Source organism: Saccostrea cucullata, unplaced genomic scaffold (assembly GCF_032062105.1).
Source record: "Saccostrea cucullata isolate Sc308-1 unplaced genomic scaffold, CSIRO_AGI_Scuc_v1 ctg8734, whole genome shotgun sequence".
Taxonomy (NCBI): Eukaryota; Metazoa; Mollusca; class Bivalvia; order Ostreida; family Ostreidae; genus Saccostrea; species Saccostrea cuccullata.
This window is the reverse complement of record NW_026932856.1, coordinates 1-55,585: the sequence shown is the minus strand read 5'-3', so window position 1 is coordinate 55,585 and position 55,585 is coordinate 1. Positions and strand designations below refer to the sequence as shown.

Here is a 55,585-nt window from a genome sequence, read left to right as displayed (position 1 = left end):
ATATTTCTGTCTTTTTTGGTGGTTTGTACTTAGGGGCCTTCTTTTTCTCGGATTTTCGCCTTTTATGTTTCGTTTTACTGAGACTCATGATTTCGTCATCAGGATTTGACGTCAGCTTTTCTATCGTACTATGAAAATCCGAAGCGGCGGTCGAATGATCGAAACTAAGTCCCGCTAGTCTCGTGTGATCCGTAGAAAGGGACATTGTGTGAAAATTCGGGTGTTCGGCTTTATACGTCGACAAATGATCGATGGTGTTTTTCCAGGGAAGAAAGCCCGTGCCTTTTTCTGCCAAAACAATTTGTAACTTTCGGTTTCTGTGATGATCCCCCGTGTCTAGAATCAGCACAGGAATCCCTGTCATGGCGAACTTCCATTGGTCTTGATTCCCTTCAACTTTCCCGAAGTAAAGATTGGCAAGACATTGACACACAAAAACTTCAGTCTTATGACTTCGGTAAAACATATCCACTTGCAATAAATCTTCTTCTGTCACACCCTTATGCGGCAAAGTTACACACATTAAGTCCAGGTCTATTTGATCCACTTGGAATTGGGTCCGAAATATCTGATATTGTTAGTCGTTCTTTACACCCAGATAAGTTACTTTTGCCTAGGTACATGTAGTCCTCTCCCGTACATAAAATATCAAAAGCCATAAAAAATCATCAGGTTTTGTTTTAAAATATAAATTTTTCACTTGACTCTTGAAAAAAATATTATTTCAATTCCATGATACTAGCTTCAAACGCAGGTCAATGTTATTTCTTAGATCGGTGCGATTTTCATACAAGGTACACAAGATATACACAATGACAGCAAACTAAATGTCAATCAAATCAAAGTATCCAATCCCAGGCTTAATTTCAGCTGATTGACAAGGACTCTTAGACCAGGTAGATTTGAAGGAGGTGCTTATTTCTCCCCCCTTTAATAACATTTTATTGCTTATTGTGAAATTTTATTGCATAACTTTTTCAAGAAAAAACACTACCAATGAATAGAATGGATCTTTTAAGTTTTGTTATTTTATTCAGATTTCCAATACCTGGGCAATTTCTTTTACCGGAACTTTGAACAAATAAACTTTGTGAATTCATTTTTGTGTAAAAGGAATTTTGCTGTTGAGAATGAGGCCTAAACTTTGCCCTACACGTGGGAAGGGGAAAATCCCTGTTTGAAGTTATTTATGGGAAATTATCATTCAATACTGTTTGGTTTGTTCTGTGTTGTCGTCACATATTAGCCAATAAGAAAATGAAATATATGGAGATACACAAAATCCAAGCTCAAAAGTCTAATCAGGAGAATCTGAGTAAACACGGACCACTAAAACATCAGTGGTGGGATCAGGTGCCATGATAGAGTGAGCATCACCTTCCATGTGCTCCTTGTCATGATCAGATATTATTACTCAGCAGAGTTGTCTTTCTTGATTGTATTGTCATTGTTTTATGTTTATTGTGGGAGGTAACCTGGTATACTCAGCCCCCCAACTGTTATTCTGCAGAGTTGTCTATCTTTGTTATTTTGTGTATTTCTAGGGACAGGAAACCTTGTATACTTGACCCCCTCTATTATTCTGAAGAGTTATTTATCTTTATTTTTTCTGTGTCATTCTAGGGGGAGGTAACCTGGTATACTCGGCCCCCACTAGTGCTGGTAAAACAATGGTGGCAGAACTCCTGGTTCTGAAGCGAGTCCTGGAGACAAAGAAGAAAGCCATCTTACCTTTTGTGTCTGATCTGTGTGATGAGAGTCTTGTCTGTAACAATGAGATTGAAAAAGAAAAGGTTCAAGGCAGTAATTAGGATTTGGAAAGTGTGCTGACTGTGAATGACTATACTCTTGGAGGAAAATTACATTTTTAAAAAAAGCTAAATTAATCTTTGTTTGTATGAAGTCTTGACTATTTACCCCGAAACTTCAAACATGTCAGCAGATCACTATTGAAATAGTTTACCCTACTCATTCTCTTAAGGTTTGTTTGGCATGTAATAATGTAAAGGAAAAAAATAATAATTATTATCTTAATGGGAGGGGGTATGCACATTGTCACCTGGTATATCTCGAATAATATTGAAGGGCTTTTCCAAAGTGTAAGTCTTTAGGGAAACTGATTTATGAAAAGCTTTGGGGATTTCTTGATGTAGACTTTGCATCGGAGGTGCATTACTGAAAAGTGCTACAGAATTTTTCCTGACAATCCAGATATTGATAAATGTAGGAAATTTTGTGGTCCTCGATACAATGCAGAAATAAACAGAGTAAAACAAGCTTGTTCTACTTTTTTCTATGCAAATGAGAAAGACAGCTCAAAAACTTATTTCAATCTCCAGGTAAATATAATTGATGAATACCGCTTGGGTTTGTATTCTTATTCCAAAACAAAGCTTTGGCCTTTTTCTTTGCCGTAAACTAACTATCATCTTCTTTGCGATTTGACCGGTCACGGTAGCCTAATGGCAGAGCGTTCGCTTCGTGATCGGGAGGCCCGGGCTCGATTCACGATCGCGGCGCCGCGTCATACCTAAGGTAGTGACTGTTCCTTCGCCAAGCGCTCGGCACTAAAAGTAAAGTCACGGGTCTTTCGGATATGACCTAAAAAACGTAGGTCCCGTGTCACGTTAGGCGTTGGCACGATAAAGAACCCTTACTGCTCAATGAGTGCCGAGTATAGGTCTAAATTTGAAGCCCTTCACCGGCATCGGTGACGTCTCCATATGAGTGAAAAATTCTCAAGAGGGACGTTAAATAATATACAATCAATCAATCTTTGCGATTTGTTAGGGAAAATGTCATACTCGCAGGAATATGGCAATGCAGCAATACTTAGGGTCATTGTGTTGTATTTTAACCGTAGACCGGTTGTAATCGGTGGTAATCCGTGGTAAACGATGCCCCAATATCGGTCCACATCGGCCAAGTAGTCCTTAAAGTATCAGTCACATTATCCAGCGATGGGTATACGATAGGCAACCTATGCGTTTTACTAAAAAAATGGCGTGGTTACCGGTCGGACTTACAAAGGCCCAGCGATGCATTGCTAATCATAAAACGATGTTCCAGGATAATAGGGCGATGTATATTACATTGCACATACATTGGTGAACATTGTTCGTACATCGGTCGACTACGGGCCAATGTTTGGTCGAACATCGACCGATGATCGGTCGTTATCTGTTGAACACTACTCAACCCCGACGATGACCACAGATTCAACGATTATTGGACGATGCGCCGCCATACGTCGGTCGATCCTTCAAAGATGTTTTAATGATTGGTTGCCGATGAGGAGCGATGTGAGGCATCGTTGGTTGGAGACATCGCTGAATTTAAACTACGAATTATTTCCTACCGATGACCCTACCGATTCGCCAAAATAAAACTCAGTCACCGTCCGATCACTAGTGGTGCCCGGCCGACAAACATGCCATTTTCATCAAAAACACATCGGTTTCTCATCGTAAACCCCATCGTTAAATAATATGACTTATACTTAAAGGAGGGGAACGACAGAGGGAAAGAGAAGCAATGCAGGCGTTGGAAAAGAGGAATCGAGAACTCGAGATGGAAGTGAAAAGACTTAGGGTGAAATGAATCTATGGTTTTATTTAGTTGAACACATATGTAAATTATGAAATATTACATAATGTGTGTATGCAAATTGAAAATTAAGGAATAAAAAGATAGGGACACCCTCTTCTTGGAAGAATAAACTTTGATATAGAGACACAGACAGTAAATGACCAATATGTTATGTGATTTTGAGTGAAGTGAACACTTAGAATACATATAGTAATAGCTATTTCTCTTTCTGTTCATTTATGCTATATTGATATGAATTTGTTTGTACATTTATATCAGAATGTGTTGGCATATTGTTTGCATATTTTACGAGGGCTGTTCAATAAATAATGTCCTCGGTGCTAAGAAAGAAGCAAAAGACTCTTTTCAATGATTTAGTCTTCATTATTTTACTAATTAATTTCTTTTAAGTAAAATATATGTCCGTAACATTTTCTATCCAATTTCTGATTGTTTTTAGAACACATTTTTGGGTATGACCCTTAGTATACTGGAAAATGGCAGATCCAATGATTTTCGGGACTTGTTTCTTCCCTCTGAAAGGTGTTTTATTCAAGTTTGGAAATAGAAACATGTCAAAAGGTCAAAGATCTGGCGAATATTGTTAATGTGAAAAAACATTAACTTTCTGTTTATCCCGAAAACCCCTTTACTCTTCAGTGCATGCGGGTTTGGACGCTGTCTTTAAGAAATTCAGTGTAGTGGATTCCTGATTCTGGGTCCTTCCTCTAATAAACCTTTTGATTTTTTTGCCAAAAAATTGCTTTCTAGACTCCTCCAGATATTGAACTGTCTCTCCGAATACGAATTTATACAACAATATATCACTAATTTTTAAGAAAATTAAACATAAATCTGTCTTTGTGCTCTTGAATACCTGTGCTCTTGTCAGACATTCGCCGTTTTTATCATGTACATCTTATGGTAAATTTTGTTTTGAGGGTTTTTATCAATAGATTCATGTTCCAATATCTGTTTGAAAATAAAACAAACGTGGATAACTAAAATTACTGATATTTTAAAATAATTGTTAAGAATTTCGTATACGCTGTCGTTTTCACTCATTTTTCAAAATATAGGGTGACCTTTGAGTACTAAGCTTTTTTACCGTCAAACGTTTCTTAAAAACAGTATAAACTACTCTTGATATGATGTCTATCAAATTTTGTATGTGTCTTAAAGTCAATCATACATCATCAAATATTATTTGTTGAAATTTGGCAACCAGTACATAAGTTGTAATAATTTTTGTTGGCAAGGAGGGTACCCATTTTTGATGCCCATTATATAATTTTTTATCATTAAAATCCACCTGCTCTTTTGTCTATAAAACAGGCATTGGTTGCTGTAAATGTCATATATTTCAGTGAATATTTCTTTGGGATTTTTAACAAGTTTTACGGCAGCTTTAATGAAGCTTTTATTTTCATTCTAGTTTACTGATTCTTTACCATTCATTTATAATGCAGTGTCTCGAAAAGCCCTTGTTTCCCAGCTTCTAACGATGGAACTATGTGATGAAAAGTGGTCACATAAACTATTAAAAATTCACGAAAGATTCAATAATGAGAGAAAGTCAGGTTTAATGTCATATGATATCTGTAATGTATGTTATATAGTTCAGGACATTATTTATTGAACAGCCCTCGTACTTGTAAAATATTAATTCCTTTGTAATTTTAGGAAAATGTTACTAAGCATTGTAATTTATTATTTTTTGACTAATGTGAATGCACATTAGGTCTTAAAGGAGGGGGAGTGTGATGGTTTTGTCTTGTATTTATTTTAGAGTTTGCCTTTTGTCCGTCCGGGATGCGTATATGCGTGTCGCGACTATAGAGCCCGCCCGGTGAGGGTATTTTGGAGGATTCGTTGTACTAGAACTGATTAGACGCACTTTTGGGGATCTGGGTCAAATTATTTTAAATTATCGGTAAATACCAATTATCACACTCTCCAGGACTTTATATTATGATAATGTTTCATATGTAATTGGTTATATTTCATATTTTGTGTTGAATCTGTTAATATTACAGAATACAATATGTTTTAAAACTCTGTAAATCTCGTTATCCTTTAAACTCGGATATCATTTTTATAAAATACGGGACTGACCCTAGGCGATCCCGTTACAATAATATACATGTATATCTTTTTTCCAGTTTATCCAACTTGGGCAAAATTGCCATTACTTTGTAAAATTAGTGAATATCATGAATGAATTATCTTTGTTTCACTTCATGTATAATGTTTGAATGACAGAGTTGTATCTTTGGAATGCTAATACTTGTAGGCTAAGGATGGGAGAACCTCAAAATTTATAACTAAATGCTGTTGAAAAATTTAAAAAGATGTAAAACCCAATCGCAGATATGCCTTAAAATTCTACAGATTGTGTTAAAAGGAGTATAAGAAAGTGCATACATCTGTATCATTTTTCATTTTTTTTGTCATGAACAATTAACATGGTATCAACATGATCAGGGTCTCATATTACAATTAAATGTTAAGTTGTTTTCTTTATATGAATACATGCATGTCTATTAAATGTTTTATAATAAACAATATACTGTCTTATTTTTAAAAGCAACTTCATTCATATAGATTCATTATTTGTTCATGAACTTCATTTTATGAAAACATTCATAAATAAAATTCATTAACTGTCTTTATGAACCAGTCATGAATATTTCATGAAGTTTTGTGAACGCTTCATAAAAGTTTTTGAATCATGAATTTCACCTCAAAAGGGATGTATCAGTGAATGAAAACTATCAAACCAGCTTCAGATGCACGATTTTAGTTACATTTTCATGACAAAGAACTAAGTTGAAGTTTTTATATAGATCTATTTCAAAGTATCAGATCAAAATATTGCATTAATTTTGCATTTTTGGATGTACATTTTTTGTTGGTTGATTGTGTGACTTTGCCTTACTTAAAGGCAACATTCGTTGTTGTGTGCTCTGTAATCTCTGATTACCCATGTTTATGTTTCAAACTGCATATTCACTTGAAAAACAAAAGATTATTTATTTTAACTTCTTCCGACCAACCTTAAGTACTGGGGAGAAAATTTGGAAATCAAGAAATTAAGAAAAATGTAGCCTACGCAATTATATACAACAACTAAACGTTATTGTAAGAAAGATTGTAAAGAATCAGCACAATTTATTCCATAACAAATTTATATCCATTGAAAATGTTTGTATACATGTACAATATTTTACAAACAAAAATTAATTATGTCATTATCATTTCACTTTGTGATGGTTAAAACAAACATAGTCACTAATTCATTGAATGGTTATGTTAGATCTTTTACATATATTTGATTTTTTTCACTTTTGCAAAGAACATCTCACCCACAAAGAGGTTGTCTTTGCTGTCTACGCATAAACTCCATGGATCCAGTAGATCACAGTTATCAATGTAACGGAGGAACTGTCCATCCTTATCTACGATGTGGATACAGCAGTTTTTATAGTCTGCTGTCAGGATCTGACTCTGGCTGTCAGTTGTGATGCCAAATGGATCAAACGGTCCCTTGGTAGTAGAGGGATGACCAGTGTATCTAAATCGGAGTTTTCCTGCCTGATTAACCACAACTACTGCACGGGCACTATTGTCAGCAACACAGATATCCAGGTTCCTGTTCTCATTGATAAAGTAACAAGATGAAAACAGGGGGTTTCCTTCACTGTCAAACTGAATGGTTTTTTTCGCTGTGGACCCAGAGTAAAGGACAACTTTTAATTGTTTATAATCATTACTGACCATGGTTACCAGGAGGTCACCAGAGGAGGTACAACAAACATAGTGAGGAGTCCACCTCCGTAGGCTGATCACTTCCTGTATCTTTTTATTCTTCACTATATTTACAGTTCTTGCATCAGGGTCAGTATAAACAAGATCTCCACTCCTTGTCACTGCCATGTCACGTGGTATGCTCCCTGACTTGGTTTGGATTGACTTCAGTAGTTTACCCTGGAGGTTGTAGAGTTCCATGATATTTCTTAATCCACATGTCCAGATTTCTTCATCACTGAGACAGGTAAGACTGTGTAGTCTGGAATACCTAGCTATGGTGGTGAAGAGCTCAGGTTCATCAAGCAGTGGTTTGACTGGAGGACAGGATACAGCTTCTGGTGTCTTCATTTTGCAGCCATGTTCCTCTGTTGTAATGGATAACGCTGACAGAGAACCAAACATTTGATGGAGCTGTTCTGTGTTGATCTGATGAGGAGAGAAACTTGGTAGTGAAATATTGACTTTAGAAGGTATACTTCTGAATTCAGCATTTCTGGATTTGTACGCAGAGGTAAGGGAGATATCATTGGAGTTCAGTATTTTCTTCAGATCAACTATGCTCTGTTTTAATTCAGAAATAATCTGTTTGATTTCTTTTTCCTGTTTATTTAGAGCAGCGAGGTGTTTAATTTTCATCTCATCAATTTCAAATTGTTGGTTTTTGACAATAATGTTAATTTCTCTGTGCCAGTCTTCTCCTTGTTTGGTGACAGCTGTCGTCAGTTTCTCATAATGTTTATCCAAGTTCACTATTTCAGAGTCTAAATCTGATGCAATTTCTTCGTATGTAGGATAAATTCTTTCTTCGATTTCTTGCAAGTTATTTTCTAAATCTTTTGTTTTAGAACTTTGTTTTAGCAGAGCAATTCTTAATTTATGCCCATGATGTTTATCAGAGGAGATGCAGGTAGAACAGACAGGAATGTCACATTTCTCACAGTAAAGTCTGCACAGTTTCTGAGTGTGGTTTGGACATATAGGGTAGTTAGGGGAAGACGTTCTGTGTTTTATGTATGGTACAATATTGTGTCTTGTAGATGCATCAGATAGATGTTTTCCAACACAGACTATACAGAGGTTTACACGACAAAGTTTACAATGACTCTGTAATGCAGCTGTTTGACACAGGTCACAGAGGAGGATGTTTTGGGCACTGTAATGGGGGTCCATTATTGGTGTTTCTGTCACATGATGAACATGATTCTGTAATATTGTGTGTTTATTATTATACTTCATGTAGGGAGAATGAAGGGCAGAAATTTTAAAAACTATTAAAGTAGTCTTATATAAGATATTATATATAATACAATATAATATATTATATATTACAGAAATTGAAAATCCGCAGAATTTTTACCCCTCGAAAACAGTACTTTTACAGGAAGCTCAAAATTGACATTGAAAGAATAAATAGATCGAAAGGAAGGAATACATGATAACAGATTTAATCAGACATTTATATACATGTACGAGGGTTGTCCCGTAAAATCGTGGACAAGTTGTCTAGTTTGAAAAATAATCTTCACTGCGTTCTTAAATTTTCACCACTTTTTAGTAGATAAATTATGAATACACATAGCAAATTTCAAATAAATATATGCATAGGTAAACAAATTGTGATATTTTATGCTATGTACTGTATCGCCCTACGGCGCACGGATGATTACGTCAAAGTGTCTAAAACAGCGTCACGTTTCATCTTTGCTAAACTTAAAGTTGGATAAGCCCCACTTAAATTTATAATTTTTTATTGATTTACATATGTGAGTATCTATAACCAGTTAAGAAACCAATGTTGCACACTCATGCGATCTTCTGAATATTTATTAGCAAGTTACAGACAGTATTCTCACCATCATTCAACTAAAAGAGAATCTCACATTGACGGTCGACAGTGACAGCGTCCTTTGCTATTACAAATGGCAGTCTGTCCATATGTTTTTTATTATCTGGGGACTCGACCACGAAGACTTCACTAAGAAAACTTTCATTTCATTTATATACTAAAGATCTGGTGATATTTTTTTTTTTTACATTTTTCTTTATTCTGTATTCATTTAAAGTCTCTTAAGGCGTCATTACAAGATCCTAATCTATCTGAACTGCTCTCCGGTGCGCCGTAACGTCATAAAAACTCGCCTTTTTTCGTGTATTGTGTTATTACTTTCCCATTTCAAATGCTCGGGAAACTGTCAAAAATTAACCAAATGCCTTGAAATTTTTAAAAAGACGACAGAATTGATTAAGGAATGGAATAAGGATAATTTTCATCCTAATCTTACGTATTGAAAACTTTTATTACGAATTAATTCTTATGTCATCTCTAATATAACATTGCGATTTTTACCGTGCGCCGTAGGACAATACCTTGTGCACATTCAAGCAGAATAAAATCTTTATTTTTGAATATATATTAAAAAAAAACATTATGATTCACTTAAATATGATGAATAAACATTTACTGAAAATTTCAGCTTAGTGCGCCCATTACTTTTCGAGAAAACCGCTTTGTCCACAATTTTATGGGACAACCCTCGTATTATCAATTGAAAAAAAATTATTATTAGAATGAACAAAATATCAATCTTTAGTCTTTAAGACAAAATATTTATTGAATGACACAACGAGTCTCAGAAGTTTGAAATAACTATAATGTCTCACCTGTAATTTCAAGATGGCCTCCTTAGCCTTAGCCTTTCTCTGTTAAGTATATTTTATGAGACTAATATAATCAACTCCCTTGAAGTAGTTCTATATTTTGACCTACTTTCAAATCACATGATAAAAATACACTGAATCCGCAAGTTATCTGACTTCCAGGTCACATGATTTAAATACATTGTACTTGCAAGTTATCTAGAGTGCTGATATCCTTAAACTTGACAAAGTTAGCTTATTAATATACTTGATAATTTTGATTTATAGATTCCTAAATATACGCGTGGAATTCATTATTGCATAATTTTGCAAGAAGCACACGTGAGATAAAAATCACATGTGAAATAAAAGTACTTGCCTTTATTTTTATGGTACTGAAATCTATGTAAAATCTCGTGATCAATCATTCATTCGCACATTATTATTCTCGCATAAGCACATTGACGATAATAAATACTCAATTAAAATAAGGAATCTATACTAGTTATAATGTCATATTCTACCGACAAACTAAATTTGAAAAGTGTCCATTTCAGATGTTATGTTTGAAAAAATATGATTTAAATTTCTATGATGAAATTGGCAAGAAAATTGACGGAGTAAAATTTGATTATGTTTTGAAACAGGGAGACTCATGCTGACTTCAAAGCACTGATTGTTTTCGTCAGCAATGAGGTCATTTTTTTGGACATGACGTCAAGAAAATGACGTAAATTTAAAATGACCATGATTTCTATAGAAATACGTTAAAATTGCGTCAATATTTTGAGAAAAAATCATCTAGCGCAGGTGTGTTCTGGCTCAATATTTTGATAAAATGTGTGGAATAATAATATCAATTAAATTTGCAAATATTGCACCTGAACAGACATGCGCTTTATAATTTATATAAATAAAATTGCTGAAATTTTATCTATTTTGTTCTTTTTCTGAAAAATAATATAATGCAAAAGCCGACGGGTTTGTGACGTCATGAATTAAAAACAATTTTCAATAATTAACCTACTTTGAAACTATGATAAGTTTTGTTAATTTATATTTTTCATAAAATTTATTCAATACAACACATTTAAAGAATTTTTCAAAATTTTTAATTTTGTAGGGGCAAAGATATGCAATATACCGAATATAGTTCTTTAAGGTAATTCCACCCTCCTATGATGTCATAGGTTTTTGCAAAAACTGTAATAAGTTTCAATTCGTACCTTTTATAACAATATTTCTTGGAAGAATGCTTTACAATAGGTTAAATGATAAATATTGTGCAGTCAAAGAATTTTAAAAATGCATATTTTCTATATTTAATCAATTATTCAATCTTATTGAAATGAAAATGAATGCAGTTTTTGTACTTTGAACCTATAAAATTGTGAGGGTGGAAACACCTTCATCCATTTATTTTCTATAATTCGCGATATTTTTGACCAATTTTTCAAATGTATCTTTTCATTGTTTTATTATTATGCTTTTAAATTTCTGACATGATATTTGAAGAATTTACAGAACTAAAGTGATTTTTCTATGATGTCATTCCTGTGAAAATGATGTCTCTGTAATATTGTAGATTCCTAATTATACGCGAGGAATTGATTTCCATGTAATTTCTCGAGAAGTGTCACTTGCGAAAAAAAAAAATTACTCGCTTTAATTTTCATAATGCTGAAATCTATGAAAATTCTGTTGATCAACCGTCCAATCGCGAATTATAATTCTCACGATTTGACGTGAAAGACCCAGTTTGCGATAAAAAGTACTCGCGAAAAATAAGGAATCTACAGTTGACGTATCACCACCCTTTTGTTAAATTATATGTAATGCTCGAAGTATCGTCAACATAAATCCAAATTATGCATGATAAAACAAATAGCATATGTATACAAATAGCAAATCGGAATTTTAAGACCGTTAAAGCTCCGTAAAAGGCTATACGAAGGGACAGGAAGAAGATTATCGTGATTGAGAGTGACCAATGTCACACTATATCTCCTATATAATTGCAGTTTTAAAACAAAAACCAATATGCTTTACTTGTTTTATTGATTTTAAGCTTGACAGGAAATGTATGGATGTTGAGTAGATAAGGTCACTCAAACTTGATAGTAACTCTTGGAAAAGGTTGAGAAAAAGAAAAAAAAATATTTTTCTATGATTTCCGTGACGTTGATGATTTTGCTGCTCCGTGACTTCCTGAAATGTTTAGATATTTTACTAAATATTGATACCAATTTTCAACATTGATATGAAATTTTTAATATCAAATAACACTGCTTAAGTCATAAATTCTTTCATATCATCTGTGACAATTTGCCCGATTTTTTCGTCAAATATATTTTCTTTGCAACAAGTCCGAATAATTTTTGAATGGTCCTCGTATAAACTGCATCACAGTATAACACAGTACATGTATTACGCATAAATATATCAAATTCAAATATCTCCAATTTCAAATTCCCCACCAAACGACAGTTGCCTTTAAATGAAAGCTGTCCTCATGTGCTACTGACCCATGTGACCCTTGAATGGAAACACGTGGTGCCAATATTTGGAAAAATGTTAAAACACCAAACACTGGGAATCTTGGGTGTGTTGTCAGTGTTGGACATACCCGTTTCTCAAACCTACCATTTACAATTTCAACTTAGAATATTTTCATCACATAGAAAAATTCTTGTTTAAAGCAGGATGTTGCATTTTCTCACAGTTACATGTAAAGATTTATCAAGGTATATATGCAAATGATGAAAAATCTTTTTTTTAAATTGTTTGCATAAAAACTAAAATCAAATAAAAGATTTTGTCTATGACTTTAAGTCAGATTTGATCAAGCCTGCTGAAATGTTAGCTCGGGCACTTCTAAAAACCAGTAAATTATAAACTGAGTTTACTTTAATTTTTGACAATTGAATAATTGTATCATTATTATTTTTAAAAAATTAGAATTTATATGGATTCCTATATAATAATTGTTCTCAAACGCTCTATATGGCAGTGGATAGATAATATGTTGAATTACTGTTGAATTACAGTAAATTAACATTTTACACCGCAGTGCCAATGATGAATGATTTTGCGTCTTTATCAGCAAATGTCTGTGAAGATAACAATATGTAATTAAGTCAAAGGGAATAAAAAGCACTTCACTGAAACATTTTGTGTAAGCAAAAAAATAAAATGTACACGGACACCCCAACCCCTCCCTTCCCGCAAAAATGAATAAATAGATACTAGTAAATGAATAAAATAAACAATGAATAAATAAGTTAATACACGGTTTTGCGAACACATCTACCTACGGGTAAGTGCAGGCGAGGCTGTTGTCACATTTATTTTTCTTTTACAAAAATATGTCTCTTTTTACATGTTTTACTTGCACTTAGAACAAACAAAATTTTAACCTAAGATTTAATTAGTTATTCTCAAACCAAAAAAAATGTCTCAGACACTAGAAAATAAAATTTTGTAACGCTGTATATAAATTTCATTATATTTTTAAATTTGTTTTTCAATATATTGTCACTATTAGAATTTAAGAACCCTCTTTACACTGCACACTAAAGAGTTCTGATTCTAAAGTATTTTTCTGCAGGTAGAGTGATCTGCCCTTAGATCTAAATTCTAAAAAATAGAATTTTACAAAATATTACTCAATTTGTAATCAGTTCAAGTATTCTTAACATTTTTAAAAGGCAGAGATAAATTAACCGAACGTGTTATTGCATGTATTATCTCTGTTGAAGTAATTAACAGTGATTTCTATTCACTGATACTGCGTTGTCTTTGAACATTTTTCCTGGGGGTAAATGCAACGCACCATACATTGAAAATCAGATAAATAAGCTTAATATTAACTCCTTTATACAATATATTTTCTCAATGTCCAAAAAAATGTTTTCACTTGTGAAGAGAGGGTCCTTAAAGGGAGTTATCTCATGGTTGGAGTTCTAAATTGCTTCAATTTTCCTTATCTATTAAAATAATTAATTTATCATAGCATCAGCACGGGTCTTTACTGTCCATGAAGTCTCAGTGGACAGATAGTTCCCACAGCTGGTCGCCCTATGTTTCCTGAGCATATACCGGTATGACTGGCATTGATTAATAACAATTTTAATCTGTGAACTGGGACCAGCAAGACATCAAGGTCTTATTGTCTTTATCTTGTTACGAATGATTCAGGAATTTAGGGTTACTAGTGAAATTCCAAAAGAATCGATTTTTAGTTTAAAAAGGACGAATACAAAATGGAATGAGATTCAGAATGAAAATGGGTTCTTGTAGGTTAAAGAATACATGTATAAAACCTATGAAATAATATTAGACTGCTGCATGTTACTATCATAACAAAAAGTGCATAAAAATAAAAATATAACAGAAATTTGTGTGAGAGAGAAACGAGAGGACATTCACTTCCTAGTATCATAACAAGAACAGCTTAAAAATAGAAACAAATTAGTGTGTGAGAGAAACGAAAGGACACGAGGGGATCGATATTTCCTGGTATCAGGTAAAAATTGTCAAGGATGCTGAGTGAACCTATCACCTGAGAGATGCGGTGAGAGCAGTTGCAAGAGGGTGATGAAACTTGATTTCGTCAGGTCATGTTTTGGTCATAGGGAAAGGGACAGCCAATCCTACTTAACAGGTGAAAGGTCAACCATTGGAATAGATTTTGCAAGAAGTTTAATATGAATGATAAAGGGTATTTCATAAGTCAAAAGGATAAAGAGGTACAAAAGTGTAAGTAAAAATTCAAGTCGCAAATTGATGCATGTTTGTAGTTGAAATTTTTGATATATTTGATGATTTTGAAAATTTAATATGGTCAGGGCGGAGCTCTTACACAGGAGTAGTATTAATGCGACGGAGAAAGATTTCTCGTCAGAGAAATTCCGACGAGTTGTCTTATCTGTTGTATTTATACAGGTAAGAGATTTTTACAAGTTTTGGTAAATAATTTTTAATAAAAGCTAAGTTTCAGATTGTTAAGCTTCAGTTGGCTCATTTTCTTTACAGGAAAAGATATTTTATAATGTTTAATATTTCTTTCACTATTTATTGTGTTGAATGAAGTTGTTTAAAATATAAAATGGATTGTAATTAAAAATAAAGAAAAATTCCGACGAGTTGTCTTCAGTCTGTTGTATTTATACAGGAAAACCAGTTTCCAAGAGGGGTGAAATAAGAGCTTTCGTAAATAATTGGTCACTGGTCAACAGAGGAGTAAAGAGTTGTTCAGTTGGTTTACCTCTCACTGCGGAATTTAATAAGATCCTGGTGGATAACAAACATATGCATGATCGGCCCATTGTCATTCGGGACTCTGCCTTCCTAAACCTTTGCTGGTTGGGAAATAACAAAAATTAACACTGCATAAAAAGTCGCGTTTAATATAATTTAATAAATTCGTTTACTCCAGTAAATTTCTTGTATTGAATTTAATTTATGTATAACGGTAAATTTTACATGAGATATATTGTGATATAATTAAATACAGTTTTCAAATAAGTATAATCATATTTAATGCAAAATACGTCGAGAATAATATAGTTTAACAATCTAAAATCAGCAGACCTACACTTATTGAACAGATTTCAACACTTTGTGGTGAAAGACATTCAAAATTTTAAAATTAACACCCGTTCCGACATGTGTGAAAGCATGCTCGGAATCTATCCTATATCTGCAGAAATTGATAAACACAAACTCTTGTTTTTCGGGAAGCTGTGTAACCTTAAATTGGACGTATTATCAAAACACATTTTCTTGTTCAGACTATTTGACTTTATAACGAATGAAGGAAAACAGATCACTGGTTTTGTACAGGACATCTGGCAGATTTTAGTGAAGTACAATCTTTTAAGCTACCTGCAGATATTTATCAACGAAGCAACCTTTCCTGGCAAGTCTGCATGGAAAAACATCGTACGCCAATCCATAAGTAATTATCAAAACGTATCCTGGACAAACAGAACGGAAACAGACAGGGACTTTATATTGTTCCGAGATTTACACCGAAGCATTACCCCGGCGCGAATATACAAATTCGACTTCTCCTTTGAAGAAATCAAACTAATTAAATTCGTCGCAAAATTATGGACTGTTATACCTCAGTTTAACCAACATACGTGTGTTTCTGTAAAAACATATATAGCGATCTTTTCCAACACGCTGTGTTGTGGTGTTCCGCCACAAAACAAATTAGAGACTTATTTTTTGATTTTGTAGTAAACAAATTTGATGTTCATGTATATGTAGAACTAACTCATATGAGTGATTATGATCTATATAAATCATTACTAGGTGGTCTCCCAACATTAACGTTTGGGGACAAGCATGAAGAAAAGGAATTTATATGTTGTTGTGCCAGGTTTATCTGTGAAGCCTGTGCATTTTTTAGCAGAGCTTCCACTCAAACATAATTTTTTTTTTGTCAGTTTATTACTGATTTTGTAAATACGTTGTGTTCACCTTTCTTTTTCTTTCTTTTTTTTTGTGTTATCAATTTAAATATGATATGTCTGATATAACATGATCTATAGTATGTAAAATGTATGATCTGTGAAATCTCTGAAAAGAGGAAATAAAGATGGAATGAACTGCGGAATTTAATAAGATCCTGGTGGATAACAAACATATGCATGATCGGCCCAATGTCATTCGGGACTCTGCCTTCCTAAACCTCTGCTGGTTGGGGAATAACAAAAATTTAGGCTGGAGTCCAGAATGAGGTTGACCCGGTTATGATATATTACTTTGGAAAAGGAGAAATCAATTAAACTTTTATAAAATGATGACATTAAATCACCATACATGCATGAAAAAGACGTTCATGCAAGGAGTGTGGGGCTTAAGACCTATATATTAATTTAATTTATATTTCGTTTGACAATTAGTTTTTTTTTTTTTTTTTTGATAGGTGCTAAAATAAAAAGAAAGAAAATGATTTTTCAAAGATATAATTTGCAAATAAGAAGTATTATTTCATTAAAATAGTATGCTAAGGACAGAAAGTGTCAACTTTGCAATATTCTTTATGGTTTGAACATATTATAATGTATAAATACTATACAAATGGTATGAACACAAGTTCTAACAACTTACATTTCTTTATACATTATAAAAATGTTTTCATAATTCATGACAATTTAATTTCAAAATTTTAATCCAAGTTGTGCAATATTTTATTGATTTTGCCAGTATAGATGAGACAACATAACCTTCAATAGGTCTGGACGATTTCTAAATATGGAAGTCAAGAACGATAACTGAAAGTTACTATATCATATACACGTAATTATTTTTCTGTCCAATCAGACAACAGCATTTTTACACACTCCAAAACATATTTTAAAAGAACAAATGGAAAACGCGTACTTATGTTTTTTTTCCAAAAAAAAGATTTTTTTTGACAAAAAATCTTCAGAAGTAAAATAAAATACCTAGAAGAATAAGATATTCCCCACATATTTATGACATTATAACATTCATTGAAAAATGACGTTTTTTTTATGCAAAAAGCCCCATTTTCCCGAAATGGTAAGTGCATGGTGTCATATAGATATACAGTAAAGTTTCTGCATTTTGATTTTGCCCCGGGGGTCAAATGGGGTCGAAAACGATGTTTTTATGCAAAAAGCCCCGTCTTCCTTAAACTCCTTCAACATTTCATACAGTATCCTTATCCTCTTTTGGGAGAGTTCACTCTTTTGAAATTTTTGTAAAACATCACGGTCAAGGGGTAAAAAATCATAGCATGTTGGGAAACATCTTGTTATGGGTAATATACACGTGAAATTTGAATGTTGTATCTCTTCTCAATCAAAAGGAAAACAACATTAGGTCCTATTGAAAAGTAAGTTAAGCATCAAGATCAAGGTAACATCATGAAGTACAGAAATGGCCATAACTACTAAAATCACTCAAGTAAGCCATTCTCACCTGATGTTCCTCATATTAAAATTTGTGATATTAAGTGCCAGGGCTCCATTGATTATACATGTATAGTTGAAAATGTGTAAAACTTTGTTGATTCTGCCGTTTTAAATTAAAAAAATTTATAGATTAACGAACTGCATAGCTATGATAAGCATGGGTACCTGTTCAATTCTGTGAATTCCATGGCCCCTTGGTCAGGTCTATGGGGTCTATGGGGGTGTTGAATCTAATGCGCAAATGCATAAATAATTTCTTTGAAAATCTTTTCTGCTCTTGGGCATCTTTGGAGCAAAACAAGTAAAAGTTACATGTATGATAAGTGTCTCAAATGGCCCCTTAAAATGAATATTTTAATTTTACTTTATATATAGCTCTAATTTGCACGGTTTTACATGCGCATGACCTTTTTGCAAATTTCAATTTCAATTTGAATTTTATCAAAACAAGGGGGGGGGGGGTCCAAGTAAAATTCCGCTCTATGTTACCTACCAGGAAAAACGTAATTTTGTCTTATTTTGTTTGGATCTCAAAAATATCATCATTTCTATAATGAGTTAGATATTTTTTGCGTTGTAGCACCGGAATATTAATGTCATGCATTTTTCTGCAACAGATGTACATAACGTTAATCACTTATATCACATCACTTAGGTCCGTGTGCTTATTGCAAAGCCACACTTTGGGGTGAACAATTGCTAGAGACGATAAAGCCGCCTTACGATTTGCATACCTTTATTTCTTGTTGGGTCTGACAGTATCAAGGACAAGCGCGCCCGATTCCATCCCTCTCAAATCTTTAAAAAAAAAAATGTATTTATAGACCTAATATATTTTAATTTTTCAAATAAACTCTGCAATGTGACTATTTAGTTTATTTGATAAAATAAAATATGTCAGAGGACAATATGACATGAGTTAATTTTCAAATAAAATTAACGATTTTATTTTTTGATAAACAATAATTAAGTAACTCAAAGCACAGTCCATCATGGTCATATCACTCATGGCTAATTTTAAAAGATAATCAGTAAAACATTTTAAAATCTGACATATTGAAGCAATTGCGTCATCTCATTAAGTTTAATAACAGATTTGTAAAATTTCATGGAGGCAATATATTTAAATTAAAATTGTTAAGATTTCTAGTGATAAATTGCACGGTTGTTGAATTGGTTGTAAGAAGGGGCGTGATATCTTTATTTATAAGTGTGAGTGATACAATATTGCAGGCCAGATTTTTCACAAATATTTATAGAAAGAATATATAAACATGTTTTGAATGCTGTTAAAATTAGATGTCATATTTCCTGTTCCCTGCTAAAAACATGAATATTAATTGAAGTTGCAGCATTTCATTAGAAAAAAATTTTATAAAAAAAGAAACTTTTTCGGGAAAAAGGTAATTTGGGACACATTTTTCCGTAAGAAGTACTTTGCATTCTTTTGATCTATTTTTTTATTTTTTGATAGTTTATAAGAAAGTAAATTTTAGTTAAATTTGAAAAAAAAAAAGTTAAAATAACTGCCTTTAAAATTATATGGTTACAGAAAATTGCTATTTTACTTGCGAAAATTAATAAAGCAAAAATGACTGGGTGTGAAATAGTAAAGCAACGAAACGAACCTGGTACTTGCAAGCGTCAAAACAACATTGATTTTTTATAGGGAGCGGTATTCTCAAAAAATAAAAAATGTCACGAACAGGATAAAAACGTTTTTTATACCGTTGATTCTCTAATCTCAAGAAAACATATGCAAGGTATGATATATTCTGAAATCTCCGTTTGATAACGACGTTCAAATCGTTTCAGAAGTCTGGTCGATTCTCTTTATTGTAAACCATCCAGAGGTATGGGAATGGAATACTCGAAAGTCGGTACTACGAATCACCGGAATGCCCTGTAATCACCGAAATGCCCCAAGAAATCACCGGAATGCCACCGAAAAGCCCCTTATATTGTTAAGAATAAACGAAAAAATAATAAATATTGATAAAATTAACTGTTCTAAAGCCTAGATACCAAATAAAAATTTCATAATTTTAGCGTAAGTACTTTTATTTGAAGTGTACATGTCAGAATCAAAGAAAGATAACTCTCACTGATTAAAGACACCTGCCAAATAGTTTTATTTTTAATTTTCCCCATTTTCCATTTAAATATATTCCTGACAATAAGTTATTCTTTCGTGTAAAATTTTTGTTTGTAATTATATTGACGTATTTTCTTCATTTCTAAAAAAGAAGCCTATATTAACAATGTATAATATATTAAGTTACATGTATAATCAAATAGAAAAATTTTACGTTTAAACATATGATATAAACAAAATATATGCCATGTATGACTTTAATCAAAATATATTATTTATTCACTGAACTATAGGATTATATGCTTGATATAATCAGGGACTTATATAATTATGTCCCTGATAAATTGTATAAATCACAAGGCGGTCCTACTAAACAGAGTACACTTGTACGATAGAGTACTTTAGAGTACGCTAGTAATATTTTATAATTTAATGCAATTAAACTACTTTTTATTTGTTTATCTTCTTTAGTTTAACATATTGAATATATATTTTTAAAAAAAATTGTAAGTTTTCTGTATTTTATATGGAATGCCATATACGACAGCCAACTGCTTACTGCCAACTGCTGACTGCTTACTGCCAACTGCCACACATATTTGAATAGATTTTATTTTTATATTGATATTTATGTAAATTATTTTTAAAATGGCGCGGATCTATAGGGCATTTTTTCCAAGAGGGTCACTCTGGTAAAAAAAAATCCAACCCATAAATTTCTTGACAAGGAAAAAAAACGTAAAGTCCATTTCCTAAATGTGACTTCAAGATTTATTTCGGCCGGGAAGAGGGGGTTCTTATGCGTCATACCTTCATGTGTATGACATTTTTCATACCATCTTAACACGAATCCACATTTTCGGTTGGGGAGGGGGGGGGGGTCTAAGGTCTCTTTTAGTTGATTTATTTTATACATTAAATAACTTTTACTTGGTTTAGTTTGTGCATTAAATAACTTTACAAATTTCAGAGGGGTGTTCCGGACCCCTCTCTCTACATCTATGCATGTAAAACATATTTCATTTGTACAAACAAAGAGATATAAATGTTTGATCGGCGTTTTCTAAGTGGAGGGTCCAAGGTCAGTTATACCGGTAGTTCGTTTAGTTTATTTAACGTATGACTGTACAAATTTTAAATGCCCCCCCCCCCCACCCCCCGATCTATGCATGTGAAACATTATAACACACAGAGATATACACATGCAATTAATTTAATATTTGATAAAATTTAGATGTAAGTCTTTAGTGAGAAAGTCTAGAACAATATAGTAATCAAGATTTGGGTATTAGCTATAGGTATACGTAGGCCTTTCAACTGCCGCAAGGGGTCGGTGTTATGAACGATAACTCACTGCTGAAACTTGTTTAGAGCAGGCTCGGGGTATCTAACTGTTTACACGCAAGGCAGTTTTTAGCATTTCCCAAGTATTTCTTTGCTCTCAGTAGAATCCAGTGGTTTTAAAATTTAGCACCATTGTTAAACTTATTTACTGTATAGTTGCAGACACCGGTTTACTGCATTTGATTAAAATTTTTAATTAAAATAAAAAGTGAAATCTACCCTCCTTCTCAGTTCTAACCTAATTAAATTTTTATACTCGGTCGTTCCCCTTCGTGCTTAGTAACACAAGTAAGATGATCAATTGTTGCATTTACTTGTAAAAATGTATATATTTACACAGGAAGCGAAAAAGCGCGAACACAAAAAACATGACATTAAATTTTCTTCTTCATAATGATCTTCAAAGAGAGTTAAAACTATTGAATATAGTCTGTTCCCCATTCATTTGACCCTGTTATTTCAGGTAGAGTGAAGGCATTCTCTTTCTCTTGGTCAAAACTTTTTGTGTACAAAACAATGTAAGGAACCCTTTTGTGTATATAACAATACCAATGCTGAAGCAGCCTATATGTCATTCCTATAAACGATAACTCATAAATCGGCACTAAGTTGGTCATTTTTCACACCTGAGTTACCTGTCCTTAAACACAACATCGGAAAAGTCAATTATAAATGATTAAACTTTTTAATTATGTAATTAAAAGTATGCATAAGTTAATATCTTTTTTGATAATTTCATGTACCTATAAATCTATCTATACAATGTTTTTTACCATATGTGCAACTTGAAAAATTAGTTGAAAGGCCTAGTATACGTAATCTTTAATGCGTTTAATTTTGGATGTTATTTCTTGTCAAAATATCGCTAAAAAACAAATATTTGAAACCAATATTGGAAAATAAGTTTATAATAATGTTTCATCAAGTTGTACATACATAAATAAACAACATAATTGCTTTAAAAATAACATAATTTTTCTAGCGTACTCTAAAGTACTCTAGCGTACTCATCACAAGGATCGAAGGAAATGGTACATAGTGTATTATAAATATAACATGTATGAATTAAAGTTTTGCTCCATCCAATTCGTATATGACATTGAATTATGTTCACAGTATTTCTGGGGATATTATTCATTATACACTTTTTCATTTCAGCACAGAAAAGAACTACAATATTTAAAGAAAGTTAACAAAATCTATAAAAATTAATAGATTTATTTCATTTTTTGTGTATATTTGATGACAAACTTTTTTGAAAGTTTCATATTTTACTATGAATGATAAAAAGAATAGAGACAAAATAAATTTGATTTTATTGTGTTAAATGTTCAATTGGTTTGAAACAATTGGATATCTGAAATAATGTTTACTGTGTATACACAGTGATTAAATAATTGATCTCGTGACAGGTGTGTAGTACTCTTATGTCATGTTACATATTAAGGTACATGACAATCAGTGACCGAAATTACGCACATGCGCTATACAAACACAGGAAAGGGTATCTTTTGCTAATGAACAGTTCACTACATCTGATCCAATTGAAAATGAAATAGTAAAGTTGACAATTTATCTTAATTTTTTTTTTTTTTTTTAAAGTTGTTGAATGGGTTGAATACACACATTACATGATTTATCAAGCACTTGCTACTTCCGAAATATTTGCCACAATACAAGAGAAACTTTCCGTACTGACAATGTATCTAATCAATCATTGAAAACAATGAGAACATTTTCATGGCTTAACGTAGAACAAAGTTTAAAAACGTATTTTTTCCCCTTTTTATGACTGCTTTTGTCTTTTGAAAATCTTTCATATCGATCGTAAATTATCACAGGAATTGATCTACCGGTGCCTTCTCTCTCTCTCTCTCTCTCTCTCTCATTAACTTTATAGTCCGTAAAAGCAGATATATTTAATAAAAGATAAATTTACTCGATAAATAATGACAGGTATTTAGATTTTACCACCAGACCTATTTCCCCAGACTGGCGTCCGTCGGCAGGCGTATAAATGGTCCAACCTGGTTCACAAAAAGTCAATTAAAAGGAAGAAAGAAAAAAAAAAGAAAAAGACATAAACATTTAATAAAAAAAAAAAAAACAAATCACAATTCCCCAAAACTTCAACTTAAAAAAGAAAACAGTGTACGTATGATGTATGTAACTGTAATAATAGCATGTGCACTTGACTATAAATATTAATACAAGGAACCTATACTAACCATATTTTTTACATTAAATTATTAATTAAAGGTCATGAAACAATCAGTTGTCATCATTTTTTTCTGAGAAATATTATTATTATAATTATTATTTTTTTAGGCTACGTAGATATTACTTCTTAGAAGATCGTCATCAAATACGAGTTATCGCCCTTTGAACTTACGATTCGCTTCGAGCACAAAACCTGAAAAAAAATCATTTTACCGTCAGTTACGCTTTAATGAAAAAAAAATAAGAATTAATTTTTATGAAAAACATCATGTAAAAACATATGTATGGTCATTTCGGTGATTTTGTTGGGCATTTCGGTGATTTGTAAGGGCATTTCGGTGATTACGGGGCATTCCGGTGATTCGTGTTACCCCTCGAAAGTCTCTGGCTTTATCATACATATTTAACCTCATTGCTCAACCAGAAGTACATGTTGCTTACAAAATGTCTTACTTTATGTCGAGGTGATTTTTTAGGAATACATGAGTGGTTTACAATAAAGAGAATTGACCATAGACTTCTGAAACGATTTAATTGTCCAGGAAAAAGTCTCTCGAAGCGAACAATACCAATTTAAACAATATAGATATATCTAATAGGTTAATGATTGATATATTTGAAAAATACGAAATTGAAATCACTATGGGGGTTCCTGAAATTGAGTTTGGTACCTTGTGGTAAAAATGAGAAGGGGTGCCCGGTATACGAAACAAGTGCCTGTGTCAAGACGAAGAGAGAGAGAGAGAAAGTAAAAATAATATCCATATGAATTGTTTTTGACAGAGGATTATCGATAGAATATGTATGAATGAGGTAATGGTGAAGAGAATTCCTTATGGAGATGCTACCATAGGTCAGACTCAGAGGTTATGACACGGCCCGTTATGACAAGATAACAGCAAGCAAAGGTCAGAGGTTATGACAAGATAACAGCGACCAAAGGTCAGAGGTTATGACAAGATTACAGCGACCAAAGGTCAGAGGTTATGACAAGATTACAGCTGATTAATATCGTGGATCATCAAAGATTGTAATCTATAGCCATGGCAACCCACATCAATAAAGTAAGTATTCAGCATACAAAAAATACTACTGATCATGCTGATGTGATTATGTTGATTTTAATTTTTAGAACGTTGTATCAGATATTGTTTTCTTATTTGTGATTGTGTTGTTTTTTTAGAACATGATGCCTTGTCTTTAAAATTACGTTATTCTCTGGGTTTTAGAACACAGGGTCAGACATTGATGCCTTGTCTTTATAAAAACGTTATTTTGTTGGTTGTAGAGTGTAGAATCAGATATTGATGTCTTACATGTGATTGTCTTGGTTGTAGAACACAGGATCAGACATTGATTCCTCGTTTTCTTCCTCCTTCTGTACGGAGCTGGATGAACAGATGCTGGTAGCCATGGAGACACTAGAGAGGCCTCAAAGGTCACAGAAAGGTCAGCATAAGGGTTGATTATGGATTTACATATTGATTACAGAAGTTATGAATATTTAATATTGAAATGAAATTAATAACTAAAGTAAAACTTGACTAATCCAAATATTGTATAACCTGAAAACTTGCCTAATACCATGTTAACTTTAAGTCCATTTCACTGAATTCATTTGTTTAAAATGTTGTCTAATCCAACATGTCTAAGATATTATCTCAATCGACCAGTGGCGCCTGTATTAACAAGTTATACTGCATTTAAATGGGCAGGGATTTTCCACTTCATTTTGGGAATGGGGTCCTGTCCCTTGGGATTTGGAATTTAAAGGCTGGGGTTTTCAACCGGTCGGTTTTCCTCAGGTAAGTTTGGTGTGGGGTGGAGCTAAATCGAAGCGGCTGAGAAGCCTCGAGAGAACAACACTGGCTTGTGTATAGATAGTTCCTATACATACAGGATTTTACCTGAGTGTATTACCTGTATGCATTTTCCTACGACATTGCAAAACGAAGCCGTTTTTTCATGTACCTCATGAATTTAAATGCATGAAATAAAGCATGTTAACTTTATGTTGCAAATTCTTTCTTTTAAAATCAATATTTTTAAATAATTCAACAATTTTAATATCCTGTGTGTTTCTTAATAATCAAATGTTATATAACAAAAATACATTTAGCATGAAAATCTGTTTGTCATCTGGCGACAAAAAGGGAAGTAATTGAAATTACATGTCGTATACGCTAAAGGAAAAAAGAAAGTGGATCATAAGTAAGTTTTTTTTTTTGGTTAATGAAAATTAAACTTATAGCCAGGGGGTTCGGACCGGGGATAATTCCCCGATAGCTATGGGTGAATAGGGAATGGAATCATCTACATTGTGCTTTTTTCTATTGAGATTCATAATTTCAAAAATTAAATAAAAGCAAAATGTTATAATCAGAGTAATTTCTCTTCTAAAACTGGTTATTATACCGTAACTTCGTCACCATAATGCATGTCTTGAAGAAAAGCGACACGTACTGGTCTGTATTGTTTTGTTTTGAACATATTTTATTGACAACATGTAATGAGATTGGACACAAGTTCCAAAAACTTAGATACATGTAGTCCTCTCCCGTACATAAAATATCAAAAGCCATACAAAATCATCAGGTTTTGTTTTAAAATATAAATTTTTCACTTGACTCTTGAAAAAAATATTATTTTAATTCCATGATACTAGCTTCAAACGCAGGTCAGTTATTTTGTTAATTATGGAGTAATAAATGTAGTATGTTAACTCATATTTTGACACCAAAATTAGAATTATCCATTGAAGTTGGGAAATTAAATTCCTCTTTTAAAATTAAAATTGTAATATATAGGCATGATTTTTTAATCATTTATTTAATTAATTGATAGATTTATTACTGTAGAGGTACTTTATCCTGGTGGTATAAATTTATGCTATGTACGCGGTCACAAATTTTCCGCAGATTTGTCCAAGCATACGTGATATCAATGTAAAGCTTATAGTGACAGTCTAGGAAATCTACATAAATTTCTACTTGCAGATTAAACAGAAATTGAGATTCTGCGGAATTATGACTCAGTGGAAAAAAGTACGTCTACATTCTACAATATATTTATGGAATATTCTTATGAATTAAAAAAGAACGCTTTGATTGCTTCTTTATCACGTTGGCATATGCGGTAGGAATAAAACCCCTGTATGTTATTTCAAAGGTCGGTGCAATTTTCATACAAGGTACACAAGATATACACAATGACAGCAAACTAAATGTCAATCAAATCAAAGTATCCAATCCCAGGCTTAATTTCAGATGATTGACAAGGGCTCTTAGACCAGGTAAATTTGAAGGAGGTGCTTATTTCTTTTTTTTTTTTTTTTTTTTTAATTTTTTTTTTTATTTACAGAAACAACACATTACATATATGTTCAGAAGCAAACATTTAAATGTAGTTAATAACACACTCACATACAGACGTACACACACTTACATACAGAGTGAGACTCACACAATATTACATGTGGAAGGGGGGTGAAATAAATATCAGTCAGTATAACAACAGTATAAAACTCCAATGCTTAGTCATTAAATAAATATCAGTCAATATAACAATAGTATAAAACTCCAATGCTTAGTCATTACTTTGAAAAAGACATTTCCAATTAGACCATCTTTTTTCAAATTGTTCAACATCATATACTTTTTTTTCTATAACAAAATAATTACTCAAGTACAATAATAAATCATTAAATAAAATGGTACACTTTTTTCTTGATGTTTGAAAGATATATTTTTTTACTAATACAATAATAACATTCAAACCCACATCAATGTCTGCAGTACAGAGGATTACATTTTGTATATTAAATTGCAATGTTCTACCAGATTTTAAACAAATCCAATCTTCTAAGGATGACCAGATTATCTTGACAAAATCACATTCAAAAAATAAGTGTTTTAATGTCTCAGGTTCCTGTGAGCACAGTGCACACTTTTGATTATCAATAATTTTTGAAAAAAAAAACAAATATCTTTTCACACCAAGTATTCTATGTAAAATTCTATATTGAAACCAAAACAATGTTGTATCTTTTGTTAGATTTTTAAGATTAATATAAACTTGATTCCAATTAAAGTCATCTTGTAGTGATAAATCATTTGTCCATTTCTTTTCACACAAAGGTTTATGTTGTCCTTGGGACATAAACAAATCATATATTCTTCTAGAACCTTTTTTATCTTTACACAAAATTGTTATAAACTCAAGCTGGACTGGTCTTGTTACTAAAGAAGGATCCAGATTTTTTACTTCTGGCATTGCACATAAAATAGCATGCTTAAGACCTTCATATATGGTAAAGGGCATTTTTACATTAAAATAATCTTTTAATTTATCATAAGAAATAAAAGTACCCTGGCTAATGAGCAAGTCAGAAACTATATGGAATCCTTTTCTATATAAAGATTTATAAAAAACACTTTGGTTTTGTATTTTTATTTTTTCATTGTACCATAATGGTTCCAATAGTGTGTTATCCTGTATTGCAGATGTACAAATATTAATAAAATCTGTAAAATATGAGAGTGTTTCTCTCCAAAAAGGATTTGAAATTAACTTTACTCTTTGTCTAATGTATTCTGACCCAAACTGACACATCTGTGTGACATTACAACCAGTAATTTCTGTAAACAATACTGCCCACTGTGTTGCGTTAGTAGAAAGTATTCTCCGAAACCAAGTAAGTTTAAGAGATTTTATAAAAATTTCAACATTAGTCATTCTGCATCCACCTTTTTTAAACTCTGACTGTAATGTTTTTCGGCTAATCTTATCAGGTTTATTGCCCCAAATAAATTTAAAAAGTAATTTTTCTAATTTTTTAATCCACTGTACGCTTGGTGTAGGCAAAACACTGAACAAGTGAGTAAGTTTGGACAGTAAAACACTTTTAACAACTGTTATTTTGCCTAATGGGATAATATGTCTTTTAGACCACTGTGTTATTTCTTTTTGAATCCCAGCTAATTTGCTATCAAAGTTCAGTTGTTCCATTTCTTTAAGATTTGCAGTGTAAGTGATACCCAATATTGTAAATGGTTGATTAGTCCAACTTAGATCTGTATTATCACAGTGTTTCATTTGAACCAAGTTTTGAGCCAATCCAGATAGCTTTAGTTTTACTAATATTAGGCTTTAAACCGGAAAATTTTGAAAATTGAAAAAGGTCAAGTGCACTTTTTAGACTTTTTTCTGAGCCATCTAAGAACAGTACTGTATCATCCGCATATTGGAGTAAACAAACTTTTTCCTTTCCTATATTTATTCCTTTAATATTTTTGTTTTGTCTAATCATTATACCCATAATTTCAACACAGAGATTAAATAAATAAGGGGATACAGGATCTCCTTGGCGACAACCTCGTCCAATTAAAAAGAAATTAGAAAAAATACCATTTTGTAAAACGCACAGTCTAGCTTTGTTGTATAAAACTGATACCCATTTTATTATATCAGGGCCAAAATTAAACAACCTTTAGGGTCCTATACATAAATCGCCATGAAATTGAATCAAATGCCTTTTCGAAATCAATAAGTAATAAGATACCTGGGATCTGTTTTTCAAGAGTATTATGGATTGTATCATAAATAACTCGAGTATTTTCTCCTATAAATCTACCCTGAAGAAAGCCCTTTTGATTGTCATGAATTAAGAAGTCCAAGACCTTTTTTATTCTATTAGCAATACATGAGGAGGCAATTTTATATGATACATTTAGTAACGAAATAGGCCGCCAATTTTTAAGATACTCTCTTGGCTTATCCCCCTTAGGGAGAATAGAAATAATACCCTGCTTCTGGGTCAAAGATAATTCCCCTGATATAAATCCATAATTAAGAGATCTGACTACAAAAGTTCCCAAATCTTTCCAAAAAAATTTGAAGAATTCAACAGTAAACCCGTCACTTCCAGGACTTTTATTGTTTTTCATATTTTTAAGTGCTGTAAGGGCTTCCTCTTTCGATATCAAACCTTCAAGTTCTGTAGCGGTGTTTTTATCCAATACATTAATATGTTCAGTATTAATAATGCTTTCCAATTCCACATCGTGTAACTTATTGTCCACACATGAGTATAATGCCTTATAAAATCTTTCAATTTCGGATAGGATATCCGACTGTCCAGTGACAATACCATTATCTGTGAGAAGCTTATTTACAGTTTTATTTATATAATTTCTTTTCTCTAGACTAAGAAAATATTTAGTAGGTTTCTCTCCATATTCTATCCATTTAAGCTTGGTTCTAGCAAATAGTCCTTTAATATATTCTTTTCTAATTTCTTCGAGTTTGGTTTGTGCTTGTTTTAATTTTTCAAAAGTGTCTGGAGAATCACTACTATCATTAAGATCACTTTCTAGTTTAATTATTTCTTCCTCGAGAGATTTTCTTTTATTTTCTGTAAGCTTCTTTTTTCTAGATGATAAGGCAATTGTTACTCCCCTTATTTCTAATAACAGTTGTTCAAAAAATAATTGATCATCTATAGTCAAGCATAAATTTTCATCTGATATATTCTTAATTTCTGAAGGCTTATATGGGAGAGCAGCATATTTCTGTTTAACCGTATTTATTGTTTCTTTGACTTTATCAACATAGACAGGATCATTAAGCAATGAGTTATTAAATTTCCAGAACCCCTTTCCTCTTTCAAATTTACTTAATGTAATGCTAAGTTCAATCATTGAATGGTCTGATCTATAGCCCGGACTTATGTCAACTTTATCGATAAGTGCCATATTAATTCATTTGACACCAAAAAATAATCTAGTCTAGCTTTTTTAGTTGGTTTATTTTTAAACCATGTATACCTCTTCCGATTATTATACTTAATTCTCCAAGGATCAACCAGGCCAAGTGTTTCCTTTAAATCCAATACCACTTTTCTAGCTTCTGGGTTATTTACATTGTTATAGTTATAGCAGTCTAAATTTTTATCTTGTATCAGATTAAAGTCCCCTGCCATAATAACAAATTCACCATTAAATTCTGATATTATATCAAACAAAGACTCATAAAAAGATGGGCTGTCCTTATTTGGACCATACAAATTAATTAACATAAAATCATACTTGTTGAAAACATTCATTTCAAGTATAAGGAGATTCCCATCATCATCACTGTATTGCTTGTGAATATTATATTCAAAATTGTTATTAAATAGTATTGCAGTGCCCCTAGCATTTGATTTTCCTGGTGAAAAATATACATCAAAGCCCCAGAAAGACCTCACTTGTTGATAATCATCATTAGTTAAATGAGTATCTTGAAGTAAACATACCGAGAAATTCTTTTGCTTAATATAATTTAATACATCCCTTCTTTTTTCTATACCTCCAATCCCCCTACAATTAAAAGAAAGTACATTGAAACTCATACTGGTTTAGAAAAGAAAAAAGATTGTTCCAGCTCTGTATTGTTGCAATAAATTTTGGGCACACCCCTTCCGTAGGTAGATTGACACAGGTAAGTACATGCACACACACACACACACACACATTGACAAACTTTCACACAACATAACTAGAAAAAAATAAACAAAAAAGTGTGAGAAAAAAAGTTTAGTTCCTTGTGACCCTTGAACGGCACGAGACAGAGTTCAACAACAAGTAGCTATTCCACCTAAAAATTAAAAAGAAAACATTGTTAATATAATGATTATAAATGGGTCCTAAAGTGCAGAACTTAGTTATAAATAGAAAGAATTTCATTGGTTATCCTTCCCATTGTTATTGAAATTACTTCTAATAACCTCTACCTAAAGTGGAAGTTGGCTCCAAAGGGCAGTAACTCAATCTCATTATTGAAGGAGTAAGTCTTATAATGAAAGATAACTCTTACTTCATACCTTCTATAGTCTTTTTCTCAAATAGTAAATAATCTTCAGCTCTGATCTCTCTCAGTTAACTGAAACTCACTGTCATTCTTCCAATCTATATCATCCCAGTACACAACCTAAAATATCGTTTGTTTAGAGAATTATAATCCTGTTCTTATCAGCTCTTTACTTTATGAAACAAGTATACAATGTAAAATATAATTCATAGATGTTATTAGCAATAAATAATTGATGAAATAAATATAAAATTTATAAGTATGGCTGATACAGTTATAAATATTATAACTTATATATATCTTACATAAATTTCAAATGAACATTTAGGCAATACACTTTCCCATGCTTTACACCAAAATCATTAATATAAACAATGTAAGAACATTTTAAAACGGGTGCTTAGTCATTGCGCCCCAAAACCTGAACGCCCCATGCATGAATGCCCTAAAATTTTTTACCTTCGCCAAGTACAAATATGAGCGCCCCAAATCTTAATCACAAGCGCCCCAAACGTATTTCACCAGCGCCCCAAATTAGCATTTCGGGCGCCCCAAGGCTTAAATTAAGTAGTAAATAACCAAACTGTTGTCTTTGATGCATGTTTTATTACAATTTATTAGACTAAAAAATATATTATAATTCACAAGCTTCCCGTATTATATATTTATCGGTTGTTTATCACCAGTGCTTCTAGTTTTATGATGTATAATAATGAACACCCCAAGAATTGTAAAGTAGCATTATATGAAGATAAATGTAAACGTACTAAACACATGGAATTCATATTTTTTAAATGTGCATTCCCGAACCGTAATTTATTTTGATTTTTTAAAATTTTTTGATTTATTTGGTGCTAATAAGGATCTTACAAAGAGGAAATACACTGTACGAATAGATTAAACTTAAACACCGATGTGTATTTCTGCAGTAACTATGTAATAATAACCAGAAAAGTTTTTAGACTAGCTGTCATATTCATTGTAGAAAGATGTGGTCTTATAGCTTATATCTCCTGTAAATTGGTTAATTAATCTATTCAAGATACCAAGTACCAACTTTTTTAAAATCGTCTACGTAGTTTGCAATTTTTTTAATAAGAGTCACGAAATTTATTTAGAATCTGTCACTGTCAGTAGTAAATATACAATAAAAATTATAAGAAAAAAAAAAAATTATACATCATTTAACCTACCCAAAGTCATCCATCTATTAATTTTTTTCTTGTTAATTTTAATGATGATGATTGGATTCAAAATCGCAGTATATCCTTAGTATAGTGCACGTGCCGCGCGTTTTCGTTGCTTCTTGTGTACCTGATTATATAATGCTACATAATATTACACACCTGTCACTAGATCAGTGGGATTTGTAGTCTGTGTATACACAGTAATCATAATTTCAGACACCCAATTCAACAAACATACACCGTAATTCTGGTCCTTCGACGACTTATACTGGTCATCTTTTCCTGTGAATTATATATTGAACATGCACAGACGGATCATGCGTGTAAATTAAAATGATAACATCTAGAAATTAATAACAAAAATAAATACATAAACGCATTTTAAGCACTTATCTGCATTTTCACAAAGGAAAAAAATACTGTACGTCATAGACTTCATGACACAGATTTGGTCAAGCAACTATCACAATTTGTAAGACTTTATTTAAAATCCCCCCCCCCCAATATTATCATGCTTTATCGCCAAATTAATTCAAATTTCTTGATATAGCCGGCATTTGATAAATGGGGGGGGGGTGTCTCCTTTTGTTTGACTTACGGTCGTGCTCTGACTTTAATACAAATGACTGCACTCTTATCTTTAATTATGCGATTAAAAATTGATAATTTAAAAAAATATTTCATCAGATTTCTTTGAAGAACGAAAAGTAAACAATTTAATATTTAGACGAGCACCTGCATGTGTATCTGTGACCAAATTATTTGGGGCGCTTGAAATTTTAATTTAGGGCGTTCCTGAAATACGTTTGGTGCGCTCGTTATTAATATTTGGGGTGCTCATATTTGTACTTGGGCGTCGGTAAAATTTTTTGGGGCGATCATGCATGGGGCGTTCAGGTTTTGGGGCGATATGACAGTGACCCTTTAAAACATGCACAAGATAGACATAAACATATTACCGTTAATAATAAGACAGTGATGAATGCGACTGATGTATATTCAAATTGTTGAATAAAATGGTGAAATAGTAACTTGAAAGAAAATGAAATCTTGTGACTTTCTACACCATGAAAAGAATTCAATAATATCCATTTTTACAATTCTAATAAATTATTTTACATTCAATCTTTTCAGTCATTGAAATTTTTTGACTTTTTTGACCATTCCTAGTATTTTTGATAATATAAAGCAAAGACTTTACTTTAATAAATGAGTAATATGCTTCTTTCCTTTAATTTTGAATTCTAAAAGTTCCTTTTTTTTAAGTCATCTATGTATATGTACTTCAGTCTTCTATCTTTTTTTGTGCGTTATATTGTGCATTGTGTGTAAACATTTTATTATCATCATAATTTCTAACTAAAAGTAAAAGACAAAGACAGTGAACGACAGAAAATAAAAAAATTAAATAAAAATATGATACATATTAAAGCAGTTAATGCTTTCTTGATAAAATATGTATTTACCTTCTATGGAAATTTCAGTCACATTGTCACTCTGTAAATTTCTCACTGTGTCACTGCTATGTCTGTAATTTGTAAACTTCTAAAATTAGAAAAAAATATTTATAGTAACTTTAATTCAGAAGTTCATTGTCCAATTGCCTCCTTTACATCCATATGTATGTAAAAATACATGTTCTTTCGATTAGTCGAAAAAGAAATAGACTATATCAAGGCAGGTAATTCGATTTACAGAAACATTCTGTGTTGACCAATCTTCCTATTCTTTAAAAAATACGTGGGAAAATGTGCAATGCTACAGAAAATATTTTACAGTTCAATAAAGATTAATAGCATTAAAATATTCATTTAAAATGTTTACACCTGTGATATTTCTTCATGATGCCAAGGAATCAAAGAAAATACCAACGCAGCGACCTTCTCGTGCAAATATACTTTACTTGTTCTTCATCGATTTAAAATAAATGAACTGGTTTTATCATCTTTTTGACAAAGCACAAACTATATCCAAACACAAAAATACCTTACACATCACTGTCATCAACAACAAAGTCAATTAAATACTACTTACCACGATTTAACTATAGGATCCAATATCCTTCCACAAATCGCATGCAGTAATGGCTACCCAGTGCTTCCGGTTGTTACTATTTTAAGATCAAAATGGCGTCAACTGGAATAGCTACAACAAGTTTTGTTTACCTTCTCAACACCGGAAGTACACCTCATTTTTGTAAATGTCAAATAGATACCAATTGGACCAAAGAGTTTCCGAAAAGAAAAGTTACTTGTTTTTCAGTTTGCGTTCGATATTGTCAAAAATGTCAAACTTCACGCGCTTGGTTCCATATTGTCCGTAGATCGAGCCATTAAAATACCAGGCTGATTTTATCCGGGGATCCTTGGTCAGTTACTATTACACAGACCTGATAGACTGTTGGAGAGATAAGACGTGTTTTTATGAGCTCTTATCTATACCCAGCTGATTACTAAAAATGATAATGAAATGATGGATCTGAGTGTAAATTCTAGTTTATTTAAATCAATTTTGAACTCATTTAGTGGACTATCACAATCATTTAATGGAAAAGATAATGAACTGGACCCTTCTGTGAGTATACCAGACTTTCTTCAGATTAAGCTAAACACAGAAAGTGTGACCATAAACTATGATGGTCAGAGACATGAATTCGTTTTATCTGTGCTTCGGAAATTGCTTTTATTTCACGGAAACAATAAAAGAAATGGGTGCATCTACAAATCTGTATGTGATTCGGTGACTGTAACAATCTACAGTAGCACACATACCATTCTGATACAAGGGACCAGTGCGTTTGATTGGTACAGGAACGATTTTCTAAATGAAATAAAGAGTCAACTAGATATGAGCCACACTGACACTGACTCTGTAACAGAGTGTAAAATTATTGTTGACCAGCCGAACTGTACTTCGACCCCAAGACCCTCAAAGAAATCGAATGAATCAAGTATTGAGACGGGATGCGGCCATTGTAACAGCGCAGAAAGCATAAAACATCTTTCCGAGACGGTGAAAATGCTTACCAAAGAAGTTGAAACCCTGAAGAAGCAGCTAATGGAAGCAAAACAAACAAAACCGTATTCTAATGCTTCTACACAAACTCCCGGGAAAAAAGTGAAACAGAAGGAAACTTCGACTGAGGGACTCTCGGTGACAAATGGGATTTCAAGGCATACCCAGTGTACATCTCCTATTGAAAAAAGTACCTCTAGTACATCAATGGATGCAGATGTCAGTCCCAGCCCTGTGTTGAAAACCACCCAATCCACGAAGAAAATGACCAAGAAAAAGTCAGATGTACACATCTCAAAAGAGAGTCAAAATATATCGACCCCTAACAGACGAAGCAACATCGCAAGAAATTCTCAGCCTCCTGTAAGAGAATATAACCCTGTATCTACACTTGTCATCGGGAGTTCAATTCTTCAAAGGATAAAAACCCGTGGCCTAGATCAAAGTGTGAAAGTAAGTACAAATCGAGGTGCAAGTATTGCACACATTCGTTCCAAACTACAGAGGTTTGATGTGTCCTCCATCCAAAGTGTTATTATACAGGCTGGGGGTAATGATGTTGCAAATTTCCGTAACATTGATGCGATTGAGAACGATTTTGCAGAAATAGTTGCTGATTTGAAGAAAAGAAATCCAAGCATTGCAGTGTTCCTATCGGAAGTGATTCCAAGAAGGGATGCAGATGTAACCGAAGTGAATAAGTGCATTAGATATGTTTGTGAGGAGTACGGTGCTGTGTTGATCGAATCGAGTAAGACATTCAAACACTGGAATTCCCCATCTTTCTGGAGAGATGGCATCCATTTGTCCGACCGTGGCACTGCTTCGCTTCTGAAGCTCTACAGTACTCATGTGCAAATTCTTAAACATCAAAATTCCACCTCCGTCCAGACCTGCTATTACTGTGGAGAGCAAGGTCATTCTTCGCGCAACTGTCGCCACGGCAACAAAGTAACCTGTTGGTACTGTGGTGAACATGGCCACAAGCAGAAATTTTGCACAAAGTAGGATCGCGGCAATGAAAGCTGTGCCGATTATACGAATGACTGTCCGATTACTAGCAATGTCAAAAATTATTTTCGCCCATTGATTAATCTTTGTTTTGACTGTAATGAATCAGTTTGCACCTGTCTTTTGTCTAATAATAAGTCAACTGAATATTGCTCAGAATCTGAGAGTGCAGATCTATGTAAACTTAAACCCCTTTTGAACCAAAATCGGCAAAAAAAACTTAACAACCCTTCTCCAATAACAAACATCCAGAATGATGACAAACAAAATGTGTGTGATTCAAAGAATGGCCTTCTGAAAAAAGGTCTGCATTTTGTAAATTTGAATGTTTGTCATATTTTACCAAAATTAGATGAATTAATCTTATATTTACAGGATCAACAAAATGTTGACATTTTTTCTTTGTGTGAAACTTTTCTTGATGAAAATATTAGTGATTGTATTATAAATGTAAATGGATATACTTTTGAAAGAAAAGATAGAAAAGGAAAGGCGGGTGGTGGACTAATTACATATATTGCAAATGATTTGAAATATAAACGACGAATTGATTTAGAAATTAGTAATTTAGAAACAATGTGGCTTGAAATTAATCTTAAGAATTCTAAACCTATACTTTATTGTTCAGTTTACCGTCCACCATCTGCCCCCTCCTGCTGGGTAGACGATTTTGTTAGAGAAGTTCAGTGCGCTACCTGCTGTGACGATCAGGAAGTGATTATTGCAGGTGATTTCAATATAGATATGCTCAAAGACCCCCCGCAGAGTTGGTCATCTGCAATTGTAGATTTGGGATTGACGCAATTAATTAACACCCCAACAAGAATTACTAATAGCTCTAAAACTCTTATTGACCATTTCTACACTACGCACCCTGCTAACATATGTGAAATATCAGTACCCCCTGTAGCAATGTCTGACCATTATCCAATATGTGCCACCCGAAGATCTAACAGCATGCAACGCAAAGGCAAACATATTGAAATACAATATCGTGACTTTAAAAACTTTAATGAAAATGATTTTTTGCACGATTTAAACAATGCAGATTTTGATGAATTGATTCTTCTGCATGATCCTGATGACATCTTAAACTGTTTCTATGATATTTTCAATTCTATACTTAATAAGCATGCGAAGGTTAAAACAAAGCGTGTGAAATCAGAATTTCGCACTAAATGGTTGACTCCAGAAATAAATGATGCTAGGAATATACGAGATCAATTCCATAAACAGGGAGACATGGAAAATTTTAGATTTTGGAGAAACAAAGTCACCTCATTAATTACTGATGCAAAATCTACATATTATAAGACACTTATTGAAAATAGCTCTACATCAAAAGAAATGTGGGGTCATTTAAATCAGCTTGCCTCAAAATCAGATAAAAATTCATCCCCCTCTAATATCACGTACAATGGATTAAATCTTGATAATTTACAAGACATTGCAGATGCTTTTAATGAGCATTTTGCGCAAATTCCGAAAAAATTGTTAAATAATCTTTCGTTCTCTGGTTTTGAACCAGAAAAATTGAAAAGATACACTGAAACAAAACTTGGAGGTCAGGACTTTTTTGAAATTCCCTTGATTAATGAAACAAAAGTATTTGATATGTTAAAGAGGCTTGACATAAACAAATCTACAGGCATAGATTTTCTTGGACCTAGGTTGCTCAAACTTTCAGCTAGTATAATATCCAAACCTCTAACACATCTAATAAATTCTAGCATTATCAATGGATCTTTTCCTTCACAGTTAAAGATCGCAAAAGTAACTCCTTTATTTAAAAAAGGTGATAAATCAGATCCAGGAAATTATCGACCAATCTCAATTTTACCAACCATATCGAAAGTTTTAGAGAAGCATGTAGCAGAAAATATACGCATCTTTACTTCACACTTTGATCTATTAATGAAAGCACAATCTGGATTTAGAGAATTTCACTCATGTCAGACAGCTCTCACAAAACTAACTGATAATTGGCTGCATGCAATAGATCAAGGAAATTTCGTTGGCATTACTTATTTGGATTTTAGCAAAGCATTTGATCTTGTAAATCATGATATACTTATTAGTAAACTCAAATGCTACCACTTTGATCCCACATCAATAAAATGGTTTCAATCATATTTAAATGATCGAACTCAAAGTGTAAAAATTTGTGCGTACACATCTGAATCACTGCCCGTCACAGCAGGTGTGCCACAAGGCTCTATTTTAGGTCCCTTGTTATTTCTGTTATATATCAATGATTTACCATTATCTGTTGAACATTGTAATGTTGATATGTTTGCTGATGACACAACAATGCATTTTCATGGTAACAATATTTCACATATTGAAGCAACTCTCAATCATGACCTGTATCTAATACAAACCTGGTGTCAACAGAATCAGATGATTTTAAATACTGATAAAACAAAGTGTATGTTAATGGGAACACACCAAAAGAAATCAAAATTAGAAAACGTTAATCTTCAACTACAACTTTCTGGCCATCCCATTGAAAATGTTAGAACAGAGAAATTATTAGGTGTTCACATTGATCATACTCTTCAATATACTTCGCATGTAGATGCAGTTTGCAAAACCCTTACTTATAAATTATTTACCTTACGAAAAATTAAAAAGTTTCTACCATTGAATACTAGAAAGCTATTTTATAATGCATTTATTTTACCATCAATTTTATATTGCCTTTCTATTTGGGGTAACTCTCCTCAAACTCACATCGATAGAATATACAAACTTCAGAAACGAGCAGCTAGGATTATTTTAAATGAAAAATATGATGCACCTTCAATGCCATTGTTTAACATTTTAGGTTGGTTAACAGTTTACGAACTTCTATATTTACAGAAAAGCATTCTAATGTTCAAAATATTTCATCATATGTCTCCGGATTATATGCATGATTTTTTTGAATTTCAAAGTTCTGGATCATACACATTACGCTCAGAGACAAATTCAGAACTTCGTTTACCAAAATATAAAACAAATTTATTCAAAAATTCTTTACAATATTCGGGGGTTATTATCTGGAATGAGTTGCCTATTAGTATTAGGAATTCCCAATCCCTTGCAATATTTAAAAGTAGTGTTGAAAATTTTTTACTTATGAAACGTACTGGTTCTACATGAAATTTATGTTTTCCTTTCTTTTCAATGAAATGCCAATATTTAATTTATTCTATTGTAACAAAGTGTTTATATTTTATTGTTTCATGTTTGTAATTATTGTCTTTAATGTATAAAACATTGTATATATGTTATAAAGAAGGCCCCGAGGAAGACTAGCGTTTGCACTAGTCGGGTTATCTTCTTTAAATAAAGTATTATTATTATTATTATTATTATTAGTTCGGTTATAAGATCAACGTTTGCCTTTGTTACATCATCAGTCACCTTCCAACCCTTTTTTAAGTCTTTTATTTCTGATCTCTTTCTCATGACACGGATTTTTGAGTCAATGTTGAGAAATTTTACAATTATGGGTTTGTGTTCGTCCGGCTTTCCGGGGATTCGGTGAATGGCCACAACATCACTGCCTTGAATTTCCACCCCTACTTCTGCTAGTGCGTTATTGACAATTTCCAGGGGATTTTCTCCTTCGGTTTCGGGGAGACCATGGAATTTAACATTGTATTTTCGTGAATATTGCTCGTTTTGGTTAGCCTTAGCGAAAGCGGCTTTAGCCATGTTTTCATTCTCCTCAAATCGATTGTGTAAATCGTTTAACGCTTCATTGCTCTCATCGAGTTCACGTTTAATTGCCCTTTTATCGGCTTCCAGTTTTTCAATACTGTCTTTTAATTGTCTATTTTCTTGCTTTAAACCTTCAATTTTGTCGTTGAACTTTTTCTCAATCTTATCCTGATGTTTTTGAAGCATTTCCTCAACTACATTTTTAATGAGCTCTTTTACATCGTCAGCTTTCAAAGTTTTATTTAAATCGCTTTTTATTTCTTTTAATTGAATTTGAATCTGTGTCCACTCACCCTCACCTCCTTTTGTTGGTGTTTTCAATACTGGACTCTGCTTTGAGCTAGATTTATTTGATTTTTCGCCTCCTGTGCTCATGTTTCGTGTAAGGACACCTGCCTGACTAGTCGACATTGTCTATTTATAGTAACTCCACTCACTGTTCACGGCAGCTCTACACAATTCAAAACTGGAAAAGACGTCTGCACAAGCATGCAAAATTAAATTATTACGTTTGCAATAGTCCAGCAGTCACAAAGGAAGCCTTCAAAACTTTTCAGGGACCCACTTCTATTTTAAACACTCATTCCCGGCCGAAAACTCCGCACCTTACAAAACACGGCTTCCCAATTCAAGCGCCATTTTGGAACCCCAGGTGCTTATTTCTTTCCCCTTAATAACATTTTATTGCTTATTGTGAAATTTTATTGCATAACGTTTTCAAGAAAAAAACACTTACAATGAATAGAATTGATCTTTTACTAACTTAACTATTTAGAACCTAAGTTAGAAAATAGATCAATTAAAATAATAAAGTTTCTGCAACGTTTCTTAAAATTTTGTTTATTTTATTCAGATTTCCAATACCTGGGCAATTTCTTTTACCGGAACTTTGAACAAATTAACTTTCTGAATTCATTTTTGTGAAAAAGGCAGGCGCGTAGCTGCCTATACGCAAGTACGCAAGTGCGTACACATCATTTTCAAAAAAAAAAAAAAAAAAGAAAAGAAAAGAAAGAGGGATAAAATAAAAGAAGGAAAAAATGAAAGAGAGAAATTTATTCGGGGAAAAAGAGGCACTACCCGTGTTTCAAATTATTTTGCGTCTTATTGTTTCGATTCAAATTTTATTCAGCATGTCTTTACATTCAAATTTAGTCCTTTTTAAAATCAATTCCAAAAACATCTTTCAACATTCTTGAGGAAAAAAATATTGTTGAACCAAAATTTTCAACTGGTAATCCGCATAATCCTGATTATCCGGAGAAATATTTGATGAAGGAAAGCGATCTAAGGGACTTTGATCGACATAAAAAAAGTTACAAATGTCTTAGAAGACTATATATATGTTAAAGTAAATATGTGTAACCAGGAATTTCACGTATTTCCTGAATTTTAGGAAATACATGAAATTACTATTCTGTTTAGGGAATACACGTATTTACTAATTTCAGTTAGGAAATACACGTAATTACTGAACTTTTCAATACTTTTTACATATATCTACTGACTGCGTTTTCGTGTGATAATTCAAAATTTGAATCATAAAATATGAATAGATGCACAGTATAATCAATGTTCATATCAGTGAGCATACAATATGAAAATAAATAATATTTGAAATAAACTTTTATTTATGTATAAATTTTGAAAATATATTATTTGTAAATATTAACTTAAAATATAATTATACTCTGCTTTCATTTTTACTGGAATGTGTTTTCTATATCACAACATACTTTAACTAACTACTTTAATTAACTTATTTTTATATATTTTTATCTAGAAAACTATAATATCGCTTACTGGCATTTCTTATTTTATTGCAGCCCGGAGGACCGGGCTGCTCTATACATATAAGTTTAAGTGTTGGTATATGGGGATTGGGGTGGGAGTAGTTATTCAGAATTAAAGGTTTTCTAAACATTGAAAAGATTGTTCATCAGAATGTTCTTTACCTTTATAAATTACAAAATACATAATATATTTACTTCCAGAAAGTGAATCTGTAAAAATATAAAAGTTTTTCATATTTAATACATAAAGTTGCTTATCATTTACTATCGAAAAAACGACAGGTCCCTTTTTTTAGAACATTGAATTTTACTTCTCGCATAAAAACGTACTCTGCACAGTTCGTGTTTTATATTCTAAAATTGAAAATTAATCATTTTCGAATATAAATGACGTATGTGTTCAACTTCAATTTATTTCTATGCTTTATATATCTATGAATTGATCAAGTTTAACGTAGTATCGTTTTTGTTTGATTTTCATCCGACTACAAGTTTTCAAAATATTCGCGACTATCGTCTCCATCAATTAGACGCATGCCTTTTCACACATATCAAAACGGTTTGATGATCAAGACTTTTTCATTGTTTACTTTATGTATTTCCCGGGCGAAAATTGATGGTTACATCAATGTTTTCTTGTTAGATATTCATACAATGCTACAGTTTTTGACAGTAAATTCAAAATCCGGAAGCATCTTATTTACAAATAAAACAATTTTTATGCTGTCTCCTCAAAAATGCAACAAACCACCCACCCCCTCCCCTTGTAAAATACAAATAATGTAACGAAATTAAAGTCAGGAATTAAAATTAAAATTTAACTTTGAGGAATTTTCCACCCTAACAATTTACATAGTTCAAAATAAAAAAAAAACAAATTGAGTTTGAATTAACTGAAAATTGCAAAACTTATCTATTTTACCATAATTTTAAAGACGTGAGACTCGAAAAAACAGAAGTACCCCTTATATCACAATTTACAATTCGTACATTTTTTATAAATGTTATAATAAAAATTATTTAAAAAATATGTAAATACCTTTTTCTGATGCTAAATGATCTAAATTTATCGCTTCTTTAGAAATAGTTTTTGAAATGTGAATATTAGAAACTTTATTTTACACAAGAAGTACAATAAAGGAATTCAAATTTAATGCATAAAGTCAGCTTTGTAGAAACAATTCTTATCAAAAGCTGCTTTAAAAAAAATTAATAATTGTATGTTTACTGAATGTTTTAAAGGATATGCATATTTTATTCATCCTGCTTTGTTCAGTAAAAACGTGTAAAATTGGCTAAAATTTTCAGTAAATACACGAATTTTCTAGCTATTCAGTAATTTCATGTATTTCCTAAAACAGCCAGTAAATACATGTTTTTACTGAATGTTTTAGGAAATACATGAAATTCCTGATTTCATATATTTACTGTAACATATATATACAAGATTTTTAATTTCCGTAGTGGTAATAAATAAATGTCGAAGAATGTCGTTAAACAATCTAAATTATGGTGAACAAAATAAATAATACATTTAATATGGCTTCTTTTACTGATGTTACCAATTTAAAGAATTATATAATTGAAGCATTCTCGAATCGTTTCAGCTAACAAATATGATGGTAACCAAAAGACAACAACACCCCCGTTTATATTTTGAAATATTTAAACTCCAATGATAACGATATTGAAATTGCTACTCTGTTTTATCTTGATACACTTGGAAACTTTTTTCCAATACCAATATATGCGTAAATTAATTTGATAAATTATCGTTCTCTTCCCGAAGTATCAATGGAAGCAGTATAACTTAGCTAAGTGTTTGCTCGAGAAAAGTGATATTATCGTGATTTCTTTTGCGAGAAAATGACTGAAACATTTTGTAAAATCAGGGAGCTTCCGGGGGCTTCGCCCCCTGGGCCCCCACCAGGGCTTCGCCCTGGACCCACTGGGGGCCTTAAGGCGGCCCCCAGACCCCCGACCGTTTTCTGCGTACACTTCATTTCCATGCTGGCTACGCGCCTGAAAGGAATTTTGCTGTTGAGAATGAGGCCTATATTTTGCCCTACACAAGGGAAGGGGAAAATCCCTGTTTGAAGTTATTTATGGGAAATTATCATTCATTACTGTTTGGTTTATTCTGTGTTGTCCTCACATTTCAGCCAATAAGATCAGAGCTGGTCAGCTGACATCAACACCAGGATGTGTGACCCCGTTACCAAGACGACAGTCTCAGCTGATGAAGTCCCTGTTCACCCTCCAGAGTCCCCTAAATGACAGCTTCCTCTCTCCCTTCCCGTCCCAGAACAAATCCTCCAGTACAAAGAAAGGGAAGGAAAACCTGACCCCCGCCACATCAGATAGCTCTGTTAGACTTAGCAGAGGGGGAAAGTCCAACAGAAAGAAACCAAGGAATGTGTTAAATGAAATTGTCAATGACAAAGTAAAGGACAGTGGAGGGGGTGTAGAGGAAGAGCAGAATGTGATTGACCTTGATGTGATAGGTCAAAGGTCAAGGGCAGAAGAAAATACTGGTGATATGAGTTCTGAAACACAGGAAAGGGTTGCTGAAAATCAAGAGATGACGGAAAATGCTAATACTGGTGAGTGTACAGTAATGATTTATTCAAAAGAGTCGACAGTAGTTTTAAACAAGAAAATGTTAAAGGCCAAAAAAAGAAATCAATATATGATTTTTTTTAAAATTTCTCTATACAGGGTTATTTTTGCCCTTTCCCACTTGCAACTAATTTTACCCCATTTTAATTTTGTCCAGTCACATTTGTTTTGTAGAAATTATACTATTTAGTCTAAAGTTCTTTGAATTTGCCTTGCTTTCAATTCGCCAACCTGTGAGTAGGGCAAAAGGGGTAAAAACAAAACAAGGTGAAATTTACCCTGAATACAGTTTCAAGTTCTAAATACAATAACATAGAATGACAATTGGTGTCTCTGGTGTAAATGAAAGAAATATAGAATATCAAGTAGACATTAGGAACTAAATATTTGATGCTAAATGAGTGAAATAAATACAGATTATTTAGACATTACAAACATAAAGTAGAAAGATCTGTATATATTCAGTGTCAACATTTCTTTTCTACAGATGGAGGTTTTACAGAAGAAAAGCTGTTATTAAGTAACTGGGGACTTCCTGACCCTGTATTAAAACAATACACAGATAAGGGGATCACCTCAATGTTTTCCTGGCAAGCAGAATGTCTGTGTTTACCTGGGGTTCTAGGTGAGTGAGATTGTAATGAATTTTGAATATTATTCAACAGAGTTACCTTTCATCATGTTTCAGATTGGGATTTAATGAACTAACAAATATTTATCTGCAAAATTTAATTAATTAATTAAATCAAAATGAAATATGTGGAGATAACAAAATCCAAGCTGAAATGTCCATTTAAACAATGCAAATTACTGTAGAACTAGAAGTACTTTTTCATTATTCCGCGGAATCTCAATTTTTGTTTCATGAATAATCTGCGGGTAGAAAATTACGCGGATTTCTTAGACGATCACTTATGCTTTACATTTATAGCGAGCGCAGCGAGCGTCGCGAAGCGACGCTTGCGAAGCGAGCTCAATAGACTAAAGTGTAAGAACAGAGGAAATTCGGATTGAAATCTGTACATACGTCAGCCAAATTTCTCTGTGCAACATTCCCAGAATTCCTGCACTACCCAATGTCCTTTGCGCGAATATTGCCGAATAAATAAATAAATAATAACGCAAAGCATATATCAGACTTTCAGTTTGTAGAAATCTTTCAAAAAAACAAGAAATAACTCTGCAATGTTTTTTGACAAAAATTTCACTAGTTCTATAGTTTCAAACAGACGCTCGGCTGTCTCCGTAAGCTCCGACGAGCTTTATGACGTCGTATGACGTCACAGCTAGTCGAGATATCTCGTGCGGCTTGACGTTCGAAGTGGCTGATCTCAAGTGTTATTGATGGTACAACTGCGCTCGCCCCAATGGTCACACCGTAAAACATATTATTAAGTAAACTTTGACAGTTTTCCGCTTAAAATTTGTGACTGCATATATAGTGTTAATTAATACCATGCGGAAAAAAGTACTTATACAGTAGGAAAATCTGAGCTATAAACTCTGATCTCTAAAACATCAGTCACACAGTGGTGGGATCAGGTGCTATGGTGGAGTGAGCATCACCTTTCATGTGCTCTTCCTTATAACCAGATATTATTGCTCATCAGAGTTATCTTTCTTGCTTGTATCATCATTGTTTTGTGTGTATCTCTGGGGAGGTAACCTGGCATACTCGGCCCCAACTGTAGCCCCCATTGTTATTCTGCAGTTATCTATCTTTGTTATTTTTGTGTAATTCTAGGGTGAGGTAACATGGTATACTCTGCCCCCACTGTTATTCTGCAGAGTTACATATCTTTCTTTATTTCTGTGTAATTCTAGGGGGAGGTAACCTGGTATACTCAGCCCCCCAACTGTTATTCTGCAGAGTTATCTATCTTTGTTATTTCTGTGTAATTCTAGGGGGAGGTAATCTGGTATACTCGGCCCCCACTAGTGCTGGTAAAACAATGGTGGCAGAACTCCTGGTTCTGAAGCGGGTCCTAGAAACAAAGAAGAAAGCTATCTTTATCCTACCTTTTGTGTCGGTGGCCAGAGAGAAGATGTTCTATTTACAGGTAAGTTGTTCCTGACCTACATTTTGACAGGTAAATAGGTCAGATATAAATATTTTTTTACATCACATGTAGGTTATACTGTAGATTCCTTATTTTTTAGCTTTTACATTTATCCCAAAATGGCTATTAGAATTTATTTGTGAGAAACAAAAAATTCATGAGAAGACTGTTGATCAAGACATTTTACATGAATTTATTCACTTAAAAAAATTATTAAATCCAGTACTTTTGATTTGCTAATGCTGCCTCTGAAGTTCTTTCAAAATTTATGCAGTAAAAAATTCCTTGCATATAAATAAGTACAAATTTACATTAAATGCACTTTGTATATGTCGGTGTCTTTCCTTAGAATTCTCTTCTAAATCTTTTCATTTTTTGTTTACAGCAGTTGTTCCAGGATGTGGGGGTGGTAGTGAGCGGGTTTATGGGGAGTTACTCCCCTCCTGGGGGGCTCAGTCAGGTGGACATAGCGGTGTGTACAATAGAGAAAGGAAATGGACTTATAAACCGACTGATGGAGGAAAACAGCATCAACAAGCTAGGTCTGTAATACAGCACCAACGAGCTAGGTCTGTAATACAACATCAACAAGCTAGGTCTATAATACAGTATCAACAAGTTAGGTCTGTAATAAGCATCAGCAAGCTAGGTCTGTAATACAACATCAACAAGCTGTGTCTGTAATACAACATCAACAAGCTAGGAGTGTAATAAAGCATCAACAAGCTAGGTATGTAATACAGCATCAACAAGCCAGGTCTGTAATACAACATCAGCAAACTAGGTCTGTAATACAAAATCAACAAGCTAGGTCTGTTATACAGCATCAACAAGCTAGGTATGTAATACAACATCAACAAGCTAGGTCTGTAATACATCATCAACAAGCTAGGTATGTAATACAGCATCAACAAGCTTGGTATGTAATACAACACCAACAAGGTAGGTCTGTAATACAGCATCAACAAGCTAGGTATGTAATATAACATCAACAAGCTAGGTCTGTAATACAACACCAACAAGTTAGGTCTGTAATACAACATCAACAAGTTAGGTCTGTAATACAGCATCAACAAACTAGGTGTGTAATACAGCATCAACAAGCTAGGTCTGTAATACAACACCAACAAGCTAGGTCTGTAATACAACATCAACAAGCTAGGTCTGTAATACAGCATCAACAAGCTAGGTCTGTAATACAACATCAACAAGCTAGGTCTGTAATACAACATCAACAAGCTAGGTCTGTAATACAGCATCAACAAACTAGGTCTGTAATACAACATCAACAAGCTAGGTCTGTAATACAGCATCAACAAGCTAGGTCTGTAATACAACATCAACAAGTTAGGTCTGTAATACAGCATCAACAAGCTAGGTCTGTAATACAACATCAACAAGCTAGGTCTGTTATACAGCATCAACAAGCTAGGTCTGTTATACAGCATCAACAAGCTAGGTCTGTTATACAGCATCAACAAGCTAGGTCTGTATAATACATCATCAACAAGCTAGGTATGTAATACAGCATCAACAAGCTTGGTCTGTAATACAACACCAACAAGCTAGGTCTGTAATACAACATCAACAAGCTAGGTCTGTAATACAACACCAACAAGCTAGGTATGTAATACAGCATCAACAAGCTAGGTCTGTAATACAGCATCAACAAGCCATGTCTGTACTACAACATCAACAAGCTAGGTCTGTAATACATCAACAAGCTAGGTCTGTAATACAACATCAACAAGCTAGGTATGTAATACAACACCAACAAGCTAGGTCTGTAATACAATATCAACAAGCTAGGTATGTAATATAACATCAACAAGCTAGGTCTGTAATACAATATCAACAAGCTAGGTCTGTAATACAACACCAACAAGCAGGGTCTGTAATACAGCACCAACAAGCTAGGTCTGTAATACAACACCAACAAGCTAGATCTGTAATACAGCATCAACAAGCTGTGTCTGTAATACAACATCAACAAGCTAGGAGTGTAATAAAGCATCAACAAGCTAGGTATGTAATACAGCATCAACAAGCCAGGTCTGTAATACAACATCAGCAAACTAGGTCTGTAATACAAAATCAACAAGCTAGGTCTGTTATACAGCATCAACAAGCTAGGTATGTAATACAACATCAACAAGCTAGGTCTGTAATACATCATCAACAAGCTAGGTATGTAATACAGCATCAACAAGCTTGGTATGTAATACAACACCAACAAGGTAGGTCTGTAATACAGCATCAACAAGCTAGGTATGTAATATAACATCAACAAGCTAGGTCTGTAATACAACACCAACAAGCAGGGTCTGTAATACAGCACCAACAAGCTAGGTCTGTAATACAACACCAACAAGCTCGGTCTGTAATACAACACCAACAAGCTAGGTATGTAATACAACACCAACAAGCTAGGTCTGTAATACAGCACCAACAAGCTAGGTATGTAATACAACACCAACAAGCTAGGTCTGTACTACAACATCAACAAGCTAGGTCTGTACTGCAACATCAACAAGCTAGGTTTGTACTACAACATCAACAAGCTAGGTCTGTACTACAACATCAACAAGCTAGGTCTGTACTACAACATCAACAAGCTAGGTCTGTACTGCAACATCAACAAGCTAGGTTTGTACTACAACATCAACAAGCTAGGTCTGTAATACAACATCATCAAGCTAGGTCTGTAATACAACATCAACAAGCTAGGTCTGTAATACAGCCTCAACAAGCTAGGTCTGTAATACAATATCAACAAGCTAGGTCTGTAATACAACATCAACAAGCTAGGTCTGTAATACAGCACCAACAAGCTAGGTCTGTAATACAACATCAACAAGCTAGGTCTGTAATACAACACAAACAAGCTAGGTCTCTAATACAATATCAACAAGCTAGGTCTGTACTACAACATCAACAACCTAGGTCTGTAACACAGCATCAACAAACTAGGTCTGTAATACAGCATCAACAAGCTAGGTATGTAATACAGCATCAACAAGCTAGATCTGTAATACAACATCAACAAGCTAGGTATGTAATACAGCATCAACAAGCTAGGTCTGTAATACAACATCAACAAGCTAGGTATGTAATACAGCATCAACAAGCTATGTATGTAATACAGCATCAACAAGCTAGGTCTGTATTACAACATCAACAAGCTAGCTATGTAATACAGCATCAACAAGCTAGGTATGTAATACAACATCAAGAAACTAGGTATGTAATACAACATCAACAAACTAGGTATGTAATACAGCATCAACAAGCTAGGTCTGTAATACAGCATCAACAAGCTATGTATGTAATACAGCATCAACAAGCTAGGTCTGTATTACAACATCAACAAGCTAGGTATGTAATACAGCATCAACAAGCTAGGTCTGTAATACAACATCAACAAACTAGGTATGTAATACAACATCAACAAACTAGGTCTGTAATACAACATCAACAAGCTAAGTATGTAATACAGCATCAACAAGCTATGTATGTAATACAGCATCAACAAGCTAGGTCTGTATTACAATTTCAACAAGCTAGGTATGTAATACAGCATCAACAAGCTAGGTATGTAATATAACATCAACAAGCTAGGTATGTAATACAACATCAACAAACTAGGTATGTAATACAGCATCAACAAGCTAGGTCTGTAATACATCATCAACAAGCTATGTATGTAATACGGCATCAACAAGCTAGGTATGTAATACAGCATCAACAAGCTATGTATGTAATACAGCATCAACAAGCTAGGTCTGTAATACAACACCAACAAGTTAGGTCTGTAATACAACATCAACAAGTTAGGTCTGTGATATAGCATCAACAAGCTAGATCTGTAATACAACATCAACAAGCTAGGTCTGTAATACAGCATCAACAAGCTAGGTACATGTATGTAATACAACATCAACAAGCTAGGTATGTAATACAGCATCAACAAGCTAGGTCTGTATAATACAACACCAACAAGCTAGGTATGTAATACAACACCAGCAAGCTAGGTCTGTAATACAGCATCAACAAGCTAGGTCTGTAATACAGCATCAACAAGCTAGGTCTGTAATACAACATCAACAAGCTAGGTCTGTAATACAGCATCAACAAACTAGGTCTGTAATACAATATCAGCAATCTTGGTTTGTTGTCATACAGCTTTATTAAAATATATATGGATGTTTAAGACATGGAAATTTCGTGTTAAGATAGCTGTTTGATTTTGGCCATTTTCAGACTTTATTGATCTCCTTTAGAAGAAGAGGTCCATAGGAATATATAGAAAAATGATCAAATTTTTAGACTATTTCTCATTGGCAGATGATAGTTGACATCTTAACTACATATCTGGTAGTTAATTAGTTCACTTCCTTAACTTTTTAATTAGTCCACATCTAGAATCAAAATTATTTCATTTAAATAAACTCTTTTCACCTGTCCACCAGGTATTATAGTGGTGGACGAGTTACACCTTGTAGGAGACCAACACAGGGGCTACCTGCTAGAACTGATGCTCACCAAGATAAGATTCCTTAGTCAGAAAAAGCCAACAACAGACACTGAGGATTGTGGGTAATGAACCAGGACTTTTCTTTGTCAATAATTATGTACTGTAATATCGTGAGTAATTCGCAGTTATCTAACTTACGCTTTTGATTGAGAGTCGAGAAAGCTCTAGATTTTGGGGACACATGGCATTGTTTACAGTAGTAACAATCAAATGATTCTGTCAATTTAAAGTACAATGTATTGCCAAGAATTTGACTCCAAATAGTAGATTGTTTACTAAGGAAAGTTTAGAATATTTTATCAGCTTAAAAATGTGGTGATTTTTAATGCAAATTATATGAGAAAAGACCGCTGACTACAGTTAAAAATATCATTAAAAATGTAACATTTTAGGATTTGCTTGTCTAAAAAATTAATTAGGCTGGTTCAGCGATTTTTTAAATTTAAGCAAGGTATTCCGCCAGGATATTTTACTTATCTATCCTTATAAACTCTATAATGACCGATCTTGCATTGTATTCAATAGTACATTGTCCCCATTCCAACAGAGGTTTCCTACCTCCATTGCGAAAGTCAAGTAATCGCGATATCAAGTATTTCTACTATATGTTGGTAGAGTTAAAGTACACTAGTATTTATTGACTTTTTATATGACACCATTTTTCAGTACTGTTTCAATATTTTTTAAAAGAATTTACTTTGATGTTTCCTTTTCTCTTTAAAGTTCTTCAAAAATGAGTCCAGATTGTAGGTATGAGTGCTACCTTACCTAACCTTGACCTTCTGTCACACAGGCTAAACGCCATGCTCTACCGCACAGACTACCGCCCTCTCACGGAGTGTGTCAAACTGGGTGCAGACATCTTTGATTCCAGTCTACAGAAAATCAGAGAAGTGGATCTTAGAGTGGTGTGTAAGGGGGATACAGACCACGTGATTCCACTGTGCTTAGAAACATTGGCTAGGGGACACTCGGTGCTTATTTTTGTCCGACGAAGAATTGGTGTGAGAAGTTGGCGGAGACCATTGCCAGAGAGTTCTATGGCATTCTGAAGAAAGGTGAGGACGTAAGAAAAAGCATGTTTTCTGCTTTATGTTATTCATGTGGGGAGCTATGTGTCTCTATGTTGGGTCAGAGGTACAGTCTATAAGTTATCAAGGCTCACTGTTTGATAATTTCTGGTTTACCTTGTAAATTCTGCTTTACTCCGATTAATTTAACTTTACTCTGTGATTAATTCAGCTTTACTCTGTAATGAATTCTGTTTTACATTGTCAGGTCCTGAGAGGGACTGTTCCTCCCCTTTACCCCTGAATAGAGCCTCCCTGATGGAGGTCGTAGAACAACTGAGGAGGACTCCTGTGGGGTTAGATTCTACCCTGGGGAAGACCGTGCCATATGGGGTGGCTTATCATCACGCCAAAGGCTCAAGTGAGCTTTTCTGATCAAAATTTGTCCGTTGTCTGTCGTCGTCGTTGTCGTCCTTGTAAACTTTTCACATTTTCATCTTCTTTTCAAGAACCACTGGGCCAATTTCAACCAAACTTGGCATAAAGTATCCTTGGGTGAAGGGGATTCAAGTTTGTTCAAATGAAGGGCCATGCCCTTTTCCAAGGGGAGATAATTATGAATTAGAAAAAATAAGTGGCATTTTTAAAAAACCTTCCTTTCAAGAACCACTGGGCTAGGAATAATGAAACTCATGTGGAATCATCCTCAGGTAGTGTAAATTCAAATTTGTTCAAATCATGACCCCCGGGGCTAGGGTGTGGCCAAAATGGCCGATCAAAGTTTTACATAGGAATATATAGGAAAAATCTTTAAAAATCTTCTTGTCAAGAACCACTGGGCCAGGAAAGATGAAACTCATGTGGATTCATCCTCAGGTAGTGTAGATTCAAATTTGTTTAAATCATGACCCCCGGGGCTAGGGTGGGGCCAAAACGGCCAATAAAAGTTTTACATAGGAATATATAGGAAAAATCTTTAAAAATCTTCTTCTCAAGAACCACTGGGCCAGGAAAGATGAAACTCATGTGGAATCATCCTCAGGTAATGTAGATTCAAGGTTCTATAAATCATGACCCCTGGGGCTAGGGTGGGGCCAAAATGGCCAATCAAAGTTTTACATAGAAAAAATCTTTAAAAATCTTCTTCTCAAGAACCACTGGACTAGGAAAGATGAAACTCATTCAGAATCATCCTCAGGTAGTGTAGATTCAAGTTTGTTCAAATAATAACCCCATGGGGTAGGATGGGGCCAAAATGGCCAATCAAATTTTACATAGGAATACATAGGAAAAATCTTTAAAATCTTCTTTTCAAGAACTATTGAGACAGGAAAGATTAATTTCATGTGAAATTAACCTTAGGTAGTGTAGATTCAAGTTTGTCCAAATCATGACCCTGGGGGGTAGGGTGGGGCCAAAATGCCCGATCAAAGTTTAACATAGGTATATATAGCAAAACCTTTTAAAATCCTCTTTTCAAGTACTTCAAATCCATGCTTAGTGATATTTATATGGAATCATTCTCAAGTAGTGTAGATTCTAGTTTGTTCAAACCATGACCCCCTTGGAGGTTAAAATTAACCCCCCCCCCAACTCAGTAAACTTTCAGTTCTGATCTGATATACATGTGCTTTTTCCTAGCAAATTGCTCAGGTGAGTGATGTGGCCCCATGGGCCTCTTCTTTCATTTGAGCAGTATGATAATCATATTTCAGATCCATCACTGACAGATATTTGTGACTTGATCTTGCAGGTTTGACCTTTGATCTTACAGGTTTTAACCTTTGATCTTGCAGATTTGACCTTTAATCTTGCAGGTTTGACCTTTGATGAGAGAGACATTTTAGAGGGGGCCTTTAGACAGGGGTCAGTTAAGGTCCTGGTAGCTACCTCCACCCTGTCCTCCGGGGTCAATCTTCCTGCCCGCCGTGTTATCATCAGGACCCCAATCTTCCACGGCAAAACCATAGACTTCCTGACTTACAAGCAGATGATTGGCCGAGCTGGGAGAAAGGGGGTGGATACCCAGGGTCAGTGTATTTAAATATTATTCACTTTGGCTGATTTTTTTTAATAAAAACACATAATCTTTAAAAAATTTAGACCTTTTTAGGTCACCTGAGTAAAGTATTGTAACGCTATCTGTTTTCCGCTGTAGTCGTGTGTTAGCATTTGAACATTTTTAGCTTCTTCTCTGCAACCGCTCAACCAATTTTGGTACAAAGAAATTTTGGGTGAAGGGGAACAAAAGTTGTGAATTTCATAGTCCCTGCCCCCCTGGGGCCTGAGGGATGGGGCTAAAACCACTGAAATTAATGCAATATTTAAAAATCTTCTTTACTCCTAAAACTCATGCACAAAAACTGTTGGCATGATTGTAATCAGCATTGAGTCCTCTACCAAAGATATGAAATTCATGGCCTCAAGGTCAGAGGTTCTAGTGCTAGGGTTGGGCTTCATTGTAGATAGATTATATTGTGAAGATGCATTTTTTTCTTTTCTTATCTGCCTCTGGGCATTAAAAAAACTAACCAAGTACAAAGTTATGTTGAATAGGGCTGCCTCTTCTAAAATTTTGAATTTAATAGCCCAAGGGTCAGGGGTTCTGATGTTTTGGGGGGGGCTCTATTTATTGCCAATATATAGTGAAAATGCATAAATTTTTTGAAAATCTTCTTCTCTGTTTCTGGGTATTAAACAAGCTAACCAAGTACATAGTATTGATGAGCAGGAATGTCTCCCAAAATTTTGAATTTCATGACCCCTGGGTCATCCGGTGGGTGGGGGGGGGATTACACTGTCTGAAAATAAATTAGTGCTCTGAAATTGCCCTTTGGTATTTATCAACCATTTATGATGAAATAAAATTTATGATAAAATTTCCAAAATTTTTAATTTATGTGGCACCAGGGTCAGTGGTTCCGTGGAGGTGGAGGAGGGTTGGGGTGCACAAGTGGGAATGCAATTTCTTTTTGATGCACTGTTAGTTTTAAACACAAATCAAATTCAATTGCTGGAAAGTTGTTACTGAATTTACATGATACCCAGGTGACCTATAAGGCCCGTGGGCCTCTTCTTTATTAAAAACTGTGTAGGATATACCCTTGAATGAGAAAGATCAATGAAATCATAATCTTTTTTAGATTTTTAAAAT

At 33.5% G+C, this 55,585-nt stretch overlaps 2 protein-coding genes and 1 pseudogene across 2 annotated transcripts; 1 reads left to right on the top strand and 2 right to left on the bottom strand.

The window, feature by feature from the left end:
* Positions 1 to 4: 4 nt before the first annotated feature.
* LOC134236342 (uncharacterized) lies at positions 5 to 623 on the bottom strand (annotated as a pseudogene).
* Positions 624 to 5,868: 5,245 nt separating this feature from the next.
* Positions 5,869 to 8,568, bottom strand: LOC134236341 (uncharacterized). The gene is made up of 2 exons (XM_062718511.1): positions 6,954 to 8,568; positions 5,869 to 5,882 (listed from the first exon to the last, which is right to left on the bottom strand). Exons 1-2 carry the CDS (start codon positions 8,566 to 8,568, stop codon positions 5,869 to 5,871), a joined length of 1,629 nt encoding a protein of 542 aa, XP_062574495.1.
* A 15,894-nt stretch (positions 8,569 to 24,462) lies between these two features.
* On the top strand, positions 24,463 to 51,487 carry LOC134236340 (DNA polymerase theta-like). Its single transcript, XM_062718510.1, has 7 exons — positions 24,463 to 24,710; positions 24,984 to 25,095; positions 44,371 to 44,811; positions 45,315 to 45,452; positions 46,733 to 46,887; positions 47,273 to 47,429; positions 51,357 to 51,487. Exons 1-7 carry the CDS (start codon positions 24,690 to 24,692, stop codon positions 51,485 to 51,487), a joined length of 1,155 nt encoding a protein of 384 aa, XP_062574494.1. The 5' UTR covers positions 24,463 to 24,689.
* Positions 51,488 to 55,585: the final 4,098 nt, after the last annotated feature.

What these genes read in the sequence shown, in the direction of transcription:
- LOC134236341 (XM_062718511.1), bottom strand. Translation starts at nt 8,568, where the DNA reads ATGGACCCCCATTACAGTGCCCAAAACATCCTCCTCTGTGACCTGTGT.
- LOC134236340 (XM_062718510.1), top strand. Translation starts at nt 24,690, where the DNA reads ATGGCAACCCACATCAATAAA. An exon ending in TGGCAACCCACATCAATAAA is followed by an intron (nt 24,711 to 24,983) that starts GTAAGTATTCAG and finishes TCTTGGTTGTAG; the next exon opens with AACACAGGATCAGACATTGA. An exon ending in GACGGAAAATGCTAATACTG is followed by an intron (nt 44,812 to 45,314) that starts GTGAGTGTACAG and finishes TCTTTTCTACAG; the next exon opens with ATGGAGGTTTTACAGAAGAA.